Below are 50,714 nucleotides of genomic sequence, written 5' to 3'. Positions count from 1 at the left end.
CCCCCCTCCCGGCCCTTCTTGGTGCCACATCCTCCCTGATGCGCCCGCGAACCCAAGCTGGGCCTTCTGTTACTTCCTAAGCGTGTTCATGCTCTGGGTTTGATCTGGGGGGGACACCCGTGACGTCACCGAAGGCAGACTCCTGGCGCCGGGCTCGGGGAGCCAGCATCTGGGGCCTGCGTCCCCCGGCGCCCCACTTCTGGTCCTGCCTGCTTCTCACCACCCCCAGGGCCTACTGTCTGCGTTGTGGCCCAAACTGCGTCGGTGTGGGAATCCTCACCCCGGCCCCCCAGCTCCACGTGGCCGGCACTCACGGAGCTTGGCCGAGCCAGCCCACGGCCACGGGAAGGCGGGGTCGCCAATGGCTGGCAACCGCCCTGCCAGCACCTGGCTCCCTGGCTTGTCTCTGCACTTGCCCCTCCCCGTGCCCCACGCCATGCTGTGCCCGTCCTTCCCTGGGACAGGCCGCTGACCCACAGGCAGGAGTGGTGCTGCCCTGGGTGGCCCCATCAGCGTCCTCCTGACACCACGACCTCTGCGCACTTTTCAGACCTGAGAGCTTCTGGGTCCTTATTTCACCCTCGTCCTGCTGGGCCCTGGACTATCTACGGGCCCCCGAAGTTGAACCTGCTAGTCCTCTGGTGAGAGCGGGAGTGGAGGAACTACCTCCCAGCGAGAGCTGCACGCGCCACACCTACCTCCCACCCGACCAGACACAATCTCCTGTCACCAATCACAACACGTCCTAGACAGACAAAAAAGCAGTCACGCTCCTTGCTCAGTCCAGGCAAGACTGAGGGTGGGCTCCCAACCAGGGCTGTAAAACTCCCTGGGTGGCATGGCAACCACGGAGCCCTGCGCACCTCATAAAGCCAGGAGCCCAGCCCCCGACAGCTGGGGGTGGGGGACAGCCCCGGGGACACGCCCACTGCCAGCTGTGGGGGGTGGGGCTGCAGCGGACTCTGTGGAGACCCTGTGCAGAAACGTGGGGGCCTCAGATGGGGTGGGGGGGCTGGCTGCCTGCCACCCTTTGCCACCTGTGTGAGTCTGTTCACATGGTCCGCAGCTGTGACCATAACCCTTCATGTCACAGCCCCTCAGTGACAAAGCAGCCAGCTCGTGACCTGCCCACCTCCCGCCTCAACAGCTCGCCCTGGCAGTCCTCGGCCCCGACTCCCCGCTCACACTTGACGCTGTCAGCGGCTTGTGCTCTGGGAGCCCACACTCACACCGTGGGCACCACGGGGTCAGACCCGGGCACCGTGGGGCACACACAGCCACCCAAGCCTGACGGCCCTGGGGGCTGCCCGCTTGGTGGCCACAAGACAGCCATGGCAGGAGTCAGGGAGTGAGGGGCATGGGAACACCTCTGCCAAATGGGAGTCACGTGCCAGGCAGGGCTTCTCCCAAGGATGGCCAACTGACGTAGCTCATGGCACCCTCCCTCCTTCCCTGCTTCTCCCCTCCGTGTCTTGATTCTGACCTCAAGGGGTTCAAAGACACTATGTGAAGGCCCCCAGATGTGGGCCAATCAGCCACCCCATCAGGCAGGGGTGGGGAGGGGGAACGGGGTGAGTCCCTTTTCTGTCAGCAGAGATGGCTTCCTGTGGACTCCACAGGTACATGGCGCCTCAAAACTTCCTCGGAAGCCCCCTGAGCTGGGACGGTGTCAGCGGTGGAAGGCTGGCCGACCCTCCACCGAAACGGCTGTGTGTGGCCCTGCTGCCAGGCGCCGGTGGCGGCCGGGGGCAGCTAGGCCCAGGCAGAGGCAGAAGACAGAGCAACCAGCAGCTTACGGGGCCACCTAGGTGGCGCCAGGGCCATCTGGAGGAAAGGGGTCGTGTCGCATGACACGTGGCCAAAACAGCGTCTCTGGAGAGCCCGGGGACCTCTGGTCATGGTCAGTGTGCCCCGCCCAGCCGCTTCCAGTCCCTCAGTGTTGTCCGAAGGGACAGCAAGGGGGCAAAGCATCACTGGGAGGACAAGGACGTTATCCCGGGAACCCGAGCTGACCGTGGGCGAGCAGGAGGGTCTCCTGGGCTCTCAGCCTCGGAGGCCCCAAGCAATGAGGGGGCCGGGGCCAAGTTGTCAGGCCACTGTGGGGCGAGGGGTGGCTTCCCAAGGCCCCTGGACACCAGCACTGCCTGTGGCCAGGCCTCAGCCAGCACCAACAGAGCCCTGCTGCACTGACTGCCACTCAGACATCACGTCCGAGCGACGCAGGGCTCACAGACACCCATGGCTGACCAAAGCGCCTGGCTGCCGGGCACCACTGTCCGTGGTGCTGCCCCAGGCCAAGCCGTTGTTATTAGGGTCTCGCTAGGTAGCAGGCCAACACACTGCCAGAGAGACCCGAGACCCGGGGCAGACACTCAGGCCGCCTGACCGGGTCTCAGACCCCTGAGAATGAGCATCCAGGCAAGGGCACAGGAGGCTGTGGGTGTGGGAGCCACGGGAGCCGCCGTCACTGGTGACTGAAAGCTGGGCACAGCTCTTCTCAGAGAATAGTCTGACCAGGTGCTTCCACTTTCAAAAGCAGGTGACTTTGAAGAGGACCAGGGTCCTCGGACGGCGATATCACAGCCTGTGCCTGGTGGAGGCACCGTACTGCTGGCCAGTGGGTCCTCAGCTCTTTGGAGTGTGTCCTAGTAGGTGAAGGCTAACGGCGTCTCCGCCTCCTGCGCAGAACACGATTCTCCAGACACGCATGTGTGCAGCCCACGGATGCTGCTGGACAGCCACCCAGCCCTCACTCTAGGGGCTGGCGACCTCAACCCCAGGTGTCTGAAAGGCCGAAGAGACCCAGGGAAGCTTCCGTGTGATGCTGAAGGCAGCCAGCAGGCATGAAGGGTGGGGGACACTAGCCCAGGGCTCCCCAAGTGTGCAGGCGGTGGGGGTCTCCAGACTGACCCAGAGCTGGGTGACTTCAGCTGTTCACACCTTTGAGAACTGGCACTCCCTCAGAGACGTCTTTGCTTCATAGAAATAAATTTAGAAGCTACGAGATGAGGACCCGCTCACTGTACAAACAGGAAATAGAAATAACAGAATCTGCAAAGCCAGGCCCTCCGGCCGGGGGCCACCAGGCCTGTCTGTGCAGACGCGCACGCAGAGACTTCAACACTAACATCCCGTGGGGCTGCGTCACAGCTGCTCTCGTCCCCTTAACTGCAGCACGCTGTCGGCCCCTCCTGCGACACACTGCACTGCCTGTGTGGCATGCACGGCGCCGCACTGCGTGTGCCTGACCAACATGCCCGAAACCTGGGTTGCCCACGACTCTCGGTGACACCCCGTGAACCTGCGTGCAGTTCCGCTGTGCACACACGTCCACAAGCCTGAAAACGCCCTCGGTGGCGGGGCGCGGCCAGGCCGGCCGCAGCAGGCGGAAGCTGCCCCACGCACACACGCGCCGGCATGGGTTTCCCTCTGCGGTGACGGAGGCACTCGGGACTTGACAGACGTGGTGGCTGCAGAACACTGGGCACAAATTCACGGCAATGCACCTTTTACATCACGTGAATTTTACCAAAATAAGACTTAACGGAACAAAGTCTCTGTCGGGCGCCTCCTCCCCTGTGGGCCCGCAGCTTTCCGAGCAGAAGGGCTGTGGGTCCCTGGCTGCACCTCAGACCTGGGCTCAGGAGGGCGGCGGACGCACTGCATAGGCTGCACACCTGCCACCTGAAGAGGAAACAGGTCCCTTCAGGGGGCCTGGGGCCTGGGTGGTGCCATTCTGTGCTGCAGCCGACAGCATGCTGGCACCGACATGGAGAACTCGGGCCGGTGACAGGCAGAGGCTCTGGGACAGCAACTCCGGCACCCTCGCCCATGAGGCCGCACCCAGGGAGTGTGCCTGGAATCCGCACTGTACCCCCTGCTCGGGGAACCCCGGCCAGGTGGGAAACCCAGGCCCTGAAGGTGGGGTGCCGGTGTGGACGAGGGAAGGGGGCGGCGGGGCCGGTAGAGGGCTGGGACCCCCGTGCGGCCCGAACGCAAGGCTCGCGCTCCTCTGCTCAAGCCCCGATCCCTCTCTGCTTCCGTCAGCCACGGATGCTTCCGGGCGCTTGGCCTGTGGCGTGTTTCTGCCCCCTTTGATCAAATATCTGTGGGGGACCCTCACCTGCTCCAGACAAGACTTCAGCCAGCCCTTCCTGCCCAGGCACGTCGCACTGCCCGCAGCCCGGCCACTCACTCCTCCCCCGGGCCTGACCCTCCCGGAGAGAACGGACTCCCCGCCTTCACATTTTCACAAGGGAACTGAGCAGGAAGTGGCGCAGGGCTGGGGGCGCCCCCAGCCTCCCCACAGGCACCGAGGACCAGACCAGATGCTGAGGAGACAGCAGGACGTGATGACAGAGAAGGACGAGGACCGTGACAAAGGCTTTTTACTGAAACGGCTCAAATGTGGATCTCCACAGTGCTGCAAATAATGCCAGCAATTCCATCTCTGTGTATTTTTTTTAATTAAAATCTAGATTTACACTTCGCAGATACCAACACACATCCAGTAAACACACCCAGGATAAAAGACGTTTCAAGGACAGGGACTCTTCATCGTAGGTGGAGAACAGCTGGCTTCCAAGTCTTCGGCACAATAGGCTCCTCTCAGGCGCGAGTGAAAAAGATCGGCGGGAGCCGCCCTCAACGCCCAGCCTGTTCGGGCCAGGAGGGTGGTGACCTGCTCCCCACGTGCTCCTGTGTGGCCCCCACTGCGACCTGCCTTGAAGATGTGGGGTACAGGCGGGCCAAGAACATGCAGGACCCCAAGAGAGTGTGGACAGACGCTCTTGCGTCTGCTTGCCCAGGGCGGCCCGTCGGGGATGTGGGCAGGACGTGTGCCCACACCGACACCACGGAGCTTGCACAGACCACACCAGCTTCACGCGATCTGGTCACACTGCCTTTATGTAGGATCCACGATTCGGGGCTCACGGGCTCTGTACAGAAACACTGTACCCCCATGCAGCAGACATGATATCAGACAACTCACCACTTCCGGCTGCTTCCGGTGTGCCAAAGGGGACAACGTGAAAGTCAATCTCATGACAAAAACTCTGTACGTGCAAGTAAAAACTTAAAAAAAAAAACAAAAACAAAAGACGGTCTCTCTGCCGGGCTAGCTCTTTGTGGAGGCTGCAGGTTCCGGAGACTGAAGAAACTCGTACGGGTCATGGCTCACTTCCGGCTGCTCGCCGACGCTCAGGCGAGAAGGGCTCCCTGCAATCGTGGCAAAGACGGGACAGTTCGCACACCCAGCCCCGTGGTCCGGGCTCGGCAGGCGTCTGGCTGGAACCCTTCTGTGTGTGACTGCTGTCACAGAGCCCAGGACTCAACTGGAGCCATGGCTCCAGGGCACAGGCCACCCCCTGGGCCTCCCAGGGTGCAGGCCAGCCCTGGTCCCCCTGGGGAGGGTGCGGAGGGCCAGTCTTCAGAGACCAGGCTGTGGAAGCCCCGCAGCAGGGGTTCGACAGCGCCGCTGCTTCTGCAGACACGAAGGCCCCTCGGCCAGGGCCCTTCGGCCAACCCCAGCCCTGGGGCAGCTCCAGGGCCACCTGTGTCCATCGGGATGCCAGAGTTCTCAAACTTGGCCAACCCACGGTTACCTGGAACCCCCTTCATGCACTGTTCATCACAAGGTTAATGAAAACACTGGTCCTCATCCAGAGCTTTCGTCAAACCTCTGACACTGACCAGCGTCGCCCTCACCCTCAAGCGTCAGTATTTACTTTCTGAAAGAGTAACTCAGCATTTGTGCTTGCAAACTAACACAGTAGCATGGACACACAAGCCAGCAAGTGGAAGGAGGCACAAGGCAAATGTTTAGTGGCTCCTTTCCCAGTGGGGCTGTGACATCCTAGCGGGGTCCGGAAGGGGCGACCCAACTAGTCACGCATGAAACACGGGAGCCCCTGGCCAAGGGAGGGCACGTGCTCACCCCAGCTAAGGGTCCTGGAAGGATGCACTTTGTCATCAACTGTTTCAAGACTGAAAATGAGAACGGCAAGAGAAAAGACACATTTCCGACGTCTAAGCCCACATGGCCGTCGAGGTCCAGGGCCTGGGCCTCGTTCTGCCCCCGACCACAGGCCCCGCGATGCAGGCGCCTGGGTGGGACTCCCCGCCACCTGGACTAGCAACGCCAGTGGCTCAGGCCACGGATCCACAACACTGACCGAGTACCACGCCGACACTTCACTCGGAGCAGCCCTGACGAGAAGGCCACTGTCCGAGGACCAGGGGCCGCAGAGTCGGGCATGAGCTCTGGCCTCCCGGGGCCTCTAACCTTTGCTGGTGGCCTGCATGGCTGCCCTCTGCCCAGACTGACGCCGAGGGCCTGGGGCGGGCCTGGCGGGCTCTCCTTACCCAGGTGCTGCTGGTCCCTGTCGGAGGCGTTGGACAGGGAGCTGAGGTTGGACGACGGCCGGGAGCCACCGCGCTCTGCCTGCGCTTCATGCAGGTCCTGCAAGAGCTTCGTCGTCTCGTCCAAGTTCAGATGGCTGTCATCATGGTCTAGCTCCTTCTTCACCTTCCCTGTGCAAACAGGACAGGACAGGTCAGCCGGCCCGCCCGTCGAGCGCTGCGTGCCGGCCCCTCCAGTGTGCAACTGTGAGCTCCCACTCGTTACTATGCCGGCTCAGGATGACCCCTCTTGGGGAAGCCCACGAGCACAAGTGAGGTTGAGGGTACGGGGACACAGGCAGAGCGGCGGGAGTGGGAGGCCACGGCAGGGGCGACACCGGCAAGCAGCAGGTGCCATGGCAGTCTGAGCCCCGCCCTCCTGCCGCAAACAACTAGGCGGCAGAACGGCGTGTGCAGACTCGAGGACCAGGCACAGGCCACGGCCAGGGCGGGGGCCTGTGGGCTGGGCACGAGCCGACTAAGAGCTGGGGAAAACGGGCTGCCCAGCTCATGAGGCTTGGCAACGACTGCCCGGTGCCCACGGGGGAGGTTCCAGAGGTCGCACACATGCGGTGATCTGAGTCCCAGGCACGCGGAAGCGTAAAGCCTATGCGTGAGGCCACGTTCACCCTGCACTAAACATGATCTGTGCCCTATGCCCTAAGGGTGCCTCAAAGCAAAATCAGGACAGGATCCGACAGCCCCAAGTTGCCCACCAGCCTGGAACAAGGTCCCCACGGGTCAAAGGCGTGTGACCAAGTCTGGTGCCAACGGCGTAAGTGCGGAGTCTGGCCTGTGGTAAACCAGCCCTGGGCAGGCGGCAAAGCAGGACAGCACGGCCGCATCGGGCAGCAACACGTAGAGCGGTACGGGGATGAGCCCCCTGCGCATCCAACAGAGGCCGGGGCCACACACCACGTGCTAAAGGGGGCAGGAGCCAAGGCCATGGAACGAGACAGGACCACAACACTGGAGACGCAGGACGGAGCTGGACAGAAGGACATGGCGGTCAACACGGCAGGACACCCAGTGCCCCAGAGGACGCGGCGCAGGATGGCCCGAAACAGCAGAGATTCAACGACAGATGGACAACCGGCGTATGGCCAAACCTCCCAGATTTGAGAAAACCCATAAACCCCTAGGACCAAGAAGCCAAACATAACCCAGAAAGAACAAAGCTGAAGGAAAACAGACAAGTGCGCTGCGACCTGCCCCTGAAAACTGGCAGTGAGGAGGGACCTTGAGACACAGCCAGGGACAAAAGATCTGGTGTGCAGAAAAGCCCCCCAGATCAGCCTGAGACTGCCGGCCTGAAGACGAGGTTGCCCTCGGCCAGCCACGGTGGACGTCAAGGGATCCCCAGCACCTGACCGTCTGCGCAATCACGCGGATCGTGCTCAACACCTGGCCCCTTCCAGGAGCCCGGGACTGGGGGACACGGCGAGCAGAGGGGCCACACTGCCACTGCCGCTGCTAGAGGTGGGGTGCGTCCTGGAGAACACGGGGGAGGCGGCTCTGCAGACGCACCCCGCGCAGAGCTGGCCAGTGTCTTTTTGTGTCATGAACCACAACCGTGAGGGCGGCCGCGGGCTCATCTGGGAAAGCTCCAGCCCTACGGGGCCCTGCAGAGCCCGGGCTCTGGGGAATAAACACACAGCACGAGGGCGGGCGTGAAGGCCACGTGTCGGCGACTGCACTGAACACAAGTGGTCTGAAAACACCTAAACTGAAAGGCAGAGCCATCGGGATGGGTGACCAAATAGGACTGTGCTTAGAACATTTGACAGAGCCTGCATGCAACGAGAGGCAGGGGCTCCCTGGCGCCTCTCTGCGGAGAGGCCAGGCCGCTCTCTGCAGGGGGCCATTCTGTGCGGTTCAGGTTAGTGGCATCTGTGGCTTCCACACACGATGCCGGCAGTTCCGCACTCCAGCTGTAACAGCCAAAGATGTCTCCAGACACTGCCACGTGTCCCCAGGAGGAGCCGCTCCCAAGTGAAGGCACGAGCACGTCTAAAGTAAGGGGAGACGACACCCCACGCACCACCAATCTCAAGGAGCTCGGGTGGCAGAAGGCGTGACGTGTGACGCCGTGCGGGGCACAGGAGGCGTGTCGCACCGCGGGGTCAGCAGTGCACGAGGTGGCATCCTGGCGGGCACACGTGAGCACACTGACCCCTAAGGTCCTAACAGTGGGCCACAGCCGGCACGACACCAACCAACAGGACGGAAGGGCCCAGCCACCCTCAAAATGGGCCTGAACTCAGGAGAAAGGCCCGGGCCAGCCTGGTCGGGAGCCATCGAGGGTGGTCCTGAGGACGAGGGCCTTCACCCGCAGCCACTTCACCAGGCCAGGCTGCCCTCTGGGAGTGAGGACGGGCAGCAGTGTACGAACCCTGTGTCCCTATTGACTGCCCCTCAGGCTGGGGGAAAAAGTACCAGGGGCCACCTGCTTCCAGCTGAGCCTGACACACGATGGCAGTGTCACACGGTGGATGGGTGTGCCAGGCACAACCTACCCAGAGAGCCAAGCACAGAGATCCCCAGAGAGACATCCGAGTATGCCTTCACCGACACGAAGTCCAGCATGGAGCCACCGTCACCCAGTGAGTCCCCGGCCTGCACAGGACAAGGAGAGAGGAGACAAAAGGAAAGACACTACTGAGTGGGTGCTGGGCTGCCAGTAGGACAGGCCCGCTGTCGCGTCCGCCCGAGGAGCTGTGACCGGTTCGTGCTGCAGCCCAGGGACCACGGGCCATGAGCCCGAGCATGGGCCACTGCCCAGAGTGACGCTGCCAGCCTAAAGGGGCACCCATAGGTGCTGGGGCCATGGGAGAGACTGCAGCAGGCAGCTGCATGGCACCTCAAGAGCCCCTGGCTACTTTTCAGGGACGTCACGAAACGACTATCCCAAATCACAGCATTCTTTCTTGGGGCCCTCACGGCCCTGGGCGCATATCCGCTTGTCTGCAAGATCCTGTGTCAGTGCCCCCCGACATCAGCAGATGCCCAGCGCATGCGCACCTCCCTCTGACTCGCCACCCCCCAAACGTGGGGACCTCAAGGGCTGACGCGCAGCTCCATTAGGGAAGTACCCAAGGGATATTCTGAAGGCCTCAGAACTCTGCCAAATTCCATACTCCCACGTGGCCGCTGGATCCTAAGTCACTCCTAGACAACTTAGTGTCAAATGACAGTGCCTCCCCGACTGACACTCGGGAGTGGCACTTCCTTCACCAGTTAAGACACAAAAATGCCATGTAACAGACACGGAGAGTCCCCAGGCCTGGCTTGTGCAGACGTCTTTCACAAGCTCCCTTCCAGGGCTCGAGGGTCCCAACAGGACCAATGCCAGCCTGCATAGAAGAGGGGTCCACCTCCATCCGGTGACTCACAAGGACCCAGTGATGAGGGAGCAGAGGCTCCCACTACCCTGGAGCCAGAGCCTGACTCACTCCTGAGTCAGGGGTCACCCCAGAGCCGGTGTCTTTCGGGAGTAGTGCCAGTTTACCTGATGATCCTAGGCCACTAAAGATCAGGGGGTGGGAGACACTGCCACTTCACGTCGCTGATCAGAGCCTGTTTGGCTTCTAAATGAGACAGTACGCGAAGCCCGTCTCAACCCCGCTCCCAAAGGCAGCGACAGCTGCCCTGTGGGACCGTGAGAATCGGGTCCTGGTTCCACGTCCGTGGGGCTCACCTTCGCTTCCTCTGGGGGCTTCACTGGCACACTTCTCCTCTGCAAAGAAAAACAGGAAACCAGTTTTTCCAAAACAATTTTGTACGTGACAAATCACCCACGCCGCGGACACACGTGCTGGCTTAGCCACCAGTGCCGGCGGTCCTCGTCAAGTCCCCACGATGCTGTGCATCGGAGCCAGGCCTCGTTGCTCCTGTGCAGCTGGCAGTGTGAGCGAGACCCCTGACTGCACCTCGGAGGGCCCGAGTCGCGCAGCACCAGCCCCGATGCGGGTGGGCTGGTGCCCATGAGTGTACTGGGCAAGACAGAGAGAAAGGGGTCACAGGGCACCCACCCTTGTTTCCGCAGCCTCGGACACTGTGAGGAAGGAAGTCAGACGCTGCACCCTGGGGCAGCTCAGGACGACAGCGGGCCTGGTGGTTTACGCAGAAGACCCGCCTGAAACCAGCTCGACTCCTGTCGGGGGTGGGCTGCCTGACGCCGCCACTGCCCAGCTGGCCTGGCTACGGGGCTGCGGCCCCTGCTCCTCGCCAGCACGGTGCCGGGAAGAGCGCGAAGGCCTGACCGCTAATGCAGCCTGCGCCTGCGCGGAGCCACCACCTGGCCGGGCAGCACCTCGGACACCTGCGTCCTATGTCCGTGCCCCAAGCAGCCCCTCGGCTCACACACGCTCATATGGGGCCTTTCGTTCGCAGCCGCGATTTGGGGCTTCCCCTGTGACTTTCGTGAGCTTCGAAGCGGGGTGGGCACCGCCACATCCCAGCGTCCGTTCCTCACACACACGCCAGCGTCCGTGCTGCAGCCGGGGTTCCGTGACGCTGCAGCGCACGTCCCCCGTCGTGTGAGGAGACCGAGGGGCCAGCGCATTCCAGGGCCTCCCGCTGTGACTGCCGCGCCCAGGCAGCGCCACGGGGAACCTGACCCGGCGCGAGGAGTGGTGCCCGGGAGCTCTGGCGGGCCCCGCCGGGAGACGTGGGCCGAGCACGCACAGGTGCAATGGGATGGGGCTGGGCACACGGGGTGAGAGCAGGCAGAGCAGACACTTTGCTGAGACAAGGGACATCAGAGGAGACCCCAAAAGGGCCACCACACCTTAGTACTTAAGCCAAACTAAGCCTAGAATAAAGACTGCCTGGACTGACCCTAACGAAGCTTAAAAATAAGCCTGAGAAGACCAGGGACAGCTCCGCCACAAGAATGTACACGGTCTTTAAAGAAAGGAGACGAGATCCAGACCAGCCCTGTCCAACGAAACATAATGCACGCTGATACCTAACTGTAAATCTTCTGCAGTCGTATTAAAATAACCCTGACACGCCATTAGACTTCACGGAGTTTACCACTAATGTACTGAAAACATTTTTAGTCTGACACGTAAACCAAAAAACCATTGGGATCCTTTTACGTTTCTTTTTGTACTAGTCTTTAAAATTCTGGTTCGTATCTCATACTGTCCTCACACCTGAACTCGGACTGGCCACACTCAGGTTCCCCGACAGCCAGCTGTGGCCAGTGGCCACTGCATTAGCACAGTCCGGACTCGCAGCACGTAAGCCCAGTGTCCACGCAGACGAACCGGTGAAGCAGAGCCTGTCAGCCAGAGGGAAACCCGCCAACAGAGACAGGCCCAGAAGGACGGAAAGGGCAGAATTAGCGAATACGGGCTCTGTGGAGGCTGCGACCGCGTCCGCGCGTCTGAGGGAGAGCACGCGAGCAGCGTGACTGACAGCGCAGCCGGGGCTGAGCGGCGCCCCAGAGGTGGGAACCGGCACCGCAGACGGAGGAGCCGCAGGCTGGGTCAATGGCGGACGCAGGCGCGGCCTACAGAAAGATGACCGCACGCGAAGCCGTGCCCTAAGAAACCACCCAAACTGAAGGGGAAATGACCTTATGAAAGAGAGTTTTCCGATGCGTGAAATATACCCGGGTGTTAATACGTGTCAAAGTCCAGAAGAGGCAGAAGGGGTGCAAGGAGGTGACGTGCGAAGAAATGACGGGTGGACGTCTTCCAAATTTGTTTAAAACTATAAACCAACAGGTCCAACGAGCCCAATAAATCTTAAACAAAATAAATATTTAAAAAAAGCATAAGAAGACACGTCAAAAATAAGCTGCTAAAAATCAAGTTAAAAAGGTTGAAACTAAGCATCGAGAGTGGGAGTCAGCACTTCTTCTCCAAAGGGCCACGGAGCAAAGGCCTGAGACCGTGGGGACCATGTACGGCCTGAGACCGTGGGGACCGCGTACGGCCTGCAGCATATTTTCTCACGATCTTTAAAAAAAAATCAAAAAATATTCTCAGCTATGGACTATTGTCAACCCACGATCCTGACCACAAAGGACACATCACAAATGGAAAGCAAAAATAAAAACTTCAGAAACAGTCCAAGTCACCCATCTTCTACGGGAAAGAAGACAGACGTCTGCCTTAATTCCAAGCCCAGGAAACTGAATTTCAAAAACGAAGGTTAAATGCAGACTTTTCTCAGACAAAAGCTGAGCAAACTCACTGTCAGCAAATCTACACTGTGGGAAACACTAAAGGAGATTCTTCAGCACAAAGGGAAGGACGGCCGGTGAAAAATCCGGTACGAAGAAAACTGGAGAGTGCCAGCGATGCCGGGCACGTGGCGAACGGAGAGGACTTTCACGAGTTTCTCGTACAACAACTGATGGTCGAAAGGAAAAAGCAAACATAAAAAGCCAGAGCGGGAAGAACGGCTCCGGATCGTCGAGGCAGCACGCTCTTCCCCGAGGGCCCAGCCGCCCCCTGCCCTCCCACCCCCGGGAGAGGCGCTGAGCGCAGCCCACCTGTGTCAGCTGGAACAGCACCCGGGAGTGGTCCCCGCCCGTGATCTGGTCCAGGAGGTCGTCCACCAGTCTTCGGCTGTAGCTCCCCGCGCCCTTCACGAACTCCTGCAGGCTGGAGGGGCGTAGGGCAGGCTCAGACGAACACCACACGCTCTGGCCCTGCGGACTCCGCTGCCACCAGGGCCAGCAGTCCCGGGCCTGGAAGCCGCGGCCCCCACACCCCTTCCATCTCCCCCACGAGGTTCCTGCTAAGAGCTGCGAACCTCCTCTCGCAGTGGGTTTGGGTTCACCAGGTCTTCAAAGTGCTCAATGGCCCAAAGAAGTCAAAAAGATCTCAAGTGAAAAATTAATTTAAAGAAGCGAAGTGCACATACGTGACGAAACGTACGCTAGGTTTTGTAAAAGCAGCACGTTCACATCTACCTGGGTCTGAAAACACAAGGAGACTGAGGAGGACGCCGTGGGACCAGCTCCCTCCTGGGGGGCCACGGGAGGAGCCAGCTCCCCATGGACGGCTTGTGCAATCTCTCTGATTCAGGACCATATACGAATGCTTTAAAACCAAAGTAACACTAACCAAAAAATGTACAAAGGAGGCAGGGGACGAAAACCCATGGCTCTAGCATCAAAGCTGGGCAAAGGCTCACGAGGGCTGCCCAGACTTCAAAGACCTGCCCGCAGAGCGGGGACAGCTGCTGGTCTGGAAGCGACCACACCGAAGTCCCTACCAAGAGAATCCTACGATAAACCGCCAAACTGACTGTGAAGGGAGCAGGGACTGGCCAGAACACTCTGAGTGTGGCCTGGAAGTGCCCAGGACAGCGTCTGCGGGAGGCGGCGGGGAGAGTCCGGGAGTGGCCCTGGCACCGAAGCCAGGCCCCGCTGGCCCGCCTTCGGCTCCCACGGTACAGCACAGAGCCCGTACGTGCTCCAGAAGCAGGCCCCTGGGGAAGGCCAGCACGGTCCAGCTACGCAGTGCTACCTGGACAAGGGGGGACGGGTGTCCCTGCAGAGCTCTAAGCGCGCTGCCAGTGTAATGAGCAGTGGAGTCACCAACTGCTGACACCATCTTCTCCTGGAAGAAACGTCCTCCTCGGTTTTCAATTTTCACTTCCTTTTTCCTCACAAACATCTGGCTTAGATGTTCGTTTACTGTGTTAGGGGCTCATTTATTTATTTTTCAAATGTGCTGTTTTTCAAATAAAACAAAAATATGATATGGAAAGACTTCATTTCTTAGAGTAGGGGTCCCCAATCCCCAGGCCATGGCCTGTGAGGAACTGGGCCACACAGCAGAAGGTGAGCAGTGGGCAGGCGAGCAAAGCTTCACCTGTGTCTGCAGCCGCTCCCCAGCGCCGGCATCACTGCCTCAGCTCCGCCTCGGATCGTCAGGTACTAGATTCTCATAGGAGCACCGGTCCCTCGTGCCACAAAGGCCGGGGACCGCTGTCTTAGAGGCTAGCAAAATTAAGTTACTGTCCCCACAAAACATTCCTAAAGTTCTACAAGTGACTAACTTCACTTTGCCACAGACAACAAAAAATACATACAAAGACAGTTCTATAGAAACACAGTGCTACATCTACAACTTTAACATCACACTATAGTCTGTTTGGGTTGAACTGTGTCCCCAAAATTTATCTGTTGAAGCTTTAACCCCAGGACCTCAGAATGTGACTACATTTAGGGACAGGGCCTTTAACAGGTGGTTAAGGTAAAATGAAGTCTTCAGGGTGGGCCCTAGCTCCATGACTGCTGTGTTTACAGGAAAAAGAGATTAAAGCAGACACACACAGAGGGACAGCGAGAACCGACAGGCCCCTGGAGGAGCAGCCCTGTCACCACCTGCATCTCGGGCCTCTGGGACTGAGGCAGTCAGTGTGTGCTGTTTACCGCTCCATCTGTGGTGTCTGTCATGCAGCCCGAGCCGCTCACAGCCTGAGAACCACAGCTCAAAGCAGCTGTGACACAAACTTACTAAACACACGGCAGCGGTCACGGGCACGCACGCCCTCTCAAGCGACAGCCTGGACTGCTACCTCAGCACTGGGCGAGTTACCCCAGCCTCGAGCCCGGCGGCCAGCAGAGCACGGCACTGCTACAACAACGGACACTGTCTGGACCCACTGCCCGACCCGCTGCCCCTGGCCGTCTCCCCCACTCATCCACAAACAGGCCTCAAGCGCTCGGCCAGGAGCCACCGCCCGCGTGCGCGTGCGCATGCGCGGCCCACCTCAGCGCGCACTGCACGCCCGTCTCGTCGCCATAGGCAGAGTAGAGCAGCTCCGCTTCGTCTGACTTCAGGTCCCCAAACACTGAATTATTATGCATCGACAGTGCCGTGCTGGCGCTCGAGAGAAACGTGACTAAGGGAGAGAGAAAGGGGAGCACAGGAGTATGAGGTCCGCACAGGCCCCCTCCCCGCAGACGCTCGCGGGCACCAGCACAGCACCCGCCGCAACACCCCTGCTCCTGTGCCCAGCTGAACCAGAGGCGGCTTCTGGGGGTGTAACTAGCAGGACCACGTCACTGTCCTTCACCTCCCCGGGGGGCGGCTCGCTGTTCTGCGACAGAGTGAGTGCGACAGGCACGAGGGCTTCTCGTCCCGCCCCGGACACCCGAGGAACCGCGCCCAGAGGCCGCTCTTGCTGAGGGACGTAAAGGGAGCCAGAGGCCCGCCGCCCTGACGGAGGCTCGTGCTGGCCCCTCCGCGTGAAGGCTGTCAGTGCTGGGAGGCTGTGTCCCGGGTGTGGGAGGGTGTGGAGCAGCCCAGGCCTCTCCCTGCTAGGTGCCAGCAACACCCCAGTGTGACAGTCAAAACATCCCCTAGGAATAAAACAGCTCCACTCATTAACAGAAGCTCCAGAACCAACCCTACAGCGGACTGCAGTGGGAGAGCAGCCAACAACCCCCACCTCTGCCCTCCACCGCGGACTCGTCACTCCCCGCCACAGACCCTCGCACGCGGCAGCCCCACCCCTCCACGTACGGGTTCAGGAGAAGTTAAATTCTCGCCAGGTCACCACCACCTGGCCCCGAAGGCCCCAGCTCCCACATCGGAGAACCAGAAAGCGCCGGACTGGGCCCCACCGAACACATGGAAAAGGGGAATTCGCTCAACATAATTTCCACTCTTATCGTTTCAAAGGACCTTAGTTTTATTTCTGCTTTTAAAAGTCAGAACCTGGATACAGCTCCAACAGCACGTGGGTCGGCAGACCTTGGGGGGCTCGCCCCCGCACCCCGTGGCACACTCACCTTTGCCCCTCCTCTCATCCTTGAAGCCCAGAGTGGTGAAGCCAGGGAGCAGCTTGCTGGAGAGGGAGCTCAGGTCCACCGGGTGGGTCTCCTCCTCTGCGGGGAGACAGGCTTGAGCGGGGCTGCCGGAGCCCCGCACGCATGCACAGCGCACACTCACCTCAGCAGGAGTGCTGGCGGGCGGGCTCTCTACAAAGACACCTAAGACCACAGCGCCAAGCCGGCCCAAGCGCACTCCGACACCACCTCAGCCACCGCAGTCGACAGGACGAAAACCCTGAATGCCCTGACGCCGGCAGCATACATTATTTCCCAGCTGACCACGGAGCAGCTTTAAGCAGCGCTGAGCGTGCTACAGTGGCCGCGACGTGCCTGCCTCTGGACTCCCGCCCGCCTGCTCCCTGTGCAACACGCGTGGGGTCTTCCGGTCCCTGCCTCAACCTCGCCGTCCTCCTTCTAGGCTGACTGCCGACCGATTCGCCTGTTCTCTGGCCAAGAGCACTATGCTTCGGTCCGGCTAGAGGTGAAAGAGGCTGGTCACTACGCCCCGTGAGCATCAGAGAACACTGAGCAAACCTCATGTCGAGGGCTGGGAGAAAGAACACGCCATGCACGCGCGTGGGGCCCAGGGGAGTGTTTCATTTCCCACACGTACGTGTTCAAATTCTGCAAATTCTGCTTTTCTTCAAAAGTCAAGGCCCTGAAATCTCTTTCAAGGAAACGGAAAAGTACAAAGTACATTTTACAGACCGTAAAGACGGCCTTGCAGCCAGGGTGGACCCGCCATTACACCTCCTTCGACACATTCCTTGATGTGGTCATGGAGTGGGCCTTCCCTTCTAGAACTCACGTGAGCCGCCGGCACCTCATTCAAGCTTCAGGGTAGAGCTGGGCACCAGTCTCTGACAAGGTAGCCCCACCCCCAACTTGAGAGGGACACCCCCGGAAGCCCAGCCCCATGCCTGCAGTTCTGCAAGAGTGCCACTCCAGTCCCGTGGCAGCGCCTCCGCCCCCAGTGGACAGCCACCCTGGTCCCTTCACCAGTGTCGTGAGGGGCCTGCAGAAGCGGGGAGCCAGACAGGTTTCTCACACGCACGTCCCACTGGCGTCACACACTAGAGGGACGCTGCACATCACACACAGGCTACGAGATTACACTTACTGGCCGGGGCCAGAGATCAGACCAGCGCGCAGGCCGGAAGGAAAAGGGTCCCGAGCAGAGCCACTCACCGTCGGCGTCTGGCTCGGCCGCGTTGACCACGCTGTAGAGCAGGCTCCCGTCTCCGCCCTTCTTCAGGTAGCCCATCTGCAAGGAAGCAGGCCTGAGCGCCACGCCGAGTGACAGCCCTGAGTTCCGACAAAACAAAGGCCTAGGACCATGGCCTAGCTGCACGAATCCCGGAAAGCCACGAAGTTTACTTGCGGCTCCGTGAACAAGACCACAGCAGCCCCCCGCCCCCTTCCCTAGAGCTGAAGACCCCCGTGCAGAAGACGACGTGCACAGCAATGCTGTGACAATGCTTCTGGAAGGCTCTACATGGCCCTTTCTAAAAAGGGGCTTTTGAAAGAAAAAACTTTACAGAAACAGCTTTTTATGGTAGATCAGAAACTTCAAGAAGATGAGTCAGAACAGGACACTGGCCAGCAAGCGTCACGTTATCGAGGCTGGCCTGGAGGCTCCATCCCCAGAGCCTGTGGGAACTGCCTGCACTGACCAACCACCACGCTAGCCTGGCCCGCCTCTGCAGGCCACAAGGAAGGTCAGGAAGAGGAGGCACCGGCACGTGGCATGTGTGGGGAGGGACACCCATCTGGTGGAGCAGCCACCCGGCGGGGGCGGGGAGCCTGGGCCCAAGCGGGGTGAGTAGGGCGTGGGGGAGATGAAACCAGGGGACGAAGCGTGGAGCCGGGCTGCTCACTGCCCATCAAGCCGAGCGGGAGGATGGGAGCAGCCCGGGGACACCGAGGGGGCACCAGAGGTCTCGGGGCGCACGGTTCTTGGTCCGTCTGGGTCCCCCAGAAGCTGTATGTGTGTAATGGCTTTTCCTAGCTCTGTCCACTGAGGACCACGCCCAGCACCCTGGTCTGGGTGTCCAAGCACCATCCTCCAGTAAGGAAGCCAGGCTCCTTGGGGAAACGGCTGACACACACAGGCCCACAGACCAGCGCCAGCCACGCCAGGAGCCTCCGAATGCCGAGCAGGCACGTTATGAGCAAGCGGGGAAGAACAGGTGAAACTAATCTTAACAGGTTTTATATTCCAACACATCCAAAAAAATCATCATTTCAAAATCCTTTCCAGTCTAACGTGTTTGACAGACTTTGCACGTAAAAAAAATAAAGTTCCAGCAAGTTCTTATACAGACCAAGTGTCAAATAAGACTTTAAACCTATCAGATAAAAAAACATTAAAATTCCGTCGATGTCCATTATGTGACCACTAGAAAGTCTGAAGCTGCACACGTGACCTGTGCTGTCTCTGCTCGAAGTGCTGGCCCAGAACACCTTCTGGGGTCGGGGGGAGGTGCCCAAAAGGAGGTGGGGCCTCCTCCCGAGGACCAGCGGCCCGCTGAATGGGCTTCTACCAGCCATACCTGGTCAGACCCACGAGGGCTGCCAGGGCACACGGAAACGTGAGTACACAGACAACGGGGTTAAGCTGCGGCAGAGGAGCCTGGCAGGGTCAGCCTCTGTTGAGTGACAGAAGTTGACACACCTCTGATCCGGTGTCTGCCCCCAGAGGACTCCCTTACCCCAGGAAACGGGCCAGCAGGCTACGACGCCTGAGAGGACGAGGGCCTGACCCCGACCATAGCATGTATACTGAGCTGCACCCTCCAGTGCCAAAGGCTCGCCCAGGCCAGCGAGGGGGCTGACTAGACAGTCTCGGCACCCTAACGCAAACCTACTGGTTCTGACGGCTGCGCCGCTACCCTGGCAGAACACGCCGCCGCCTGTCGGGGACCCCTACCTTGCCGCCCGGAAGAAGCCGGCTGACCCTGTCTCGCGCCTCATCGGCCGCATGCTCCACCAAGGCCAGCACGTGTTCTTCGGCTGTGCTGTCGGTCAGGCTGCACGCATTCCCTTCTGGCTCGAACATGCAGCTGCAACCAGGACACCACGAGTCACCCGGAGGCACGCAGCACACGCCACTCCCACCCCCCGCTGTGGCCAGTCCCCAATGTCCCCGAGGCCACGCAGAGGGCCAGCACGAGTGGCACGAAGTGCTCTTTCGCTCCCTGTCCTTGCAGTGCTAACCACGGTGAAACAAGCCGCTCCCGTGAAGACGGAGAGAAGCGCGAGGCGCGGAAACCTCCACGTTCCTCACGGCTCAGCTACTCTTCGGTCGCTTTACAAACACGAGAAACGTCCAATGACAGGAGCCTCATTAGTTAGAGCAACAGTCAAGGTGCCATCAAAAAAAGCGACAAAAATCCCATGGAGGATTAAGGCGCTGGTGGCAAGCTGGGATGGGGGTGTGGGGCTGCACATGGCGGGAGGGCCCGAGGGACGCCGACTTCGGCAGGCGAACCCCAGGTTCCACACCAAGGAGTTCTGGATTCAAAGAGCTGAGAGGTGCTGGGCGCAGCCCCTGAGGGAGGTAGCTTCTGCTGTGGAAAGTTCTAGAAGTTGGTGGGCAGGACCCCTCCAAGGGGCCACGAGGGCAGGCCTGCCTGGGGATTTGGGGCTACGGGAAAGCCGTTCCTCTGGTCCACGCTTACAGCCACGGCAGGGAGCTCAGGGAGCGTGTAAGAAAAGCACATTGCCACGCGTGCTGGCTGCCCAGCACAGCACGACTGTCCCAAGCCTGGGGCAGGTAAGCCGAGGTCACTAGCCCATGTCCTGCATATGAAAGGGCTTCTTAGAACTGAAGGGCCAACAAGTATTCACGAATCGCACACGTGTGGAAACAGCTGTGACAAGTAAGCAGCGGCCAGGCTGCAGGGCTGGACAGGTAGGCACGCCGTGCCACAGCTGGGACAGAGTGTGCGTCCAGCAGCAGGGGCTGTCCCAGCCCTTTGTCTCCTGTGTCCACCAGTACGACAGTGACTCTCCTCCAGGACACGCTACTGTGCTGGCTGCAGGGCGGTGGTGAGTCCACTCGCAGAGCGAGGGTCACACAGTAACCCACCACTTCCCACGGACCTGACCCTGGGACCAGCTGGCCAGCGCCTCCCAGTGGTGCCCGTGACGCCCGTCACCCACACGCTCAGGGTGGCAGGGAGGGATGGCCGTGCCCCTCTGAGCACGATGGAGGCTTCTGTGGAGCCACGTCCCCCCTGCCCAGCTGCCCCGGAGATGCCAGCAAAAGCGCTACGTGTCCGCCACCAGCTCACCCCGCAGCACCCGCCTTCCCGTGTGGGTGTCCGCCCCCACGGGCCGGCGCCCTGCCCTTTACCTGATGACTTCTCTACTCGGCCTTTTGGATTTCTTGGCAGTTTCTACTTGAACAGGCACAACTTCAGGAGGAGGGTCCTCGACAGCTGTATCTTCGTTGCCCAAAAGAGCTGCCTGCTGAGAAAAATCCATGTCCTGCATGAACGACATGCTGCGCTTCAGAGCTAGCAGCCGCTCCTAGAATCAGAAAGCACAGAGCGGCGCGGACTTTACCTCTGCCTCACGGCCTGGGCGCCGTGACGATGGGATGCGTGGGAATGGCCACAGCCTCACCTGGCCTAACAGCTAACCTTCCATGCGCTGCAGTGGGGCGTGGTCATGGGGTCAGCACCAAAGGGTGGCAGCCAACTGGCCAGCGAGCGCTCAGAGCTGGCAGAGGGGAGCCGGCCAGAGGGCACGGGGCTGCGCCTCACCTACGGGCCCACAAGGCACTGGTCCTAGACATGTGACACATGCAACCTGGCACAGGGACAGACCTGGGGAACCACTCAGGATGGCCAAGATGTCCCAGCTGAATTGCGTGAGGCAGCCACACAAGCGACACAGCCCAAAAGGCTGGCTGCCATCCAGTGAGATGGATACCCAGGCTCGAGATCAAGAGACCCGGAACTTTCCACCAACCCTAAAGGAGACGTGACAACCAGGTCATGATCAGGAGGAGGAGTAGGAGCGTGCCTGGGGGAGAGGGACATGGTGAGGCAGCCTGGGGCGTCTACCCTAGAGCAGAGGGGTCCACACCGTGGCCAGGGACAGATGGGTGGAAGCGTGTCGTTCACTGAGTGTGAGTTTCTGTCTGGGCAGAAACACGTGCAGAACTCTCGCTTCCATGGCCCGCGCTGTCCGTGGGCTTCTTACTTTGCTCATCATCTTGAAGCCTGCATGCAGGATCTTCTTGGCTAGCTTATAGTACACAGTGTCTGGCCTGTTGTACGTCATTGCGTTATCACACATCAGCTTGAAGTCTGCCTGAAAAAAGAAAAACAAATCATTGAGCTTGAAACCACACAGATAACAGCAAAAAGTTTGGATTCCTGTCAAAGGGACAAAAAGAAGGGTCTCAACGGGAAACAATTAAATTTGGGTCTTTGATTAAATAAAAAAAAATCTTTAAACTTCTTTCAGAGTTTTTGTAACTGTCCATTGGTCTTTACTTACATGAAATAGCCTTGCTAAGCCTAATGAGCACTCTTCGTGAGGAAGATGGTAGCTCCCCGCTTCCTGTCTCCAGCCTTCCCCTCCCCGGGAGGGGCGCAGATACAGCCAGGGGCAAAGACCAAGGACCAGGTCAAGGGAAAGCCTAGGGCTGGACCGAGAGTGGGCGGTCCGGTCCTCCACCTCTGGGATTTCCCCACAGAATTTACATTTTCATCCACAGGTTGTTACTCTAGCGCTACTAAAAAGAGCCTCCCCTTAAAATAAAAAGTGTCACTGAACAACAATTTATGTTAAAAGTAAGTTATTTAAAACACCAGCATTTTAATATCCTAACCAAAATTTAACACGCACCTGTCATAGGGGAATTAGACATCAGGATGACAATGACCACTGAAGCCATTTGTCAATGTAGCACATGCTATCTGGGGACCTTACCAAGTCACTGTGCCAGTGTCCCAGGGCCAGGTAGGCCTGAGGCCGTGAAGCCCCAGCGCAACACAGGTCCCAACTGTGTCAGGGTCAGAACTCTCTCGAAGACGAGAGACAGGTGGACACTGCCCACGACCTGGCTGTCACTATACGAGAACTCCCAGTCAGGGAGCGGAGGAGTGAGGGCACGGACACTGTTCGCACCTGCCCCCTGGTGCTGTCACTGACCCCCTCTGAAAACTCTCCTTCACTCCCAGACTTTCGGCCCGCCACGCTGTCCCCGCAGGGCAGCAGCCCCTTCCAGTGACGTCTCCGGGAAACATGGAACGCTAACAGGCCTAAGAAAGAAACCCAACAACGCCTTTTCCTAAATGACACTACTGCCCGTGTTGCAAGAATTCGCTTTGCTTCTCCCCAGGATTTCAAAGCCAACCAGCAATTTCTACCTCGCACAGCCAGTGCTAAGAGTTAGTTAAGAAAGTGCTCAGACATTATAAGAATTTATTATTCTAAAACCCAACTCCCAGTTACTCTAAGACAAAACTAAGAATTAGGAAAATGATATTTCTAAAAACACCCATTCTGGACTAGGCCACATCTTTGCTTCACCAACCGTGTCCCATTTATGGCAGCACAGTAACTTCAAAAAATATGGCATTTCTAATAGCACGTAACGTGTGGACCAGCTTCTAGACCAAAATAGAGGAAATTACAACCGACCCATTTCCCCGGCTCTGTGAAACATCAGCTCGAGCGCAGAAGCACCTGCGAAAACGTGCCACGGGGACGTGAGACGGATGAAGCGTGCGCTGGACGCAAACCAGTGCGGAGCCTCCTGAGACCTGCTCTAGGGACTGAAATCAGTTTACCTTGAATTCCGTGACTGACTTGTATTCATTAGCTCCAATCTTGTCCTTCATTGTGCCAAAATCCATGGGGTGTTTTATTATCATCGAGTATCCAGGAGCAATTGCATCCGTGACAGGAAAAGCAAAAAATCCATGAGGATCTTTTCTGAAAACAAAACATCTTTAAATTGAAACTAGAAAACTAAAATCTAAATTCCGAATGACACAAAATCCTTCACAATAAAAATCTGATGCAATTAACCAAAGTTAGTTTCTTACAAATAAAAAATAAGTTTACGCTCCTTAAAACTGTGGTAGGTGTTTTGGATATACTAAAAACTCCAAATCCAGCACCTGGCTCCAGCCGTGACATCCACGGCGCAGCATGACACCCCTCATGCTGACTCTGCGGACACCGCCCTCCCTGCTCTGCTCCCGTATGCCTGCCCGCCCTGTCAGACTGGGTGTTGCTGGTGAAGGTGAAGTGTCCGCTTCATAGGTCATAGGGTGGGGGCGAGAACACCTGAAAGACACCCGAATGTCCCCAAGCACGAAGTCTTTCGAAACACTCTTTACCTCTGGAGCTGGCGGAGAAAATGCTCTAGCAGTTGCTGAATAGGCGTGCTCTCATTTTCAGCTGATGATTTAAAAAGCAAAAAGATAAATAAGTAAATAATTGAACACAAAGAGTTTGCTCTCGCTTCTCTGGAGAGCTCCCATTTCACAGTGCACTTGTTCTGAGGTCCACTTCCTATTCGCCCAGAGAATGCGGGCCGGCGGCACAGGCGCTGCGGCAGCTGCGCTGTGACGACGCCTGGGTCACAGTCCTGATGTCACCTGTATTATAACTTTCACATCGCTCTAGTAGACTGATATCTCTGGAAACAGATGACAGCCTGTTTACAACATTCTACTTTCAGTAACGGTATTTTTGTTTATAAAAGCAGTAATTCTCAATCGCTGAAAACGTCAAATACTAGGAAACACAGCGTTCCTACACATGATGTTAACACCGTTTTCAACCAGTAGTTAGATGAAGATTCATCTGGTGAATCCGGTTTATGTACACGTTTGTCACATTAAGATCAGAGACAAGTTCTATTTAGAAATAACTCCAAGAACAGTTTTCATATTTTATTTTCACATTGAAAACCAATCAGATCTGCTTCAGCCTCAAAGAGCGTGTTTGTGTAAAACTAAATTAACACTGGCAGCAAGCTGCACTTTTTTTCCTAAACTGGAAATTTAATGACGAGGTTCCAATAGAAACTAGATAGAAAAGTAAACCAGATCCACTCTTGGCTCCCACGAAGCTCAGCTGCGTGGGAAAGCGCACCCACGCATCAGTCCCTAAACCCGAGTGCGCCAATATCCCTCGAGACAACGCAGAGCTACCACTCATCGGCCTGTTTCCAGCCCCGATCACCACTGGGCCTGGTACACTACAGATGAGGGAGGGAGGCTGTGGACATGGAAGCTGACCCTGGCTTCACCAACCAACGCATCACCTGAGCCCTAAACTCTGGATGCGCCCGCTCATTTGTAAGCCGCAGACGATACGTGCACAGGGTCACGAGCACGGCGGCTACGTCTCTGGGCCCCCATGCAAAAACACAGCTTCCAGTGACTGTAAACGCAGTCCATCTAGGTCCCCCTAGAAGCCGTATGTTCGTAACGGCATTTCCCAGCTCAGTCCACTGAGGGCCACACCCAGCGCCCAGAGTTTAGCTTTCTGAATGCTATTCCCGTTGAAGATCAGTGGGGGGGGGGGTGGGATACCAGTATTGCCTGTAAGTAGCTTTAAGCACACTGGGAGTTTTGGCGGGGGAGGGGGAAGGTACCGGGTGTGCGACCTCAAGCAGGTCAACTGGACTCAGCTAACAGTCACCAGCAACCGAATTAACTTTGCAGACACGTTCATTCAATGAACTATTGTGTGCACCTAACCTTCTCCTCCCCTACGTGCCCAGCTGCCTGAGTCCCACCGCTCAGCGTGGGGTGACTCACACGAGGGATCCTGCCAGAAAACGGCGCCACTCGCCATGATTGCCATGAGATACTTCCCGCCTCCCCCAACAAGAAAAGAAACGCCTGAAGGGCAACCCCCCGACATCCAGAACCTCGGAGTGATGTGACCCTACACAGGTCAGAAGGTTCCAGAAGCTCCTCTGGGGGAGCCGACATGGCTCCCAGGGTTCCTGGAGGCCCGAATAACTGAGTCCAGCACCAGCCCCCTCCCACTACGATGAGCCTCTCGGCTCACGGGCTTAAGGAAAACGGCGAGGAGCCGCAGTTGGCCAGCCCCGCTCTAGATCAAAGACGACAGTGAGAACCTCAGGGCCAACTACACCTAACGCGAGGGCCTGGAAGAGAACACACTGGTCCTTCCCGCCTTTCTGTACTTCTCCCCAAAGGCCGAAAGGCACGGTGCCGACCACAACTTTCCAGTGACAAGCTCCAAGGCAGGCTCTGAAAATGCCGGCACTCACCTGGCTGTGTCCGGCACGCTCGGACAGGCCGATCGGGGGGCGGCTCCACCTCCACCTTCTTCCCAGGATCAAAGTCGTCGGCCTCTCCCTCTGTGTCACAGTGTTCCTTTTCCCGTTTCCGCTTCTTCTCCTCCTGTGAGATGAAGGCGGCGAGAGCGATGCAAGGTTTTAAGCGGATCTGCTGTTTCTATGGGAAAAGCCCTCAGCCCAGACTCCTGCCCCTGCGAGAAGCGCTGCTCGAGGAGCCCGAAGCGAAGCGACCGCCTTCTCGGTCTGCGTTTTGCTACAGATAGGACCCCCGTTTGCTAAGCCCCCGCTGCGCCCGTCCTCTGCCCCCGGGGGTTTCGGGGCCACCACGCTGGCCACCACTTTCACCTTTCGCTTCCTCCTTTCTTCGTCGTCCAGGTATTTCTCCTTCTCGGACTTTTTCTTCTTCTTCTTCTTCTTTTCTCTGTGCCTCTCCCGCTCGTGGTCTGACCTATCATCGTAGTAACTGGAGTCGTGGCCAGACCCCGAGAGTTCAGTCACTTCGCTTCCTCCCACCTTGAGGACTAGCTTCAGGGGCTTCTCCAAGGGCTTGTCCGTGTAATCTGCAGGGACAGAGACGGCGGCTCTTACACAAGTGCTTAGAGGGAACACCGGCACCCAGCTGTGGCCCTTGTGTGGGTGTTCCGGGAGCCCAGAGGCCCAAGGAGGAGGGCCTGGTCCCCTAAGGTGGAGCACGTGAATGCCAAAACATCGGGGACCGACAGCTGAGCGCTACCTCCCCTTCCTTCTCCCGGCGTGTCCTTCCCCCTCACCACCCTCAGGGAGCTAGAGGGGTCGCTCCTGCCACTGTGTCAGGGCGAAGGCACAAGGCGGGGGCCGGGACCCGCAGCCCGACCCCGCACCGCCAAGCCCCTGGCTGCGGTCCAGCGGGTCGGCCGGCACGGGAACGAGCGGCTGCAGGACCAGGCGCGGGCGGGGGCGCTTCTCCTGGAGGCCGGGCCAGGGCCGCCTCGACGCCTGGCCTGTGCCCAGGACGCGGGCGCTGGGCCGCCCGAGCGCTCCGGCCCCCGCCCGCCGGCGAGGGCGCGAGCCCGGGACACGGCCCGCCGGCGCGAACGCCCGCCCGGCGCGGCGTCACACAGCGCGCGCGGCCTCACCCTCGTACGACGAGCGCCACTCGGCCTTGTGCTTCTTGTGCTTCTTGCCCATGGCGACGGCACGGCCGGGGCGCGGGCCGAGGGCAGCCGCGAGCCGGGCCGGAGCCTGGCCACCGCCCCACGGCCCTGGCTGGCCGCCAGCCTCGCCCCGCGGAGGTCGCCGGGCCGCGCCGGAAGCAGGCGCCGCGGCCGGAAGTGGCCCCGCCCCGCCCGCCGGCGCCGAGGAGAGCGCTTCCGGGTCAGGGGGCGGCGCGCGGCGCGCGGCGGATTCAAAGCGCGGGCGGGGCCGGCGGGCCGTGAGGCGGCGCTGGCGGCGCGCGGCGTGAGGCGGCGGTCACGCTCCGACCAGGTCCCCGCTGCTCCCGGCGGCCGCGGCGCCATGGACCAGGCGGTGGGTGACCTGAAGCAGGCGCTGCCCTGTGTGGCCGAAGCGCCGGCCGTCCACGTGGAGGTGCTCCAGCGCGGCGGCAGGTGAGCCGGCCGCGCGCCCCGGCCAGCTGGCGCCTGCGACGGCCACACCCGCAGAGCTGTCGGTCCTCGGGGAAGTGTGGGTGATGTCCTTGGAGCCAGCACCCCCCCCAGGTCCCCCGACGGCCACTCCTGTGGCCGGGCGTCCCGTCGGTCCGGAGTGACCCCTCGTTAGCGCCTTGGGGAGGGTCCGGCACGGCCGTGTCCGCCTTCACCGGCCCTGAGGGGCTCTGAGCAGTATGTAAAAGTGACTGGTGGCCCTGCGGGGCGAGCTGCGACGGCGCCGGGAAGGCACACCTGGTGATCTCGAATGGCCTGGCCTGGACCACGAGGTGGGCCGAGGGGAGCCGTGGGGCCATCAGCAGGGCTTAGGTTTTCTCAGTGGGCTCCCAGGTCTGGCACGTGTTAAGGCAGAGCCCTGACCTGACTCCATGGCTGTAGGAGGGGTCCTTTTCCTTAACGATAGTGTAGCCCGGTGCTGAGTACTTTACTGCCCGGCCCATTGCCCTGACTCTTGGAACAGACTGACCAGTCTGCATGGCAGCCACTGTAGCAAGAACTCCTGCTGCTACCCCCCGTGTGAGGGACAGTCGTGTCCCTGCCCTCCGCCTGCTCCCTGAGGTCGCACTGCCAGCAGGCCCACCCCTCTCGTCCTTTAACTGATGCACGTTCTCATACATGCCCTGATTTTTGTTTTCTTAACTGTTAGTATCTCATTTTTCAGTTTAGAACTGATGTGTTTTGTGTGTTTGCCTAGCACCGCTAAGAAAGAAGACATAAAGCTGAGTGTCAGAAAGCTGCTCAACAGACATAACATTGTGTTTGGCGATTACTCATGGACAGAGTTTGACGACCCTTTTCTGACCAGAAATGTGCAGTCTGTGTCTATCGTTGACACAGAGTTAAAGATTAAAGACCCACAGGTATGCAACTAATTCCCAACGCCCAGCAGCACTTAAGTTTCAGCCGAGCAGGCGCCCTGATCTTATAGGTTTGCTTGGTTTTTGCTCCTTGTCACAGCCGATTGATCTGAGCGCGTGCACTGTCGCGCTTCACGTCTTCCAGCTGAATGAAGAAGGCCCCAGCAGTGAAAATTTGGAGGAGGAGGCGGAAAACATAATTGCGGCGAATCACTGGGTTCTGCCAGCAGGTGCGTGCGACAGTCGCAGCAGGGTGAGCGTGCCGTCTGCCAGGCCGGGGCACGGCGCGTGCTGCGGGCTTGCCACGTCCGTCCACCGAGGAGGCTGTGTCCACTTGTTTAGTAGGATTTTAGGGCGTTTTCTGACATGGAAAGTATACCGCAAAAGGGGAAAGTAGAGATTTCCTTTGGACGGGTCCCTAACAGATGGACAAGGTGACCGTGCTCTTCTTCCCTGCCCCAGCAGTCAGGCCTGCTCGACCACTCATTCCTCTTGCCTTCTTCATGCTTCTCCGTGGACTTGCCAGCAGGTTGTAGCAGACAGAGTTCTGGGGTCAATTCAGTCATCGGGTTTCACGCGTGACGTCCTGATGCTGGACCTGAGCGGCCCCTCTGCCCTGCCCACGCATCGGCCTGTGGGGCGCGCAGCATGTGCTGTGCGAAGGCATAGGTGTACAGGACAGTTGCGCCTAGTACCGTGACGGGAAGGTACCTCTTTCCCAGTTACTTCTCTGTCGGAGGTCCTTTGGACCTGGCATTTATTCTGCATCTGTCATTTTTTTAAGTAAAAATTTTGATTTCTCAAACTGAAACTTCTTTATAAACTGAACTCTGTAATCAGAACCTTCGCCTAGCACGCATGGAGCCGTGGAGAGCGTCGCGTAGGCTCTAGACAGGTCCAGCGGGGAGTCGTGACGCTTGCTTTCCTAAAGTTAGGTTTTTAATTTCTCTGACAGCTGAATTCCATGGGCTCTGGGACAGCCTGGTGTACGACGTGGAAGTCAAATCTCACGTAAGTTGTACTTTCTTCCCCAAGGCCCCGTTATCTGGAGTAAAATCATTGCCGTGTCGCTCCAGCACCTCGGAGCCCTTTGACTCGATTGTGCTTTGGAGACCTGCTCGCTGCCAGGAGCTCGCATCCTGGATGTCTGTTCTCTGGGGTTTCTCCCAAGTGGAGTTGGTTTCTGGGACATCCCCTGAGGGGAAGAAGGAGGGTGCAGAATATGAAGACAGCTTCAGTTGGGTTTCACCCTTGGAAACCCATCGAGGTGGAGGGGCCGGCACCACGGGGCAGACAGCAGGTGGGCAGGATGGAGCAAGCACTTCTGAACCGCCTTCAAGGAGAAGGGGCCTTCTGCATGCTGTGGGGGACACTGAAGTTCGTACCGCATCCCCCGTCCGCACAGGCTGCTCTAGGCACCACGGGAAGACACAGGAGTCCTGGCTGCTGTCACCTTCGGTCAGTGTGCCGCGTGCTGCCCACTGCCGCGCTGGCCCTAGGGATGGCACCTACTCCTACCTGATACGTCCCTCAGGCTTTCTTGAATAAGTGTCTGTGTTTATCTTTTGTGCCTCCAACAGTAATGGCCAGTGCCGAATCGCGTCGTTTCAAGTTCTCTGATCAAGGAAGTGGCGGGGGCGGTCGCCGCGGGACACTCACGAGGGAGCACGCTTGGGGGGACCTTTGCCTGTCGGCACCTTTATCTGTGTTTTCCTTTGTCCCCGCAGCTCCTCGACTATGTGATGACAACGCTCCTGTTTTCAGACAAGAACGTCGACAGCAACCTCATCACCTGGAACCGGGTGGTGCTGCTTCACGGTAAAGCTCGCGGGGTCCCGTGTGACAAGACCAGCTGTGTGACCAAGGCTTTGCCCATACCTCTGTCCTTCAGCGAGGGGTTATAGCACTTTCGTCTGGAGGGGCCGGTGTCCTAGAACGCTCTTCCGTGAAGCCAGAGTAGCTCACGTTGCCGTGGGCGTTTGCTGCCTGACCACCTGCCTCTGCCATGTGGCTTTTTCTGATAAAAAACTTTTCAGTTAACTCTTATTTCTCCAACTGCATAAACTCCTTGGGCTAGAAATTGCCTCGTGTTTCTTAGAGCTTCACTTCGTGAGTAGTAAACTATAAAAACTGCCCTTTACAGAGATTCTGTCTACTTCTCAAAAGAAGGTGGTGGTTATTTTTCTTAGCGTCACTGCATGGAAAGGAACCCAGGATACCCGAATTATGGTGAGGTGGGAGCTGAGTAACTAGCTTTTTGTGTCGGTTAAGGCTGTACGCTTGTGTACAATCTTGAAAGAAGTTGTGTCTTTTAAAAAGCAGCTACCCCAGCACGCTGTCGTGACATCAGGGCCAGAGTTAGCAGTCGATAGGTATTTCAATTAGTGAACTAAGTTATTTCCCATTTTGTATTTGTTACACGTTTCCTCTTTAGTTATAGAAAACGTTTGCAGAAAATCACTCGAACGTGTCAGCATTTTCTTTTCGATGCATTTGTTCTACATTGGTCACTTCAGAGCTTCTGTAAGGCCTTCTAGGTGACACAGCAAGAAGCCATACAAGCAAGGGCCCTCACCTTAGCCCTCTGGTTTGGTACGGGGTGCAGGCCGCATAGAAACAGCTCTGCTGGGGACGGTGCTGCTTGCTGTGGGCCGCAGGCATGGCACGTGTCAGTGCTTAAGAGGCTTGATGATCATCGAGAGGTTTTAAAGGAGCCTTAACGAGTGGATTTCACAGAGGACAGGCAGGAGGCTGGTGGTGAGGGTGGAGACCAGGAAATGCAGTGCTCACTCTGGGAGCTGAGCAAGCCCCTGGGCCCAGGGCCAGGCTCGTGTCCGGGCAGCGGAAGCTAAGGCCAGAAACAAGTTGAGTTCAAATTAAAATGTATCGGTGACATTTTATGGCACTTCCGCTGCCAGCAGTCTTCTTTGTGAGTTAACAGTTTGCCTGTGGTGACAGCAGTCAGAGCATTGGATTCTGCTCCTTACTTTGTGTTTCGTGAAAACTCAACTGCCACTATCAAGAAGTCTGTCGCAGCCCTGACCCACACACTTCTGCTTGGATCTTGTCACAGGCCCTCCGGGAACTGGAAAGACCTCCCTGTGCCGAGCGCTGGCCCAGAAACTGACCATTCGACTGTCAAGCAGGTAAACTTGGTGGTCTGTGGAGGGGTACGGCAGGACACTGTCCTCACCTCCTGCTCATCCCAGCGGAAGCTGCATTGTTGGTGACATTTTACATGAGTAGATCCCTCTCTTTCGGTGTAGACTGACCGATTTCTCTATGCTCAGCACAGTTTCAAGTTACGATTTTGATCCTTTTAAATTCGTGGAGACTTGCTCAATGGCCAGCGCGTGGTCTGTCCTGGTGACTGTCCTATGTGCATTTCAGAGAGCGTGCGTCTGCTCTCAGGCAGGGTGTTCGTGGTGTCAGCTCAGGGTGCTTGATTTCGTGCCGAGCCAGTTGGTCTGCTGTTCTGTCACTTTCTGGGGAGGAATGGCCAAGCCTCTAACGGTGGATTCGGCTGTTTCTCCTTCAGTTGCATCTGTTTTGGGGTTTATGGTTTCATCACATTTGGAAAATAGTTGCCCATTCTTTTCTCAGCTAATTTCCCTGCCCCCACCCTTTTCTTGAGAGCACATTCATTTGCACGTTAGCCTGCTTGGCAGTGTCCCGTGGGCCGCTGACGTGCTTTTTTGTTTCCTCAGGTTTTTAAGTTTTTCTTTTTCATTTTGGATAGTTTTCTGTAGTATCTAACTTGCTTTTAATTCCATTCAGTGAAAGTTTCATTTCTGATAGTGTATTTTCCGAGTTCCCATTTGGTTCCTTTTATACTTTTTATTTCTCTTACCGCCATGTTCTCGTTAAAATCTTCAAACAAATGAGTAGTAGCCGTTTTAACGTTCTTGTTGACCAAATCGTAATTATTATTTTTGTGTCTTTCTGTTGGCTGGTTTTTCCTCTGGTTATGGGTCACGTGTTTCTGGGGTTGGCATGTCCAGCAGTTTTCGGCTGGAGTAGACATTGCGGTTGGTAGGGTCTGGGTTCTCTAAAGACTACTGGCCTTTGTTCTGGCAGGGATTTCAGCTCCTCCTGATGTGGTGTGATCCTTTTGAACTTTATTTTTAAGTTTTGTTAGGGGTCTGGGTGTCGTCTAGACGTCTCAAGTGTGGCCCTCCTGGGTCCCATTGGAACACCTTGCGTGTGTAACAAGCACTCTCTGCTTTGGCCGTTGGGGACAGGGACACACCCAGCCTGTGCAAGTGCCCGAGCCACACAGCTCACAGCCCGGGGAGCCTCCTGGACTCCCCTGCTCATCCACGTCCAAGTTCAGCAGAGACGAGAGGGAGCCAGGATGACTTCTGGCAGTCCACCCCCGGGACGCTGCAGGCTCCAGCGGCCTCAGGCTTCCTTACCTCTTACCCCTGTCTCCAGCTCGGCACGGTGGCCAGGCTCTTCTTGGGTCTTCTCCAGGTGCTCCAGGGAGAAAGCTGGGGCGACTGCAGACCTCACCTCATTTCCCTGCCCGAGGCGCAGTCCTCCAGCACCTGGCGCCCAGCGCCCTTCACGGATGCCGCTTCATTGATTCCGTCCGGTTTTCTCACTGATAAGGCAGAGGGTAAATCTGGTACCTGTTACTCCAGTCTGGCATAGGAGAGGCGATCCTATGACATTTACTTTTAAATCTTTTTAAAATGTCTTGTTTTTTTGCATAGGGAAGTTGCTTTATTTCAGTCCTTTATTTTATGTAGCACCTTGGCCTTTGTCTTGACGTATAGAGACACACCTACATTTTCTAAAGATCTCTAGAGGCAGTTTCCTAAAACACCGGAGAGTGAGGCTCTTATTACCAGAAATACAGTTTTTTTCAGTACAGTCACATGCAGCATAATGACGTTTCAGTCACCAACAGACCGTGTAAGGTCCCAACGGAGCTGAAACAGCGCTGTCTCCTAGTGACTTGGGCCGTGGTACGTCGGAGTGCAACACACTGGTCACGTGTCTGTGGTGACGCCGGCGTAAGCAGGCCTCGTGCGTGAGCTGCCAGTCGCACGTACTGCTGTGTCAGTACATGATACTAGGTGACGAGGATGAGCGACCACACGCGTTACTGGCTCGTGTATTTACTGCACTCTCGGTCACTGCTGTGTCGTGTCCTCGCGACTCAGAAAAGTCTGCTGTGACAGTCGTGGCAGCCTGGTGCTCACCCCGTCTCGGTATCGTTTTCTCATGCTGATAGAACCCCGTCTGGTCTCAGTGTCACCTGCTGTCCAGGCTGGTAGCCCAGGTGTGCAGTGGGCTGTACCAGCCAGGTGTGTATGCGGCCTCCGTGATGTTCACACATCACCTGGCCATGCTTTTCTCAGGACGTGTCCCCTTTGTTAAGGGACATGTGACTGTACAAAGACCTAGAAATCTTGTGGCTTAGAAATGGCAAAAGGAAACCTCAGCAAGCCTTTATTACTCACTTCGTTTAATAACCAAAATGCGTTATGATTAACTTTGTTTAATATTCAACCCAACCCTTATTTTGCTAGGTTGTCTGTCTCCCGTTTTTCGTCTTTTGTAAACAGAATTAGTAAATGGTCTTTTCCCTTTGGTGATAGAAAGTCAGCGATACTTTATTTTATTGAAGTTTTTCGACTTTGTGTACAAAGAGCTAGCGTCGTTTCTGCGGTAACGTAGCGTCGTGACCATCCGCTTAGTGCAGCTGAGCGACGCCTGTGCCACCTGCACCCCGACAGGAGATGCTGGCTGCACACTGAGGCTGTGTTTCCGGACCAGACTGTGCTGGTGTGACAGGCGTGGCGAGAACCAGAGCCTGGCCCAGAGTTCTCAGGTGCCGCCAGCAGTCGTGGTGACCCGTCTCGCTCTCTTGGACGCAGCCAGGCAAAGGAAGGAGTCGATGATACTTTCCGAACGTCATTCTTTTTCTTCTGTGGACATGAGAGAAACAAGAGGACCTGGGAGTCAGCTTCTGTCCGCCTCAGTCTGGCCCCCCGTTTGATTCGTGTCAGGGCCGAGTGCGTCCACATCTCCCGGCCGCCTCCTGAGCGACCCGTGTCAGGCGCACTGCGGCTGTCCGAGCGTGCCGGGCTGCAGTCGCCAGTGTTTGTGCTGTCACGTGCTCGTGTTTTGTGGAAGGAGGAAAAAATGTTCAGCTCCTGCCAAAACTTGTGATGCTTCTGTTTTGGTTTGTTTGCCATGTTCATATTGGTAACGCTTTTTAAACTGAAATACAAATTGCAAGTAGATTAAAAGCAAAAGAGCTTGTACTCTTTAATCCAAACGAAGATATCTTTCAGTCTGAAGAGCTTAATTCACATCAACCAGAGCCGTCGGTTGCATCCTGTTAGATTTGTCACGCTTATTTAACGTGCAGGCTGCTAGGTACCTGGATTCTTTGTCAGTAATTATAACAAGTGAGTCATTCTCAACATGCTGGGCAGTTGAGAGATGCTGTGTTAAAAGCGGAAACGCTGCCTCTGGAGAAGCCGGGGGCGGGGAGGTTGGTTGGCGGAGTAATTATTAATCACCTTCCCTCTTTTTTTGTCTTAGGTACAGATATGGCCAGTTAATTGAAATCAACAGCCACAGCCTGTTTTCTAAGTGGTTTTCAGAGGTAAGTGTTAATGTTAATTCTGTCCTCAGGGCTGTTGACCACATAGTTGGGAGGTGTCCTGTGCATCAGACAAACTTTCCATGGGGCTGACCATGTGGCCAGAGCCACACAGTAACTCAGACCTTCCACTGGGTGGGACAGGGCCTTCTGCATGACCTGAGGGGGCGGGGTCCTGAGTTCCATCCTGGTCACACCCCTCAGCTGAGCATGCCCTCGGGGCTCTGAGCCTGCTGCCACCGATGAACCCAGGAGCTCAGCAAGGTGACGTCACACGTGCCCCTGACCTCTAGAGGGCTGGCAGCCGTGTCAGTGGATGGGAGTGGGGACAGGAAGGATCCATAATGGGTGTGCCCAGCTGGTTCGCCTGTGCGCGCCCATGACCCATCTCGTTCCTGTTCGTGAGGACAGCTGGAGAAGGGAGGACGGAGGAGGCAGACGGAGCGCATGGCCTTGGGCTGGGGTCAGTGCGGCTCGAGTCTCGGTGTCCTGGCGCGTGGAGCAGGGAGGGGACATTTGGATTGCAGACCTCGTTTCTGTGGTTCAGATTGTTCTCCAAGGGCCGTCAGGAGACGGTGGGCTTGTGGGGCCACTTGGGGTCAGAGCAGTGCCAGGCAGGGACAATGGGCACATGTGTCCACCAGGCAGCATGACGAGTGCAGGCCGACACTCAAAGTGTGTTTGGTTCCAGAGTGGCAAGCTGGTGACGAGGATGTTCCAGAAGATCCAGGATCTAATCGACAACAAGGACGCTCTGGTGTTCGTGCTGATTGATGAGGTAGGCGTGTGCGGACATCGGACCTGGGCCTGCCGAGGTTCGAGACTGGATCGCCCCTTGCTGTTGCCGGGGCACGACCTGCCCCCTGCCCAGTCCCCTGTGTCACACACCCTGTCCTTGGCATCCCACATGCTGAGCGGGCGCCGCCTACCCGCTCGCTCGCTCCGTTGGCGTGCCCTGTCCCGCGGGGCCAGCCTCACACTTCCTGCTCGCCTCTCCGTTCCCACAGGTGGAGAGCCTCACGGCCGCCCGCAACGCCTGCAGGGCGGGCACCGAGCCTTCAGATGCCATCCGCGTGGTCAATGCCGTCCTGACCCAGATCGATCAAATCAAAAGGTAATAGTCACGCTGTGGGCAGTGGGGGCGTGTCCTGCATAGGGTGTCATTACGTGACTATCGTGCGAGCCTCACCCTGGAGGGGACAGCCTAGCTGGGCCGCCAGCCTCACAGCAGGGACTGTCGTGAGTACGCAGGCAAGTGTAACTCCTGGCCCCGTGGGAACGTAGTCGTGTGTCTAGGCAGAGAGGAGGAACAGTATAAACGCGGTGTGAAAGTTAGCGTGTGCGTGTGCACGCGCGCGGAGGTCGGGGGCAGCAGGGGGCGCTGGAGAGAAGGGAGAGGAGCAGGCTGCGAGGTGCTCGCTCTGCATGCGTGAGTGTGCGCGTGTGAGCAGGGCGGGTGGCTCCGACCGCGGCAGGTACCTGAGCCTCCCTGTCTAATGAAAGCGCCGGAGATGGCGTGGGGTCGACAGGCAGCCTCAGCTCGACACCGCAAACCCGCCTTCTGCTTCTCCCCCGTCGTGGTCGTTGGGACCCGCAGCGCACACGCTCTCTGCTGCGGACGTGGCTGTAAAGGCTCTGACCACGAGCCCTTATGCGAGAGGTCCCAGAGGGGAGCAAGGGTCACCGACTCCGGCCGTCACTCAGAGCACCTCTGGCATTGGCTGCTGGCTCTTTTTCCACTTTCGAGGTGGCACGTGCTAAACACTTTTTAAGAATTCAGGGCTTTCCTTTCCTGAAGTGTTAAAATGGAAAACAGCTTGGGCTCGGTGAGCACTCACGCCGCTCACGCCGTCAAGGAGCGTGAGAGGGAGAGCGAGCACGGCCGTGCTCGTGCCTCGGTGCTGCACGGCCACGGGGCAGGCCCAGGGCATGTGCTCCGTGTCCCCAAAGCTAGTCCAGCTGTAGGGAGTGACTCCTTACGAACCTGACTCACGAGGCAGCGCTGTCCAAACCAGAACCCCACCTGCTCTTCGCGGGACTTCCAGCCCCGCCAGCCAGAGCCGTGCTTGCTCTCCAGTCTCTGCTGCCCGCCGCTGGACAGCATCGCTCAGGCGGGCATTCGAATGGAGACGGCAGCCACCTATGTCCTACTGAGCGCCACTGTCCCCAGCCTTCACTGCCGTTCCCCACTGGAGCATGTCTGGCTTCTCGGTAGTGGGTTGACTGCAAGAGCCGCTCGGTCCTCGCCCCGCTCCTGTGGGCAGGCCTCGCGGGAGGGGCGGCCCGCCCGTTGCTGCGCGGGTCCCCTGCGTGCTCCTGGCCTGGTCTCCACCCCTGCCCCTGCCCCTCTCTACCCCAGCGCTCAGTCCTCCCTGGAGTTTCCCACGGCGTCTGACTCCCACCCTCTCCTCTGCCTGTTCCTGCTGCCGGCGTTTTCCCGCCGTCTCCGCCGGGGCCCTGCACGGCCCGTGCACAGCTCTCTGTCCTCTGGTGTCACTCACAGTTCCGGTGGGGGAGTCCCTGTCACAGACCTGCATGTCCACTGTGACCACACGGCAGACACGCTTCCGGGCTGCTCATTCGGCCCTGAAACCCCAACTTTCTGGGTTCCCGCGACACTGATGTCCCTGCCGTGCACCCACCGCTCAAGGCGGGACGTGTGGTCACCCTGACACTCTATCACCGGGGTGTGGGCTCGGGAAGGAGAGACACACAGACCTCTGCTCTCATCTTCCTCGCTCCACACTGCATCCCATCCTGGTGCGGGCCCCTCGCACACCCACCCGCTTCCTAACCGAGCCCACGCTGGGACGCGCCTCACCCCACCAGGCTCTCCTCTGCGTGCCCGCCCAGCCTCTGCCCCAGCCCGTCTGCCAGCCCCTGGGGCCCACGTGCTCCTGCCTCTGCCCTCACCCGGCTCACCCTGCTTACCTGCTGCCAGAGCCCAGGTAGGCCGATGCTCCAGGGGCCCCACCACACAGCCGCCTGTGGCCCGTCTGAGCCGAGCGTGGGCCGAGGGCAGCGCTGCCACGTCCCCTGTGCCCCAGCCGAGCAGCGCACTCCCCTGGGCACCTCACGCCAGCTCTGGGCCAGCCTGGGCCAGCCTGTGCCGATAATGGCCCTCCTGGGGAGTTGAGAAGCTAGGGGGGAAAGCGGCCGGCAGGTGGTGAATAATTCAGCTCCACAGCGTGTCGGGGTGATGATAGCTGTGCGACCAGCAGTCGTGTGGCTGTGGGTGCTGGGGCTCAGGAGATGGGGCCATCAGGGACAGCGCAGAGATGAGAGCTTCACCACAGGTGAAGGTGTCGAGGGGACCCTCAGTAGGCGTCTGCGAGCGCTTCCTGGAAGGCCGAGGGACGAGCGGAGCAGATGCCCTGCAGTGGCGCGCTGCGCGGGGCCAGGAGCCCGGGGCGCGGGGCCACGGGGGCTGCGTGCCAGTATCGGGACAGGGAGTGCAGCCAGCTGAACGATGGCGCCCGGTGCCTTCAAGGGCGTCTCTCCTGACACCCCTTGTGGCTGGGGCGTGATCGAGGCACAGGCCCGGCGTGACTGGCCCTCCCTCCACCTGCAGACACTCCAACGTGGTGATCTTGACCACCTCCAACATCACGGAGAGGATCGACGTGGCCTTCGTGGACAGGGCCGACATCAGGCAGTACATCGGGCCGCCCTCTGCCACGGCCGTCTTCAAAATCTACCTGTCCTGTCTGGAGGAGCTCATGAAGGTACCTCGACTTCCTTCCTCTCTGCCGGTCAGTGGGGTTCGTGCCCCAGCACAGCTCAGGACAGCGAGCTCCAGCATGCGGTGAGGGGCTTTGACATGGCCTTACCTGTCTTTTTGGGTTAAAAGTGATTTCAGTCATATGTGGCAGGTGGAGCTAATAGTCAGAATTATGGCCAAGGACTCAATGTTTCTGCCCCTTTGCTACAATACGATCGTCAGGCTTTTACCTACCTGCAGGTGGTGAGTGAGTAGGAGGGGCGTGGCCCGCGCAAGCGAGTCCTGGTTCTTGTGGCATTTGCAGGTGACCCGCTTCCTGGGCCTCAGGTTCCTCCCCTGAAAGAACAACAGTAGTGGTCCTGGTTCACTGGGGTCATCCTGACCGGAGGTCCTGGTTCACTGGGGTCAGCTTGACCGGAGATCATGGTTCACTGGGGGTCAGCCTGACCAGAGGAAATAGTTGACAGGAGTCATCCTGACCCAAGGTCATGGTTCACGGGGGGTCATCCTGACCAAAGGTCATGACTGGAGGTCATAGTTCATCAGGGGCCAACCTGACCGGAGGGCGTAGTTCACGGGGGTCATCCTGACCGGATGTTGCAGTCACAGGCGCCATTGGCTGCAGTGTTCACGTTCCTTTGGTCCTGGGCCCTGCGACAGCGTCACGCACAGCAGCCGTGAGTGCGGAAACGTTTGTTCTCTTGCAGTTTAGTCCAACAGGGACTTGCCATGTGCCTGGTGCCAGGGGCTCTGGATACTGGGGACAAGGGCAGTAGCCAGGGCAGTAGCCAAGCCAGCCAACAGATGGACGTGCACACAGCGATCATCGTAATGGCATCGCCGTGGCTGCTGGTGAGGTGGGGTCGACGACCCCCACAGCCCCACCTGGCATCGTGGATCTGGGCCAGCATCCCCGACAAGGACGATGCAGCAGCTGGGCTGGCGTGCACACACCGCCTGGCGTCTCCGTGGTCTGGCAGAGGGAGCGCGGCCCCGTGGGGCTGTGGCCCGTGGCGATGCCGTGGTGCAGTGCTGCTGGCTGGGAGCCTGGGCGGTGGCGAGTGCTGCTGTGGTGACATGCTCACGCTGTGCTGTGAACTGGGGGTGCTCAGCCACGTGCACAGACGTTGGGAGCTGAGCACATGGCCAGGGGGAGCTTCTTAGTTCGTAACGAGTTAGGCATTCTGATGCTGTTGTGGGGGGTTGGCCGGCCCTGGCCTGGAGGCCCTCAGCATGTGACAGTGGCCTTGTCAGTCGGCATCTGGCTGTCTATTGTCCACGCGCCTGCTGGACGGCGCCTGTCCATAGATGGGCAGCTGGGGCGGCCCTGGGGAGGCGCAGAGAGCCACTGGTGAGGTCAGAACACACCAAACAAACCTTGCCTGATTTTACCCACAACCCTCTCGGAACCACCAAAGTGTGTGGAGAAAGCCGTTCCTTCTTCCTCTCCCGGCTCCCAAACAGAGACAGCTCCTCTTAGGGTTCACTGGGGAGCATTGCTATGCTGCCTGACGGGTCGGTGCGTCTCCTCGGCAGTGAGCGTCCAGCATGCAGACGGGGTCTACCAGGCGACCCGGTCCTGTGTCATCTCACCAAGTGAAACAGCAAACAGACCCTCCCTGAGAGGCCGGCAAAGTCCTGGCCTCAGGGCCCAGCTCTGCCATCCGTGGGTTGTGACACGTCCTCGAAACTCAGTACTAGCTTGGGCTTCCTCCCTGACACGTGGTGAGGCCGTGTTTTGACCAAAAGCACAGAAGAGGCCGGGTCACTGCGGGCTTCTGAGGCGTGTTTTGTTGTCTGTCCTTTGAAGAAGCGTTGATGAGGGGGGCGTGTTGCGGAGGGGTGCGCGTGCACCGGCGCACCCATGGGAGGTGGCTTGCGCTCTCTGTCGCCGCCGCCCGGAGCTGATGTGTGCGCCCTGCCCGCCCCCACAGTGCCAGATCATCTACCCGCGCCAGCAGCTGCTGACCCTCCGCGAGCTGGAGATGATCGGCTTCATCGAAAACAACGTGTCAAAGCTGAGCCTCCTCCTGAGTGAGATTTCAAGGTGTGGGGACCTGGCATTGGTACCAGGAGCAGTCCCCTCGCTGTGGGGATGCGGCCGTAGATGACTGCAGCCGTCTGGGGTGGTGGTTGAGGGTCAGTCCCGAGTCATTGCACACAAGCTGGGGAGTCTCCTGACCCCTGGGGCCAGAGGACGGAGGTCAGTTGCCTTTCCAGAAATGCCACCAGATAACGGAAGGAAGTGCTACTCTTGTATCTGGAAAGAGACGTTCGAATTAAGGCTTCTTGGTGAATTAATGATTTCTTAAGAGTATTTGTTAAATTTTTATAAATTGGCAAGAAAACAAAAGGGAAGCTTTTGCTCCAATGAGCAAAGAAAGTCACTTCAGGGTCCTGTTTTCAGTGCAGCCCGGCTGCCCTGAGCCCCGAGAGAGACGCGTGGCGTGTCACCGTGGAGACTCGCTGGTGCCCGTGCTGTGGCCCGGGGCTGGTAGCACTTCCAGCATCTCAGATGGCTTTGGGGGCCAAGGCAAGGGGGAGGATGGAGCGGAGCCTCGAAGGGCAGTTAGATGGGATGAACGGGAGAGGGACCAGAAGGGCTGTGAAGCGCTGTGTGCAGGACCTCGTGGGCAGGCAGGGGTCGCACCGCAGAGACAGATGGCACGGGGGGAGCAGGGGCTGAATGCGGGGGTCTTCGTTCTGACAGCAGCGTTTTGTGCTCTGAGCCATGTGGAGGGTTCTGAGTGGAGGAACAGCATGAAGAGTGGTGTTTTTTAGTGACTTTTTGATGTCCATTAGGTTCAGAGGCTCATGTGGAAATCCACACACACGCAAAGCGGCCTGGCTGCGTGGGTCACTGTGCCACGGGCCGTGCAGCTGCTCCGCATGGCAGTGCCCTTGGGTGGCACATCCAGCAGCAGCTGAGGGGGATCCGCCCAGCGGCGGGAGAAGGGGCGTGTGCGGTGGGGCAGGGCCTGACCCACAGGACTGTCGCTGACGACACTGACTTGTTCCCTTCGCAGGAAGAGCGAGGGCCTGAGCGGCCGCGTGCTGCGGAAACTCCCCTTCCTGGCTCATGCACTGTACATCCAGGTGGGTCCCCCGGTGGCCTCGCTCGGGCCCCCTCTCAGCAGGGCGAGCCTCCTGGGGTGTCGCACTCAGGGCCGTCGGGCGTGGCCTTATCTCCCCTCAGCTCCTCAAGGGACGGGCTTCTGGGGCAGAGTGGAGCACAGGCCTGGTACCTTAGTGTGGGGCCTCCAGCCCTCTGGGTAGAGGTGGCCGGCCTGTCCTTGCCCACACACACCTCATGTGGCGTCATGAGCTCACGGCCCAGCCTCGGGCGCCCGCGCCCCTCTGCTATCTGCGCTGGGGGTGGGGTGGGTACCGCAGTGGCCCCCAGGGTGTGGGCCACCCCACGATGCCCGCGTGTCCTTGCAGGCCCCCACTGTCACCATCGAAGGCTTCCTGCAGGCTCTGTCTCTGGCGGTGGACAAGCAGTTCGAAGACAGGAAGAAGCTTTCGTCCCGCGTCTGATGTGGGCTCCGCCGCCCGTGGTGCCCGTGAGCCCAGCCGGGAGGCTGCTCGGCGGAGCCTCCACCGCATGACGGGCCTGCAGAGCCACGTGTCGCCACGAGGCGTGTGCTGTGCCGCAAGCTTTAACACGCGTGTTAGAAGGCAGGTGGCCTGTCGCAGGTGGCTTGTTTTAAAGAGCAATAGTTCACGTTCTGCTGTCTTTTTGTAAAGAACCGTCTAGGTGTGTTTATTTCATCCTGCCTCTGGTCAGTGGGACACAAAATGCTGACAATTTTGTTTGAAAGGAGGATTGCTAGAGTTTAGGGAAACAGCGGAGAAACTGCATCCCGTAACGGTGTGATCGTGGCGTTAAGAGTGTTCCCGTCACTCAGGGTCGAGTGGCTCCGCTGTCTGCTGTGGGCTCGCTCAGTGCGACGTTTCAGAAACCATCTAATGAAGAAAGAAAAGCTATTCCTGTGTCACAGAAGTTGAGAAAATTCTGGAGACAGCGTTTGCACCGTAGTCAGCCCCCTGGGACGGCGGGCCCTCGGCAGGCGGATGGCACAGGGCGCACCCTCCCGTTGCTCCCATGACGTTATCACGGCTCAGACCAAGGTTCACCTGAGCAGGTGTGAAAGCAATTGGCCAATATTGGTATATTCCATAGAACATGTTTATTTTGTCTCACGCCAAAATAAATTTCGTATTAGTGTTTTATACACATTTTTTAAAGAATGTGTTACCTTTTATGTGACTTTAAGTATTAAATTTTTTCCAGAACGTTCTCAGTTTGTTTCTCTTGTCACTCGCAAATGCTTTGAACTTTAGTCAGAAATGGCTCACGTGGCTTTTAGCCTGTGTTACGCGTTGAGGGTGAGTGCGGAAGGGGCCGCGCCCATTTGGGGGGCCCGCGTACACAGCCACGGGGCAGGGTTCCTGGGTCACCCAGAGGGTCCCCCCACTCCAGGCCCTGGCGTGGGCGGGTTTAGTCTCTGCCGACTGCTGTCCTCGCTCCTGCAGCTTCAGAACCAGATCCAGTGACTCCCGCCGTGGGGACCAGGACCTGGCTGCGGTCCCCTGAAGACCCTGAAGTGGGGGTGAAGGTGGTGTTTGTGGGTGCCAGGGCAGGAGGGGGCCACTCCATGCCCCAGTTTCGGGGCTGGAACAGGTGGGGACCGTGCAGCAACCTCATTTCACAGCTTTGCTTCTGAGGTGCGCCCTGTCCGGGTTCCCGGGTGGAAGGCAGGGCCTGGGGAGGAGAGGGGGGGACGCGGGGAGGGCGACAGCCAGGGAGGAGCCGGTGAGGGGGGCATGTTAGGTGCAGAAGGTCCGTCAGCTACTCCCTGTTACTGCCCGTGCTGCCTTCTGCTCATGACTCTCGTGTCCTGGCCTCTTGAGTTAGATGCTTAGCTCGTGGTGACTCTTCTCCTCCAGTATGAGCCTCATAAATTTCGCTCCATACCCACCCCACCCACGGGACCCGTGGTGCCCACCGCGAAGCCGCCACCCCCACGGAGGCTCCTCTGCCCCCAAGTTGTTTATACGTGTCTCAAGATTTCGGAAGTATTTCAAACAGTTATTTTTGCTATCTGTTTTGTTTCTTCCTCAAGTATCCGTAGGAATGCATGGATTTTTGAAAGTTCGGTTTTTGTAATCCATTATCGTTATTTCTGTTTTCCAAACGTCTCATGTAGCCAGTGGCAGCCATACAGAGATGGAGGAGGCTGGGGGGCACTGACCCCTGCTGGGAGGGAGGAGGAGAGGCACGGGGTTCAGTCATGGGGTGACGGGCCTGACCCCGCCGGTTCTAGGACACCTTGGCTGGCCCAGCCGGGGTGGAGGGTCCCGGACCGGGGTGGTGAGGGCCAGGTCTGGGGGTGACGGCAGAGCTGAGGGCGTCTGCTGGTGTCCGGGCGGAGTGAGGGGAGGCCAGGACGTGTCCCCTGCGGGAGGCTGCTGCCGGTCCTGAGGTGACAGTCGTGGGGACATGCAGTGGACTGCTGGAGTGGCACCCACAGCAGATGGCATGGGGGTGGCCGGAAATCCACATCTGGCGTCCCTGGGAAGGAGCCAGGGCTGTCGCTGGGGACACGGCACCCCTCCCTCTCCAGACCCACACCTGTTCTCCGTCGTCTCACGATGCGCTTCCCACCGTTCCTGTTTCTGTCCCCCGTGCGGCGCCTTCCTCAGGGTCACAGAGGCGACTCCGCCCTCGGTCTCCACCCCGGTCCCTCGCGCTGCGGGTCTGAGCGTTCTCGTTCCGGGATCAGCACGTGTGTGCGGTGCATTTCTTTGACCCTAGCTTTTCCCTGAGGGGGCAGCAAACTGTAAAGCGTGCCCTTTGTCGCTTCTCCCCCTTGCGTGTCTCTCGCAGCTTTTTCCCTGCGTTTGTCTCTTTCTTATTTTGAAGTTTCCTCCAGAAATGTTTTCATTGTGGGTTTTGTTGGCAAATGTTTTGAAACCTCATGAGAATGTTTGTACTGTCCCCTCAAAACAGTCTGTTCTTTCAGCCCTTGCATGTTATACCTACTATCCCTCTGCTGTTCTTGCGGGATTTTTTCCCCACACTGCTGATTTCTTCCTTCGTCTTTGTAGGGGTATTTGTCAGACTTATTTCCAGTAACTTGTCTGTCTGTCCTAACGCTTCTGCTCCGGCTGTTTGAGCTTTTTCCTTTTTGTGAATTTTAAACTTGGGAGTTTCATTCCCTTGATGCCGAGCTCACCTTCCCCTGGAAGTGAGTTAAACGGTTTCTGGAAGAAATTCTTGGCCCCAAACCCCTGTGTCCATACACGGTGTCCAGATGCAGTCACAGTCCCCAGGCATACCAAGGACCAGATGGCCAGACACTGAGACAAAAGGACAAGACAAACAGAATCAAACGCGATCACATATTGAACTTACTGGGTATGGATTTTAAACTAACTGTTGTTGATAAGGACACAGCAATATGACGAGATGGCCAGTTTCACGGGAGAACTAAAATACTCTTTTTGAAAATCAAGTGGAAATATTAGAACCAAAAGCTACGTTAGCTGATATTAAGTACTTGAAAGGTGGATTCAGCAACCGGGTCACTGAAATGGAAGAAAGGTCAGTGGAAAAAATCAAGGGCAACGTGAAGAAAGCTGAAAGGATTAACGTACAAAAGAGCACGACAACCCGTCCTGTGTGGGCGTCGGAGCCGCAACATGCACGGGTTGGGGTCCTCGAAGGAGAAAGTGAGGAAGAAGAAATAACAGGAGAAACGCGGGCCAAGAAGTTTCCCGCGTCAGTGACGGGCATCAAAGCGCGTGTGCGTGGAGCTCCGCAAACGTGAAGCGGGACACGGGACCGCCGGCCGCACCGGCGGCCGCACCGCCACCAGACTCAGAATGGAGACCAGGGGGAAGCTGCGAGCAAGCGCCGACCGCCGACTCCGCGCGAGGACCGCGGCCGCCGTGACGTGCTGCCTGATGCCGTTTAAGTCCTGGAAAAAATAACAGCTCCCCTAGAGTTCTACGTCCAGTTAAATACTTTTTGAGAATAAACACAAAGTTGAGATATATTCAAATGAACGAAAATTGGAAAAGCACGTCGGCAGCAATCTAAACGAAAATAAACGATACAGGAAAATTTTCAGGCAGAAGGGAAGTTATTTTCCCACCCCAAATGTTTAACAAGAAAACAGAGGAAACCGGTAAACGACAGGCAGCGTGAATGCACGGGGAAGCCCAAGTGGCTATGACTGAATGCAGCAATAACAGTACTATCTTGTAGAATTTAAATATACGTAAAATTAGGATACCAAACGGTAGCACGAAGGCCAGGGTAGGTAAATGGGATGAAAAGACCATAACGTGCTTGCGTCATCCAGAACCAAAAGTGCCAGCTCTACTACCGAGGACGCACGTGGGAAACCATTAAAAGATGAATAAAAATCGAATATGAGGAAAATAAGGAGAAAAATCGGACTAGTCAGAAAATGTCAGAGAAGGATAAAAAAGGATCAGAGGACACATTACACAGCAGACTAATGTAAACCGAAACATAAATGTAGCCTCGGTTATGCTAAAATAACGTAATCGTTATTACCTTCCATCATTAAGTTACATTAATGTTCTAATTCAAAGGCAGAGAGTGCCGGGCTGCATCACAAAAATGCAAAGCAAACTTCGTTCGTTCAGGGGACGCGTAAATGTGAGTGCACAGACACGGAAAGGTGGGAGATGGCACGCCGCGCCGACGGAACAAAAGTCAGGAGAAGCAGTGAAGATTCGCAAAGCGTGGTGAACAGATTTGACCTGCCTGCCGTGCTCAGACCTGCATCCAAGAGGTGGCTGCAGCGACGCTTTCTCCAAGTGTACGAGGCTCGTCAACCCGAAGCATGACCTGCGGGGCCAGTGAAGCCGCGGCCAGTTGTGTCGAGACAGCTCCAGTGGCACCAGACAGCATCGCGGGATGTGCACGTGTCTTGCCTTCTACCAACGTGAGGCTTAGTGAGGCACGGAGGCCAGTGTGTCACACGCAGAGCAGTGACGCCCAGGAGGCCGGAGTCCACTGCCGGCCCGCTGCCCCACGGGTCACTTGCTCCCCGTTCTCCTGCAGGCACTGCCCAGCGGGAACCCCAAGGAGGGACCTTTCCAGGACGACCTGTGTCTTCGAGGGTAAGTCCTGCTCCCCAAACTTCACAGACTACCCTGTACCCCACGACCAAAACTGGTCCTCAGGACACCCGGACAAGCTGAGCCGATGTCAGGAAGGCCAGTGCTCCAGGCCCTTAACTTCTCCACGAAACCAGGGCAGCCCCCTCCCCCCGTGTCCTCCCAGGGCCCCTCCCGGCCAGATGAGGCAGACGCAGGAGGCACCTGGCCGCGGCTAGCCTAGGCGAGGGACGCGGGCATACCTGGCCACGACTAGCCCAGGCAAAGGCCATGTGCACACCTGGCCACTAGTCCAGGCGAGGGCCGTAGGCACACCTGGCTGTGGGTAGCCCAGGCGAGGGCCACGGGCACACCTGGCCACGAGTAGCTCAGGCAAAGGCCGCGGGCACACCTGGCGTGTCTAGCCCAGGCGAGGGCCACGGGCACACCTGGCCACGGCTAGCCCAGGTGAGGGACGCCCTGCTCTCTGCACAGGTCCCTTGATGCCTCCTTGTTCTGAAGTGATAGCTCAGCACACGCCCTCCTGGAAAGGGTCAGAGGCCCCCCTGGGAGCGCATCCCCGCATCCCCGCTGCCCCATTCACCTGCCTGGGCTGGGCCGGGGGAAGCGACCCTCCTCACGCCTTCTCGGCCCCCCAGTGGTTCTCCCGAGAAGGCTGAGGGCGTGAGGGCCCAGGACAGCTCGTCAGAGTGGACGGCGGAGACGGAGCAGCAAGCCGTGAGGGCCCGCGAGGCCTGGGCAAGCAGCGCCTGGACTCCGACGTGGGCGTCTGCTCTGCCTCGTGGTGGCCGGGACAGGCACACGGTGCAGCTGGCGGGAGGAGGGCAGCAAAGCTCGCACGTGCTTCAAACGTCGCAGGCTCCGGGGCGGAGGGCAGCTCCGGGAATGCAGCCCGAACAGGCCAGTGACATGGCTCCAGACCCTCTGGGGCTGTCCCGGGGTGGTGCCAGCACCGTGGGGATGGCACGAGGTCCACCACTGGTCTCCCGGCTGCCCAGAGCAGGAGCGTGCGGGAGCAGAGGAGGGGCCCGTGTTCCTGAGGGGTGGGGGAGGCCCAGTGTCCCAGTGTCCCAGCGCAGGGTGACGACCTGCCCGCCTGTCTCCACGTGCCCTGCGGGCGCTTCGGTGCAACCTCTCGGTGGGGGACACATCCGCCAGGAGTGGACCTTCGCGCTCTGCGTCTTCGACAGCGGTGGGGAGGCCTCTGGGAGGTGATGCGCTCGTGTCTGAGGCAGACAGTCCACGGGGCTGGGGCTGGCCACAGACAGATGCTGTCGCCTCGGGCCCCTCAGCGGGCGGTGACGGTCCCGGGAGTGTCCCCGGCACACTCCTCTGCTGGCCCGCGTGTCCCCATGGTGCCCCGCCCCTCACAAGGAAGCGGACACGCGACCCAGCAAGCGTCTTTGGGCTACAGAGCGGAACTTCCGTGGTCGTCCGGCCGCCAAGTCTTTCGAAAGCAGATGCCCCCGCGACAGCAGAGCCATGACACAGGCGCCTGGGTGCACGGGCTCAGGGCGGGCAACGGGCTGCTCCGCGAGGCGTCCCACCTGAGCCGGGCCCTGGGATGCCACGTGGCAAACAGGTGACATCGATGTCCTCAGGACACGTCCAGCCTGCCTCACGCCATCCACGAAGTTGCCGGCGCCTCGGGCAGCCACTCCCTCAGCAAGACCCTGAGCCCGAGCCCTCCAGCAGGAGCGGGGAGGGGCCGCCCGCAGGCCAGAGCAAGGGCCTGGGTGCTCACCCAGATGCCCCGAGGATCCCGCTCAGTGGCAGCCCTCCCCGTCCCTGCAGCCGCTGCCCCACCCTGCGTGTCCCCGTGGCCCTCACCTCCCAGGCCCCGGAGTTACCGTGAATGTGTCCCCGCCCTACCCCCCAGGGCAGAATCTGTTCCCTGAATATGGCGTCTGCAGGGCTCAGAGGTGTCTGTTCCATGGGTGAGCGAGTGAACTAACGAATGGGTGAGTAAATTAATGAATGGGTGAGTAAATTAATGAATGGGTGCGTGAGTGAATGCACATCTGCCTTTTAGACCTCGAGCCGTCTGCTGCAGGACGGAGGGCGAGGTCACTGAGGGCCCTGCTGTCTGACAGGCGCTGTCCGCTCATGTCAGGTGAGGGGCTGGGGTCAGGCTCCACGCCCCCCAGCAGACCTCGGTGGGCAGGGTGCGTCCTGCGGCCGGTGCTCCAGTGGGGCTGAGCCCCAAGCTTGCCTAAGGACAGGTGAGGCTGCACGGGGAGGCAGCCCTCGGCCTTCAGTCTGGCACTCTGTGGTCCACTCACTGACTGGTGGTGACAGGCAGTGGCCTAAGAGGTCTCAGAGCAGTGACTCGCTCTACCTCCAGCCCAACTGGGCGTCATAGGTGAACCAGAAGATGGGCCCTGGGGGTCCCAGAGGAAATTTGCAGCCGTGGCCCTGGGGCCGTGGTGCAGACCTTGCTGTCCTGGACGCCCGCCCCTTCCGATGCCCCTTGTGGGAGGAGGATGCTGGTCAGAGCCCCTGCCTGCTGCACCCGACCTCTCCGAGGAACGCTGCCCCCTCGGACAGTGGCGAGAGAGGTCGGCCCCCTGCCTGTGCCCCACGCGGGGGTCCAGCACTGACTCCCACCCCTGCGCCGGACGAAAACACCGAGCAGAGAAACCACTAGCTGGACCTGGCCAGGACTGAGAACTACGTGTCTGAGTTCGGACCTGCCGCCCGGGCCAAGGCCCCTGGTGTGGCACCCCTCGGAGCACGGGCCGGGCCCACAGGTTCCGGGCCCCTGGGACACCGGGCTGCAGCGCCACGTCCAGGTGTGTGTGGGGAGGTGCCAGGTGAGGCGAGATGTCCGGGCCCTGCAGAGGGCCTCACCATGTGCCCGTCAGCAGGGTCCCCGCTGGCTCGGCCAAGCCCTCGCACCCCCGAGCAGCCAGACACTCGCATGGTGCACAGCCACAAGTCCCAGGGGCTGGCCGACCACGCCCTGCTGGACAGCAGCTCTGGCTGCAGGGGCAGGAAGGGCAGCTCCTCAGGTCCCCAGAGGGCTTGGGCAGGCCGCCTGGGGGGCCCGGGAGAGCCTGCTGCCACTTCCCGCCGGCCGCCCGCCCCCGCACCCCAGGACGGTCACCACCTCCTGCAGCCCCTGCCGCAGCCCAGCCACCGGCAGTACCAACGGAAGGGCCGGGGAGGCCACTTGCCGCTCAAGGCCACGTGCGGGCCAGCCCTCGGTGGTGGAGCCCGAGGTGGCACGGGACCCGCCGGCTGTGCGGGTGGCAGAGAGCTACGCAATGCCTGTGGTCCAGCACCACCGCTACCACCCGCCCTAGCGTGCTCGCCCACGGGCCCCGCCTGGGCTCCGGTGGTGGCCGAGGTGGCACTGGTGGAAGCTCACACAAAAGGTCCTCAGCCCTCGGCTGTCGTCGGCGCCCCTGCCCGCCCTGCTGTTGACGGGGACCTTCTGTGCCGCGGGAGCCCAGACCCGCGTGGGTGGGGCGGGTGGAACGCTGTGACCGGATGGGCTGTGTGCAGGCCCCACGCATTGCGGCCACGGGGGGCTCCACACCGACCACAACCTGGAACTCGCTCAGCCACAGGACCCCGCGGCCCCAACAAGTCCCCCCTGCCTCTGCTGACCCCTGGGGGCCTGGTCCCTGTGCTCCCTCATGACACCCTGGCCCCTGGCCCCAAAGGCCCTGTTCCAGGCTGCGGGTGTGAACGCCCTGGGGTGCCCGTGCTTACCCAGCAGGGACCGAAGGACGGCTCTGCCCTCAGCTGCGGTCCAAGGCCCCGCAAAAACGCGGACACCAGCGGCTTCACATACGTCGCAGCTCGCTGTGACGTCCGCTTGCTGTCTGAGCACATTCAGACTGTGCAGACGCACAGCCAGTTCAGAACAGCTTCACCCCAGAAGGACCCCTGTGCCCACAGCGGCCGCTCCGCAGCCCCCGCCAGCCCACTTTCCACCCGCGTTGGTTCTGTGCATTTCGTGCGAGTGGAACCGTACGTGACCTGCTGTGACCGGCTTTTCGCCCGCTCACCTGTGCTGTGGCGTGTCAGGCTGCCACCCCTCTCAGCGACAGCTTTGTCTCAGTGGGTGTGTATCCCACGTCCGTTTATCTGTGTCACCTCACGGGCGTCGGGCTGTCCCCACATTCCGGCCAGCGTGGCCAGTGCTGCTGCGAACGTGTGCACAGGTTTCCCGGACGAGCACACCTCTGC

The 50,714-nt window shown here is 58.8% G+C and overlaps 3 protein-coding genes across 8 annotated transcripts; 2 read left to right on the top strand and 1 right to left on the bottom strand.

Moving 5' to 3' along the window:
* Positions 1-4,442: 4,442 nt before the first annotated feature.
* Positions 4,443-26,816, bottom strand: BRD9 (bromodomain containing 9). 5 transcript variants are annotated; one of them, XM_039842843.1, is made up of 16 exons: positions 26,633-26,816; positions 25,863-26,077; positions 25,488-25,620; positions 23,575-23,635; positions 23,020-23,164; positions 21,305-21,532; positions 20,568-20,743; positions 19,140-19,272; positions 17,399-17,474; positions 16,169-16,264; positions 15,144-15,276; positions 12,911-13,022; positions 10,100-10,138; positions 8,919-9,018; positions 6,367-6,534; positions 4,443-5,220 (listed from the first exon to the last, which is right to left on the bottom strand). In XM_039842843.1, the coding sequence occupies exons 1-16, from the start codon at positions 26,682-26,684 to the stop codon at positions 5,120-5,122; spliced, it is 1,968 nt and encodes a 655-aa protein (XP_039698777.1). In that variant the 5' UTR covers positions 26,685-26,816; the 3' UTR covers positions 4,443-5,119. The 5 variants fall into 5 exon arrangements, with proteins under 5 accessions (XP_039698777.1, XP_039698778.1, XP_039698779.1 ...); XM_039842844.1 differs by having other exon boundaries at positions 21,422-21,532; positions 26,633-26,815; XM_039842845.1 differs by having other exon boundaries at positions 20,568-20,701; positions 21,422-21,532; positions 26,633-26,815.
* Positions 26,817-26,898: 82 nt separating this feature from the next.
* Positions 26,899-42,660, top strand: TRIP13 (thyroid hormone receptor interactor 13). Of its 2 annotated transcripts, XM_039842840.1 has the most exons (13): positions 26,900-27,103; positions 27,858-28,023; positions 28,121-28,250; positions 28,976-29,031; positions 29,748-29,838; positions 31,094-31,166; positions 34,579-34,642; positions 35,331-35,417; positions 35,647-35,753; positions 38,211-38,364; positions 40,295-40,407; positions 41,387-41,456; positions 41,802-42,660. In XM_039842840.1, exons 1-13 carry the CDS (start codon positions 27,012-27,014, stop codon positions 41,895-41,897), a joined length of 1,299 nt encoding a protein of 432 aa, XP_039698774.1. In that variant the 5' UTR covers positions 26,900-27,011; the 3' UTR covers positions 41,898-42,660. The 2 variants fall into 2 exon arrangements, with proteins under 2 accessions (XP_039698775.1, XP_039698774.1); XM_039842841.1 differs by lacking the exons at positions 38,211-38,364; positions 40,295-40,407; positions 41,387-41,456; positions 41,802-42,660 and having other exon boundaries at positions 26,899-27,103; positions 35,647-35,757.
* A 4,519-nt stretch (positions 42,661-47,179) lies between these two features.
* NKD2 (NKD inhibitor of Wnt signaling pathway 2) lies at positions 47,180-49,976 on the top strand (the record flags this gene model as incomplete). Its single annotated transcript, XM_039842551.1, is given in 4 exon segments — positions 47,180-47,417; positions 48,611-48,630; positions 48,880-49,707; positions 49,709-49,976. Coding segments are annotated over 4 exon segments (1,200 nt in total), but the record flags the coding sequence as incomplete, so codon positions are not given.
* Between the last annotated feature and the right edge of the window lie 738 nt (positions 49,977-50,714).

This window comes from Pteropus medius, unplaced genomic scaffold (assembly GCF_902729225.1).
Source record: "Pteropus medius unplaced genomic scaffold, Ma_sr-lr_union100, whole genome shotgun sequence".
Classification (NCBI taxonomy): domain Eukaryota; kingdom Metazoa; phylum Chordata; class Mammalia; order Chiroptera; family Pteropodidae; genus Pteropus; species Pteropus medius.
The sequence above is the reverse complement of the archived record's forward strand: the minus strand, read 5'-3'. Positions and strand labels throughout refer to the sequence as shown.

What these genes read in the sequence shown, in the direction of transcription:
- BRD9 (XM_039842843.1), bottom strand. Translation starts at nt 26,684, where the DNA reads ATGGGCAAGAAGCACAAGAAGCACAAGGCCGAGTGGCGCTCGTCGTAC. An exon ending in GGCTTCTTCCGGGCGGCAAG is followed by an intron (nt 17,475 to 19,139) that starts GTAGGGGTCCCC and finishes GCTTCCTTGCAG; the next exon opens with ATGGGCTACCTGAAGAAGGG. An exon ending in GGCCGAGCCAGACGCCGACG is followed by an intron (nt 16,265 to 17,398) that starts GTGAGTGGCTCT and finishes GTCTCCCCGCAG; the next exon opens with AGGAGGAGACCCACCCGGTG.
- TRIP13 (XM_039842840.1), top strand. Translation starts at nt 27,012, where the DNA reads ATGGACCAGGCGGTGGGTGACCTGAAGCAGGCGCTGCCCTGTGTGGCC. An exon ending in ACGTGGAAGTCAAATCTCAC is followed by an intron (nt 29,032 to 29,747) that starts GTAAGTTGTACT and finishes TTGTCCCCGCAG; the next exon opens with CTCCTCGACTATGTGATGAC. An exon ending in CCGGGTGGTGCTGCTTCACG is followed by an intron (nt 29,839 to 31,093) that starts GTAAAGCTCGCG and finishes ATCTTGTCACAG; the next exon opens with GCCCTCCGGGAACTGGAAAG.